This window comes from Anastrepha obliqua, chromosome 4 (assembly GCF_027943255.1).
Source record: "Anastrepha obliqua isolate idAnaObli1 chromosome 4, idAnaObli1_1.0, whole genome shotgun sequence".
Taxonomy (NCBI): Eukaryota; Metazoa; Arthropoda; class Insecta; order Diptera; family Tephritidae; genus Anastrepha; species Anastrepha obliqua.
Genome location: NC_072895.1, coordinates 82,818,137 through 82,890,225, shown reverse-complemented (window position 1 = coordinate 82,890,225; position 72,089 = coordinate 82,818,137). Strand labels below are relative to the sequence as shown.

The following is a 72,089-nucleotide window of genomic DNA, read 5'->3' as shown; positions in this document are numbered from 1 at the left end:
AAATCACAGATGGTAGGATAAAAAATAAATAAGAGCAACAAAAAATAAATAAAAATTTGTGTATCAAAAATGAAAAATGCAAAAGTTTAGTTGTTTGAATAACAAAAATGAGCTTAGTGAAAATCTACGTGAAATATGTATATGAAAGTGGGGCAGTGCAATGCGCCTCAAAGTATACAATAGAAAGCGAGTGGCTAGCAAAATTATGAGTTTGTTGACCGCGTAAGCGCATTTTATCGTTTCTTCGCCAACATTAAGCATCTTTTATGCTTTCGTCACAGCTATTTCTGCTACCACTGCCGCCTCAACCGTTTCCTACTCAAACGCCGGCACGCCAACACTTCATACATTTTCACTGCGCACTACTTATTCTGCACGTGTATGTACATATGTATGCGTGTGTGTGTGTACTCACCTCAGCTTCCATTGCTCACCATGCTCGCTGGTGGTTTAAGTGAATTCGCGCTTGTTAAGTGGTCACTTTTGTGCGAGGTGCGCTCGTTTCTTTGCGTTAACGCCTAAAAGCATGCCACACAGCAGCATTATTTCCTTGCATTGTTGTGCAAACTTTACGCAGCACATTGGCTGTATACTACTCATTCGTTCCGTTTGAGTGCCATACAATCGCAAGCACTTAATAGGTCAGTTATGAACAAGAAACTTAATTAAAAATTTTCATTGTTATTGGCTCGCTCGACTGATGCACACGCCCATATAAATGTGTATATGTACTTAAAAGTATAGTTACTGGCATACTTACATACTGTCTGTACGTATATTTCAGCTTTTAGTTATAAACGTCCAGCATGAGATGCGGTCAACGCTGCTCGGCAGCTGGCCACAACTGGCACCGAACCACAGTCAGCTGCCTACATTTTTCCTGCAATTCTACCACACCCATTCCGCAGCCACCCATACCGCATCTACCCGCAAAGCCAAATTAAAGAGTTTAATTAAATGCCAAGTGCTGCCGCTTTAAAGTAAACCGCACTCCGTGTTGTTGTAACTTTATCAACGTGTGTGTGCATAAGTATCGGGAAAGAAATATTTAAAGCTGCTGAAATCGTTGAATTTATCTTAGCTTTACTATGCCGGTAAATTTTTAAGGGAAGCCCTCAGCTGTATCTTCAGTCAGCTTATTTTGTAGATTAAGTGGACTGTAACTATTTGGGATATAATCTATTTTTTATAATTCAATCCTCGCAAGAACGCAAAACTTCTTGGTTGTCCCACACGTGGCTAAACGGTGTAAAAAACATGATTTCTCCGAGCTTAACTCACAGACTATCCTTGATTCCAAAGAACTGTTGATTTGAGAACGTTTAACTTGACGCGAATCACAGAATTTCTTGGGATCAAAAAATCCAGTTCTTCCAATATTCCAGTAAGAATGGTCACTTGGATAATATTAGGAATCAGATTCCTTATAGCAAGTCATCTTGCCTTACATACTCGAGACTAATTTATGTTGCCTATATCGGCAGTGTCATTCAGCCACACATTCAGCAGTTAAAACTAAGCCTACCCGACCACAACATTGGTCAAGCTTTCAAGCCGAAGAAATAGTCGAGTGGTTTCTACTTTAGGTGGTCCAAGTACAGGGTGGCTGATGAAAGCCGCTACCAAAAAAAAATTGAATAACTTTTTTTCTTTTTAAGTTATCTGTTCCATTTTTGTTTTAATTTGCAGATTGATCTTTAAAATTTATTAAAATGGATAACTGGGACACGCAAACAAGAATTTGGATAGTCCGCCGCTATCACGCACTGGAGTCCGTAGTTTTGGTACAGAGAGAGTACAGGCGGATGTTTGGCGGCGATCCCCCGAGCAGATGGACCATAATGAGACTGGTGAATAATTTTGCTGAGCAAGGAACAGTCGCAAGAAGGCCTTATCATCGAAACCCACCAGTTCGGACGGAGGAAACGATCGCTGCTGTAGCTGCAGCTATACAAAGCAATCCAAGGGTTTCAACAAGAAGCTTATCTGCTCAACTTGGTGTCAGCCGACAGTCTTTGCAAACAATAATGCACAAAGATTTAGACTTATTTCCCTACAAAATTCAAATGGTTAACAAACTGAATGCAGCAGACTTGCCGATTCGCTTGGAATTTTGCCAGAAGATCCTGCAAATGGTGGAAGAAGACCAAAACATGTTAAACTGCCTTTTCATGTCTGATGAGGCCCATTTCGATTTAAACGGCAATGTGAACAAACAAAATTGTCGAATATGGAGTACTTCTAACCCACAGATACTCCACGAGACGGAATTGCATCCTCTTCGCGTGACAGTGTGGTGTGCAGTTTCTTCACGCTGTATTGTCGGGCCTTATTTTTTTGAAGAAAATGGTCACACCGTTACGGTTACTGGAGACCGTTATTTGAAAATGCTGAAAGAATTTTTCTATCCAGAACTACGCCGAAAGAGAATTTCTTTCAACTCTGTGTGGTTTCAACAAGATGGGGCAACGTCTCACATAGCCCAGACTGTTATGACAGAGTTGCGACGAAAATTTCCCAATAAACTGATTTCAAGAAACTCCGAATTTCGTTGGCCCCCCAGGTCGCCTGACCTTACTGCACCTGACTTTTTCTTGTGGGGTTTATGTAAACAAGAAGTTTATAAAACAAAGCCAACAAATTTGGATGAACTAAAACAATCCATTCGGGCAACAATTGCGGCTATTCCTGTCGCAACTCTCAAAGCAGCAAAGAACAACTTTTTACTAAGATGCCGCACTTGTGTCAACGAGCATGGGGGGCATTTAAATTCAATTACTTTTAAAACTAGTTAAGCTACATTTAATAAAATTTAATGACCTTCAACTTGAAAAAAAAAATAAATTAATTCCATACACTAAAAAAAAGTTATTTGAGTTTCTTAATGTAGCAAAATTTATCAGCCACCCTGCATTCTTAATATTTTTTTTTTTTTTTGTCGGGATAACTAGCAAGTGCAGCACTCAAACATTAATTGAGTCCATTGTACTACACTTGCATTCCCTTTTAATTTTCTTTAAAAAATCTACCCGATCTTCGAAGAAATCTGAGTAGATCTTATGGTGTCAAGGAGCCAAGATGGTCGCTTCTTAACACATCAGTGCCAAAGACCTCAAACCTGATTCGAGCGAAGGCGGGGCAGACACACAGGAAGTGGTCCGCCGTCTCATCCTCCTCTTCACAAGCTGGGCAGAGTACACTGTCTGATATGCCCAACCTTTCCATGTGCTTTTGCCCACAGAAACTGGCCCGTCATCAGTCCAACCAGCCGTCTGCACTCCCCTCTGCTTAATGACAGAAGGGTTTGCGACGGTCGATCGGATATGACACGTAGCATCAGTTTAGTCTATCTGCAGCCTCTCTCAGCCTGCCAAGCTCGCTTGTGGTGGTTACCCATTTGCTAACCGTGGCTGTGATGGCCGCAGAAGGGAGTGGCAAAACGGTGTGACCTACATAAGTAGGTCTTGCATTTTTCTGAAAACTTATTTATTTGTAGGCCTGACTACTAAACTGAAAAATTAAAAAAAAATTATAAATTTGAGATTTACTCATTTTTGAAAATTTTTGTAATGGAGTGTTTTTGAGTCTAATACCTTCGGTTATTTTTATCATTTTTATAATTTTTAATATATTGGGATAAGCATACTTTCTGAAAATAATTTTCGGGAAATTTTTTTGGTGAAAATTTTGGAAAAAAAAATTTGTTTGCCTCTTTCAAAAACAACTCTCCTCAGCTTTTCTTTCTTTTTTTACTAAAGCTGAGCAGTTTCTGACCTGTGCAATAAGTAGGGTGACGTGGCCAGAATGGAATATGGGCCGCACAAACCGAGTTAAAACTTAACAGGAAGGATGTAAGGAATGCTTGTGGGGTTCTAGCACGGCATTGTCTTATAGGCAGGCTACCCTACAACGACCACTGCAGAAGCTGTAAGGACATTGAAGAAGAAGAGACTGTAGAACATTTTCTATACGTGTGCATGGTTCAATATTCGAGCAAAAAGTTTTTTTTTTAATAATTTCCCTGAAGTAGCGAATTTAAAACTAATAAAGACTGTTAGACACATTAATACCACAGGTTCGTTCAATGGGGACAGTGCAGAGTGAAGAGGGGCAGCCCTGGTGGTTCTAAATGGACCTATAGTAGGCCTAGATGTGTCAATTGGGAACCAAAATACCTAAATGGTAGAGATTTTTTAAAGTGAAATATGTTCTGTTCTTTTTAAAGATAAAATATATATTTTTAATGACACTTCAATGAATATTCAAGTTATATTAAAATAAGTATCGTGAAGTAGGGCATATCTGCTCACAAATGGGGGTAGCGACAAGCAAAAGAACTTATGTAATAGACCAGTGCGTAGGCTATCGCTTCGCTAGAGCAGTATTTTGCACTGATTTTTCAATATACGTATTTGAATATTACTCAAAAAGGAATCTCATTATGAAACTTACAGGGCTTACTGATCATAGTCTCAGTTATTAATTAAAATAATTGGAAAAAATCTGAAATGATGTTTTTCTCACAAACGGCAAAAAAAATTGTTTACCAAAATTGTTTAGCAAAAAACTAAAAACAAAAAAAAATTTTTTTACATAAAAATCTGTTTTTTTGTAATTTTAATGGTAAAAAACTGTTTTCCAAAGATGTTTAGGACAAACAATAAAAGTTAATTTCTTTCGTAAACATTTTTCTTGTAATTTTCATAATTTTTGCTATAAGGAACCTGCTTCCTATCAATAAAAACTAATTTCTTTTGTAAACATTTTTCTTTAGTTTTTACGGCAAAAGAATTTTTTGCCAAAAAATTTCAGGAAAAAAATTAAAAAAAGATTTTTTTGTTTTGTACTGAAGCGCATCGAGAACTACAAATAGAGATGCTGCTTTGAGTGAAACAACGTGCCGAGATTGGTTCCGTCGCCTCAAAGACGGTGATTTTAATGTTGACGACCGTCCGCGTGAAGGAAGGCCAAAAACCTTCGAAGGCATTGCTCAATGAGGATCCATGTCAAACGCAAGAAATATTAGGAATTACCCGCCAATCCATTTCCAAGCGATTGCATGCTTTAGTAATGAATCAGAAACAGGGAACTTAAGTTCTTTATGAGTTAAACCCAAGGGATGTTGCACGTCATTTTTCCCTGTGAACAACTGCTCCAGCGGCAAAGTAGGAAGGGGTTTCTTCATCGCATCGTGACGGGTTATGAAAAATGGATTCATTACAGCAATCCAAAGAAAAAAGTCATATGGACTGCCCGGTCATGCTTCTACATCGTCGCCTTCGCCGAATATTCACGCTGCGAAGGTTATGCTATGTATTTGGTGGGACCAAGTTGGTCTTATTTATTATGAACTGTTAAAACCAAGCAAAACCATCACTGGGGATCGGTATCGACTTCAATTGATGCGATTGAGCCGAGCACTGCGCGAAAAGCGGCCGCAATACGCGGAGAGACATGAAAAAGTGATTCTGCAGCATGACAACGCTCGGCCTCACATTGCCAAACCCGTTAAAACCTATCTGAAAACACTGACATGGGAAATCCTACCACACCCGCCACATTCTCCAGATATTGCGCCGTCCGATTATCACCTGTTCCGATCGATGGCACAGCTGCTGACCGGCAGTTCCATTCACACATATGAAGACATCAAAAAATGGCTTGATTCGTTGATAGCCTCAAAAGATGGGAAAAAGTAATAGCCAGCGAGGGCAATACTTTCAATGATTCACTTGTAACCATTTTTTCAGAATAAAGTTATATTTTCATAAAAAAAGCCAATAAAAAAGAAATTAGTTTCGCACCTAATAATTTTAAAAAGAATCGCATATATTTGACTTCCATATCAAAATTTTCAAAATTAAATAAATAAATTTACTAAAATGCTTTCAGCTCTTTTTCATGTCATTTCTTATTATACTCGGGCATAGAAATTAGCCGATTTTCAGAAAAATTTACGATTATGTCCAAAATATCTACTTGGGTCTCTGGACACAGCGAAATGTCCAGAAATTGCACAGCGGATGAACCGGCTGAGAGAGGAACTGATCTTAAATCAGTGAACTTGGCGCAGTATGTACATATGTATTTCGATCCTTGTATTCCCGTATGTAGCTTAGAGCCCGGTATGTGAGTATCCTCAAGCCAGATGCGGTCGATCCACCACTCACAAGCCAACTACAGTTAGATTACGCAACCTACTTGTGAGATAACTAGACATATCTGGCCTAGAGAGGGTGAAAACAGATCCTTCATCTATTTCGACCGACCTTCCATTGGTACAGTAGTTAGTGGCAAATGACGGCTTTCAACTGCCCGACTGAATGGTTTACAATTTCAACTGAATTTATAAATTTATCCATCGATTTACAAACCTGCCACCGTATACCCTTGAAATACATTTTTGATTAAAAATTAAAATTATAAATACTCTATGCAAAAATATTCTGTTTGTATGATGGTCATTCGTAATTATATAAATAATATTTTCGTTTTGAACCCCGAAAATACAAAGGGCAGTTATACTCGTTACGGGAGCAGTGAAAATAAAATCGCTTAGGCGTGGCTTCTGCTACAGTGGCGAGAATTCAGAATGTGTGGCCGACAACCGTGAGCCATGGCTCTCAGCCACACCGTGGCCTTCCGCGATTTTGAAGTACTCAGTTGATTTGCTGATGTATCAGATGTTGTGACAGCGATTTCTTTACGGTAAAGCTGATATTGTGCGGGTGATATAAGAAAAAAATCAACGCAGTCTCCGCTTATATTATTGTACGTTACTTCGTTGCCTTCTAACAACGCCTGATCTCAACAGCGCAAGAATACTAAATTAGTGAATAGAAGTTTGCTGCCAAATCTCCTTGCTGTTGTAGCCGATTATGGATCTGGTATTTTATTTTAGAACACGTACTGTTTTTCTATATATACCTTTTGGTAATAGCTTATTATTCTACGATACAGCTGAGCATATAGGTATGCAATGTACAGGGTTGGCCATATTAAACTGACCCATGTGATTATTAAAAGAATATGGAAAAAGAAACATTTTTTTGTGTTTCATTGTGAAAAACATTTAATTTAGTTCAAGGAGATTCGTTTACATCACTTTTTGAATATGATATCGCGCAAGTGGTCGCCCTTAGCTCGTATAGCTTAATGTGCCCGTTTTTCGGCGTTTTCCATAGTTTTGGCCAGCATCTCGGCCGATATGGCGGCTATTTCCCGTCGGATATTGGCCTTAAGTGCGCCTAGTGTCTTTGGCTTGTTGACGTAAACCTTAGATTTCAAATTACAGTAAAAAGTTATAGGGTTACTCAATGGGTCAGTTTAATATGGCCAACCCTGTATATATAGACTACATTATGGTGAGGCCTCATTTCGTGCTTTACACTGGCTCATGCTTTGCGGTATTCTTGTGTTTATTTTTACCGAATAAAAACGAAAATATATATAAATAAAAAAAATTTTACATACAGCGTAATGTAGTGGGTACAAAAATATCCAACCATCTTGATATATACAAGTCCACATTAAAATAACCCTTTTTATCTTGATTTCCACTGGTCGCTGGTCACTGCTATACCAGTGGTTGCTGCTTTTATCCTGAACATTTATCTCAGTGTGGTTGTCTATGCCAATGTATATTAGTGTGTGAGTAATTTTTCATTGTATTTTAAACTGTTCTGCGACTAGTGCCAGAGTACAAAAAATTAATAGCTGTTTAGGTACATTTGTTTTAGGTAGCAGAAGAAGCTAAGTGGGTAAGTAGGTTCTGGGAATTTTATGTATTCATTCGCACCTATGTATGGATATTTATCTATATGTGTGCACATGTTTGAGTAAATTAGTTAATTAGTTTTGTAATTAGCCGAAACAAATGAGTAGAAGAAATTTATCGCTGTGCACACTTACTTACCATACATACCCATCAATTTCTATACGCAAAGTCTGCTAATTCGAATTTAGGCGTACTCTGTCAAATGCACAATAAGCGTGATTAGTCTCATTAATATTGCATACAAGGTAATAAATCCATGAGTATGATTATCCAGATGTTCACAACAAACCTAAATTTGGAAAAAATTGGAGAAAACATCGTTTTACATCTTTACTGATGGAAGAGGAGTTGTCTATTGGTCTGGTCTTTAATACGAGGCGTGCTTTTTATATTTCGGGATTTGTCAACTCTGGTATTGCAATCTGGCAACTGACAGCTGTATCGCAAAGTTTGACATTTTTTGGCTTTTACGTACTCAGAACGTTTTGAAATACCAGCGCTATTTGTGTTGTTTACAGTAACTTAAAAGATTCATCTCGGTCCAAAAATGGAGTTAAATCGTGAACATTTTCATGCGATTATTTTTTACAACTTTCGACGTGGATTAACTCAGCAACATTGCATGGATGAACTTAATTAATTTTTTGGCGATGAAGCTCCATCAAGGACCAGTGTTTATCGATGGTATGGTGAATTCACTCCAAGACGAATTTCGTGAAGGTCGTCCAAAATCAGTTGTTGTTCCGAAAACCATTGATGCTGTGCGCGAACTGATATTGCAAGATCGTCATGTGACCTATCGTGAGATTGAGACAATCTTAGGCATTAGTGGGACCAGCATACATTCAATATTGCATAAACATTTGACTGTAAAAAAAATTAGTTCGCGTTGGATCCCACACAATTTGTTAATCGCTCAAAAAAAGGCTCGTGTCGATTGGTCGAAGGAAATGCTCAAAAAATACGATCGCGGGGCTTCGAAACACGTCTATGACATCGTGACAGGTGATGAATCATGGATTTACGCGTATGAGCCCGAAAGTAGACAGCAGTCGACGGTATGGGTGTTTCAAGATGAGCCAAATCTAACAAAAGTTGTTCGCGCACGAAGCACTTCCAAGCAAATGGTCGCCTGTGTTTTCGGAAAAACTGGACATGTCGCAGCCGTACCACTAGAACAACGCAGAACAGTAAATTCTGAGTTGTACACAACCACTTGTTTGCCAGTTGTCTTCCAAGAAATTAGGAAAACCAATCGCCAAAGACGGATCACTCTTCACCAGGACAATGCGAGCTCTCACACATCGGCTCAAACAACTGCATTTTTGAGCACCCAAAACATCGAATTAATGGGTCATCCGCCGTATAGTCCTGACTTGGCACCGAATGACTTCTTTTTGTTCCCGTACGTAAAAAACAAACTGAGAGGTCAACGTTTTTCGACACCTGAAGAAGCGGTTGCGGCATTCAGAATGCATGTTTTGGAGGTACCTCATTCAGAGTGGCAAAAGTGCTTGGACAATAGGTTCAAACGCATGCAAAAGTGTATAGATCTTCATGGAGAATATTTTGAAAAACAATAAAGTGATTTTCGATGATTAAAATTTGTTTTTCTTCTCTAATCCCGACATATAAAAGGCACCCCTCGTATAACCTAAAATAAAATCTTAAGAAAAAAATTAGGCTTAAGAGAGGTGACTTCTTCTCATCTGGTTTATTTAATCTAATGACGAAAATGATTGTGAGAAGTGCATATCTAAAGTCATATAATTCAACTATTTATTTTAAAATGTTGCATATTAGTTTAAGGGAAAAGAAATACATTGATTTCTAGTTAGATTGTTGTAGTGATCGATATCTCGTCAAGTATCGATCAAACAATTTTAAGTTTATGCTCGATGTCAAGGTGGTATTTTACACAAAAAATTTTGTTTTGCTGTTTTCTGTTACCTCCATTAAGTTGTGAGTTACAGGGTGTTAACAATGGTAGAGAAAAATTCGGTACATTTCACAGCTTTTCTATGATAAGGGGAAAGTGCAAGCCAGACCGTTGAAATTGTGAATGGTGTTCATGGTGGCGCTCCTGTAACAGCTAATTACGTGCAATTTTGGTTTCGTCGATTCCGTTCAGGCATTTTTTATGTTATAGAAAATGTGGATAATGTCGATAATATCGATACGATCAGAGAAGTAGTCGAAGTTGGCCAGCATACTAGAGGTCATAGCATCGCCCATGAGCTAAAGATCGACCATAAAGCAGTTTTAAACAAAAAATAATGGCTTTTTCCTTTTGTTTAAATGTTTACAACAGCCTCGAAATTGAAAATAGACCTACATTTATTTACAGGTCCCATATTATTTCTGTTATGCTCACATTATTTGTTTGCCTCATCTGGTGCCCTAATCAGAACATTTGCCGATGACACCGCTGCCTTAGCTGTAGATAAAGTCGCGAACAAAGCATACCTAAAGTTGCAAAATGAAATTAAATTGGTTCAAGTAACATTTACAAACCGACGTGAACACTGTCCTTCAGTAAAGCTCAATGGCATCGAAATCTCACACTCCAATAAACCCGTGTTTTTAAGCATTCATATGGACTCCAAACTCACTTGGAAAACTCACATCCTCACCAAGAGAAAATCCTTGAGTTTAAAACTAGCTTCTCTCTACTGGTTACTAAAGAAAACACAATTCTCGCCATTCTCAAACTCATTTGGTATAATGTATCCAGCTATAGGATACTGCAGCCAACTCAAATATCGAAATACTGCATCTAAAGTACTTAGTATGACAACAAATTGTCCATGGCATGTCTCCAACGCCCAAATCCATAGGGATTTCAAAATACCAAGTGTTAAAATGGAAATAAAAAGCACAGCAATCCGCTATAAAAAGAGATTATTCTTGCACTCAAATACTTTGTCATCATATCTAATGAGAGTAGAGACCCATCAAACGTGTATTAAAAGAAAGTCCCCGTTCGAGTTACTCTATTGGCTGATATTTGTGTTGGCGGTCGCATCACTGGATGCATCCGCACTTGTTAATCATAAGAAATTTAGTTGCATCAGAATATTTATATATATATTTTTTTAAATATGTTACGAATGAAGTAATATTCTTTTAAAATAAATTTTCAAACATTTCAATTGTTGATTAACAGAAGCAATAAATAATGGAGTCAATACAAAACAAAAAAAAAATAGTTCTTATGATCCCAAACCCCATTCCTAGAGAGGCTTTTGTGTTTAGGGCTTTTGTGACAAAAGTTCTCATTCGATGTGCCCACAAAGCATTTAGTAGTTTATGACATAGGAAGGCAAAATGGACATGAAAGTAGTGAGAGATCCAATAACAAAGTAGCAGATATACGAATCAAAGAGCGAACATTTTACATATTTGCTTTGTATGCTTCTTTGTACTAAGTAGAAACAAGCAGCAGTTCCCTGAAAAAATCTTCCATTTATTTTCTAAATTTTAATACGAATTGAAAATAATTTACAAATTTTTTCAACGCAGAGTGATTGTAAACACTTCAAAGTTTTATAGCAAAAAATAGTACCCAAATCGGTTAAGTCCTTTTTTAACACACTTTTATTAGCTCGGGTTGTATGTATGTAACGGAATCTTTGAGCTTAATTTTCACTGGCTTCTAAAAATCTGATCGACTTGGAATTTTGCACACCTATCAAGGACCGATGACAATGCAATAATTTAATAAAAGTTTTCCATTATCCTTATTAGGATTGCCAGGATTAATATTTTCTTTTTTTACCTGTGGGCAAAAAGTAAGGTGAATTTGGTTGTAAAATAAAAAATCTTTATTTCTAATGAAATCAGTCTTTTATGCGTATTTAACCCCAACATCTACCATTTCTATATACATATAATATACATATAAGTAGTTGATCTACTTTTTCGAGCTTAACGCAAAATTTGTAATTAAAAAGCGCGATTTCCCATACAAAATTTGTCTCCCAAAATCTGAGATTATAAAATCATCCTAGATAATAACGATATTTTTTGGCATACAACCCTGTGTTTACTGTGTTATCAATAATTATTATTACGAATGTAAGGAGAAACATAAAAATAAGAACTAAATGAAATGGATGCCGGGAAAGAAAACAGATCTGTAAACACAATTCTAATAAAATTTTTGTCAAATATTATTAAATAGGGATTCATTTTACAGAAAAAAGCGTGTGTCCATGAACGTTTTGTCCTCTTATTACTTATTATAAAATGTAATACAGCAGCTAGTCCTTGACGATTTGCGCAGAATGCTTCACGTCATTATCTTGCTGGAAGATCCAGCTCGAGCCTAGGCCTCGTTTGTCCACGGATGGCATCAGGTTTTGTTCCAAAATGTGCTTGTATTAGAAGCGATCCATATTTCCAGCTCCTGTGGCTGCAACTGCTCTCCAAACCATGACACTGCCACCACCATGCTTTACAGTCGGAATCAGATTCCTAGGATCCATGGCAGTGTTTGGTTTTCTCCAAACTTTGGCTTTGCCGTCGTATCCAAATATGTTGTATTTGCACTCATCAGTGAATAATTCTAGTTTCCAAAATTCTATTCCCTTATAAGGTGCTTTTTTGCTTATTAAGGGTCCTGCTTATTGTACGTGGGTGGACAACAATTTGATACCTATCGGCTACCTCCTGGGCCAAATCAGTAGCATGTATTTTCGGATTTTGATTTACTGCTTTGCGAATAAAGAATACATCTCTCCGCTTGAGCTTCTTGGGCCGGCCACTACGCGGCTTAACCTCCAGAGAATTGGTTGTTTCAAAGTTTTTAAAAATAGTTTGTACCGTAGACTTGCTTAAATGCAATAAATCAGCTATTTAACCAATAGAGTAATTCAAATTAGAGTTAAAAGCGTGGGATCCATTTTGCTTCCCTTTCATAACCATCTGTACATAGGTAGTTGCCAATAGAATGATTGTAATATTTGCTATATCAAGCATCCCACGCTTTTCACTCTAATTTGAATTACTCTATTTGTATCTTAATTTTTGTTATAATTCTGTTTTGAGGTAGTTGACTATGACTGATCGTTCGATTTGCTATTACTTCATTATAGGTCCCTTTGTCATTAAAATTTATTTTCTACTTTTTAGTTCGATTAGCAATAAAAGCGTGTTTTTTAGTTTTTTTAAACTATTTTTTATTTTCTACTTTTTAGTTCGATTAGCAATAAAAGCGTGTTTTTTAGTTTTTTTAAACTATTTTTTATTATTTGTGGCAGTTTGAAAGTCCTCTAAGTGAGATTAGCTTCAAAATACAAAGAAAATCAGTGCATTTTGTACATAGTTAATATATTAGAATACATATACATTTTGGTACCTTATTTCATAAAATGTAGAAATATTAGTATTAGTTGAGTGAAACAAATTTTTCAGTTTTAATGTACAAAAAAAAAACAGAAAAAAAAAATCATAGATATATTCATCATTAGCTAAAAAATTCTTAATTTCTTATTTCGTTTCAGGTAAGCGAAGTTTTCCGATAAGGCAATGAATATATCAAAAAAATGGTATGCAAGCTATTGTTGAAAATATTAATTACCGTAATTAATATGTGATATGGGCAGCAAACAAGTAAGTATGACGTGACACGGAGAGTTCGAAGGGTGCACAGGAATCCAGTTCCTAAAGTGGCAACTTCAGAACTTGCAACTTATTCAACTTCGACGTTGCCACAAATGCAGAGTTTTCGCAATTATTTCCCCAACGATGTAGCGGTAGTCACGATTGGGTACCTCCAACCGCTTCGCTTGTCTCTTTTACTATAGGATGTGCGCCTGGTGTGGCTCTTATGTAACAAGATCGACCCAGATGTTGAAAAAATACGCATACGTAAAACGCCTGCGACTGTCAAGTGTTTAGTGTCTGTTTCAAATTCAATACCTCTATGGAAGAAAAAGCATCATGCGTTTTAAAGGAGCTGGTAAAGGAAGATTGTAGCAATAGAAGATTCGCATGGAGAGCTTGTAGTATAGAACAAGGTTGTGCACTGAAAGTGATATCAAAATGACAAAGTAACGTCTTGCTTAGAAATCTCATCTTATCTTATCTCTATTAGCAAATATGAAGCACCCTTTCTGAAATTTCTTTTATAGATTTATCATCATTGATGAGTATACTCGACTGTTACTCGTATAGTACTCATGTGCTCATTTCTTCCGTTTCAGATTCAATAATTTTTAATTCATTACCGAAAATAAGCTATTAACAATTTGCCGTTGTATCGCTATTTTGACAAAATCGAATCTGTGTTAATCAAGCAGGCAGAAAAAAGTTTGAATTTACGCGCATTTATTCCTCAAATACATTTTTTTAAATGTTAAGGGTAATTTTTCAAATACTAGCATGATTTGCAGAACCTGAGATGTTTTAAAAACAGTCGAATATCGTCCAAGCTACGCATTGCCTAACACTAGCGGTGTGAGTTTATTGGTGCTAAAGCCACACCCGTTTTTTTTTATTAAATTTTTTTGCTAGATCGCTTAAAGATAAAGTTAAATCTCTTGGGGGATCCCCGTTGTGAACTATAGTTTGAGTTCTACTGCCTTTGTTGCAGAGACAACCTGGAAAGTGTGTCTGCATTAGTAATTCTAGTGTTTCTGCACTGCTAGTTGTCCAGTTGCCGTTCTCTTTTATGAGGTAGCTAGGGTTGCTTGGGCTCGTTGATAGGACTTTCCGGAGCCTACTAGTCTCCGAAACACTTTCTATCTTTTGACAGAAGACTCTCCAAGACGCTGTTTTTGCTGCCCTTACAGCATACTTGAATCTACGTTGGCATTCTTTGTATCTATCCCACGAGTTAGTTCTCTTCGCTTCGTTATACATAGTTCTACACTCCTTTCTAAGGTCTGCTATATCAGTGGACCACCAAGGGGGTTTCAGTATGCCTCTTCTTGTTCTCTGAGGACATGCTGCTTTCGCAGCTTGTTGAAATGCTGAGGTTATCTCGTCAACCGCTGAGTCGAGCTGTTGCTCGGAGTCAATTTGGTATGTTGCGCCAGGGAGTTTGCTGGCCAGTGTGATTTCAAACATGCCCCAGTTTGTACGTCTGCGGTTTATGACCGGCTTGCACTTCTTAGTTGGTAATGAAATATTGTACATTAAGTACCTATGATCTGAGAAGGAGTTGTCTTTAGACACTCTCCATTCTTGTAAGATTTGCGCCCCTTGTTCATTGACACAAGTGATGTCTAGAACTTCCCTTCTTGTAGTAGTTACAAAGGTAGGGGTATTGCCTAAATTGCTAATATAAAGATTGAAGCACATAATGAATTCAAAAATGTACTTACCGCGTGCATTTGCATCTGCTCCCAGTATGAATGGTGTACCGCATCTCGATGCTTGCTCAGTTGCACTTCTTGTGAGTGGTGATGGAGGTGGTTGCTCCGCGTCGTGTGCCATATATGAGGAGGCAAGCCATGTCGTCCTTCCGCAGGACTCCACCGATATGATGACATTATCCGCATCGCTAAATTGTATTAGTAAATATACATTAATAGATTTCTTTGCTAGTATACACGACCTGGGTTTACCTTTGTCACTGACATAGATCAATTTGTATTCTTTATTGTTCAAACCGCAAACCTGATCTTTTACGACCCATGGTTTTTGGATGAGCACTATATCCTCTTCTCTTTCTGCGAGACGGCCGAGGTCGCCTTGCTGTGGTGAAGATTGATTTGTACAACCCTCGCCATCGCTTGTATGCATTATTGAAGGGCAGCTAACCACGGTTTGGTCGGCGTTCTCTTCATCGGATGTAGGGAAGAGAGACTCCTCATCCTCCATAGCGCAGAGATCAGAGTACTCGCCCATCTAAGGTAACCCTTTCAAAGAGTTCACCAATCATGCCGGAGTTGGATGCCACCTCATCGTTGTCTGTGACAACCTCGTTCGCCTCTGCAGACGTGGAGGTGTTTTTACTAGCTACATCCTGTCTGTAGACATGGAGAGTTAGTGCTTGGAAGCCATAGTTTATCTTCCATTTGCTTTTGGCGCGTGGGTCTAATGATTCCTCGTTTAGGATTATCACTGCTAGTCTTCTCTTGCCGTCCACTTCGCCAATTTTTGCTATCTTCCAGTCACTGGAAGGTAACCCGCGGCAAGGAGACCAACATGACGAGGGAAGGATATTAACACTGGTATAAATAATTTGGGAAACTTAAAAAAAGCACTGATTAAAAAAGTCCAAATAATCTAAAGTATTACTGAATTTAATAAAAAATAAAACTGTTCGCGAGGTTCATACGGCACTTACGTCCATTTAACGTACGGCTTACACACTGGTGGCATCATCGGTCTTTATTTCCTTCGAAATGAGGAAGGAGCTGCCGCTACGGTGAATGTCGAATGAAGGCATGCTGACAAAATTTTTGTTTTCAAAACTTAATCCGCTAACATCTGCGATATTTGCTTCCAAGAAGACGGCGCAACTAGTCAGCTGCGACGGGCGTTTGGAGGTCATTATATTTAAAAAATTAATACCATGGAATTTTCTACCAGATCATAATAAAACAAAACCATTCCAGTAATATTTCTCGTTTGTATTATCGTTTTATAATCTGAAGCTCTTAAAAAAAGCAAATACGATATTAGTAATTTTCATTATTATCTCTTATCTGTTTTTAAGTATCAAAAATAAAGTGGTTTCAACTTACTGGCTAATTTTATGGCTGCAAAAAAAGTGCGGCTACCGTAGTCATCCCCTGTAGACGGTTGTATTTCCGCCATTGAAAAGCTCTTCATAAAATAAAATTTGTCGTTCGGGAATGGTATAAAATTGTTGAGCCCACGTCTAGGTTACATACGTGCCAATTATAGTTTGAGGATAAGTGGGTGTAAGGGGCAACCCTGTAGTCGAAACCCGAGCTAATGACGCAAATCTCTGTTTCAACGCTTGTATAGTTTCGCCAACTGTAAATCTTCTCCTCCTCATGTTGCGGGCGCCGACATCTATTTGTGGATAGTAGTACTAAGGTAATATATTTTTTTTTGCATCAGGAGCGTAGATGAATAAATTAAAATATATGGTATTCCTTCACCTGTATGCACATAATTATCAATGCGTAAATCAAAGGTTTTCTAAATTTAATTCTTGTACTAGAAACAACTGGCCTTGAGAGTCGCTGATGGATCATCACTAATGGCTTGAAATTGAATGACTAATATGTGAGTATATCTTCTCTAAGTCAGTAGAAGTATTTCTTGTGCAAATATCACTGATTAGTGGAACTATTTGTGTTTTTATTGAGTTTACTGATTTACAATCTGTCTTAACAAAATCTATTAAGTGGCAATTTCGTTTCTTAGCATTTTGCATAAAATTTGTAAGCATGAACTTTACTCTTTAAAAATTCCAAGAAAATGAATCTAGCAGAATCAAATGTGGAGATTTTTTGGTGGTCAGACAGTATGGCACACATTCCGGGAAATTCCACTGCAAAGAGTCTAATTTGGTGTGACATTAGGACGTCCAACAAAAAAAATAGAAACATTTTATTCAATGGGCAAAAAATGTTGCGTTTTTGCATTTACTGGTCGCACGCTTTGAAAATTACCATTGAATCTGTATCGGAAAAATGCATTTTTCTGCAAATTTTATACAAAATGTTAAGAAATCGATATTATTTAGTACCCTGTTTTAAATTATCTTAAAAAATGCCCCAATATATTGAATATTCTATGCTTTATTTAAACAAATTTTAATATTATATAATATATATATATATATATACATATATATAATTGCCACGTACACCCTTTTTGGGTCTTTGGCCGAGCTCCTCCTCCTATTTGTGGTGTGTGTCTTGAAGTTGTTCCACAAATGGAGGGACCTACAGTTTCAAGCCAACTCCGAACGGTAGATATTTTTATGAGAAGCTTTTTCATGGCAGAAATACACTCGGAGGTTTACATTGCCTGCCGAGGGGAATCGCTATTAGTTTTCGGTGTTTCACCGAGATTCTATAGTTTATATTATAGTACCTATTATTAATATCGTTGCCTAATTTAACTTCATTAATGGCTAGAATTTCAGTGTGAAATACCCTACAGTGATTAGGAAGAAACTTTTACTTTTGGCTTCTTACAATAGAGGCCAAAGCCTACTTTATCGTCAAGCTTTGAACCTTCAACAAAGAACCGTAGATATTTTTCCAACCAGGTATAACGTCAGTCCACTCACGTCTAGCTGGTAATTTAATACTAAATAAGCTATTAAAATATAGTTCATCCAAACAATAGTCAACAGGATTAGTTGGACCCAGAGCGAGTGCGTTGGCCTAGTGTCCAAGCCAGAAGAACTGTCCAGATAGAAGTATAGGATTCAATTCACAAATATAAGAGCTGCTACTTTAGAAGAAATATAATGCGAATTGCTTGCCGATCACTAACTTCCTAACTGGTACGCCAGAAGAACTAATTGCAAAGTAAAGTAGAAAATAACATTCAGCAGTTTCTCAAACGGAAAGAGCTACAACGCAAACTAGTCATGGTTCTAAATTCACTAGAAGTACCCCACTTCAGTATTAGTGCATTTTCCTATAGGGATGTGACGAGTATTCGTTATCTAATCGTGTACTATAAGAAGCAGACTCACCTCCTTTGCGACTTCACCACGGCAACTAAATTAAATTATGAATGCTTGGACGCATTTCTTTTACTCAATTTCTCATGCGTAAAATTTTAGCGTATTCACAGAGCACACAAACCCACAAGCACACACGTATGGTACGAATGTGTATGCACACAGTGCAGAGACACAGTTATGTTGGTGAAACAAAACGCTTGTGGCATTATTACCAAGCTTTCGAAGTATTTTTGCTAAGCAACGATTTCATTTTCATCTCCATCTGCAGTTGCAGATTTCTTGAACTTAACTAAAGTCTTTGATGATTTAGTGAAGGTTTTAATTCATTTCGTTGCTTTTATCTTCCATAAGTTTGCTCTTACTTTATTTAGCTTAGAATTCTTTTATTTTTTATTTTAAATATTTGTATATTTAAGACATACAACTGTTTGTGCTTGTGGAAGAAATGTTAATTAACTACTGAGCTTTTAATAAAATGGAGAGTTTTGATGCCTTCCTCGATCTGCATTTAACAGTCAAATTTATTACATAAAATATTTGGAAGGGGCATTTGCAAGAGCCATTGAAAATCCTCCAAAATATGAATACCCGAATGAGAAGACTTCAAAGTTTCTGTCAGAAGTCAGCATTCAAAAAATTATTAAAACTCTATAAAAGTATTTAATGTGGGAAAATGCACAATTATAAATTAAATGGGAGAAGTATAAGAAAGGAAAATAAGAAAGCAAAGCAAAGCAAGCAGTGTGCTTGACGATTTTCATTGAACTTAAAAAAGTTAAGATATCTACACTTAAAGGCATGCACTTATACTCACTGGTAGATGGATAAGATAAGCCTGAAGGAAGATGTGAGTTCACCAATTTTTAGCTGTTTAGTTCACTCAGCACAAACTAAATTGAATACGTAATTCGAAAGCTGTTCCAGCAACAACAACTAAGTTTTTCATTTTGTCACCAATGCCATTTTTTAAAGGGCTTTAGCGTTGTAAAGTGGAAGCCTAAACGGAGGTATCCACTGCGTATACTTTATTTATTAGAGGAAAGTTCAAATAGTTTGTTACGTTTTTATAAAAAAGTAAAAAAAGAACGTGAACAGGAACCTATATAAAAATAATTGATTGAGGTGCTCTCCATTTCAATTCAACCGGGCTTTTCGGGTCAGGTTCTTCGATTTCGATGTAACTCAAATATGTTGCTCTCTGGTCAAAATAATGAGACGCGTATTTTTTTCTTCGCCCGAAAAAATTCAAGATTAATCGGCAATTTTGTTTTTCGGCTCAAAATCGATTTTTTTTAATTACATAAGAATTTTTTTTTTTTTTAAATGCTCATAACTTAGTCAAAAATGAACCGCTTTTAATGATTCTGGGTTCAAAATGATCGTTATTACAGGTACGAGCGACTTCATGCAGAAACAATTGCAAAAAAGTAGTTGAAAATTTTTTATTTTGCAAAGAACAAAAACATTCGAAATTTTTTCGAAATTCAATATTTCAAAAAGTGTATTTTTTTTTAACTTTTTCCAAATCAAGAGGGCACCTCAAACTTCAATTGAGCTGAATGCCCAGTAGCTAAAATGAGTTGTGTTTGAGTAATGAATTTTTGAGTAAAAAACCTGTTTCTTAAAAGAAATTTCAACGATATTTAATAATACATTTTTCAAATATTATTGTAGCACATTTGTCCTGGTGAAAATAACTGAATATTTTTTGATAAAATCTGGATATATCCTCTTTTATATGGTATCCATATGGATATCATAGAGCGAGTATAAGTATTTAAAACCATTTTTTGAAAATATGATTCTTCGAAACTTTAAATCCTTTAAAAAATGAAATTGAATCCATACGGGTCGAACGAAAAATCCCACTTTGACCCATTTAGAGTGCTCCAATCGAGTCCAAATATATGACTGGCCCCCACTAACTTTGGACGGCCGATCCACCCATGCCAGTGGCACACCTCCTGGAACTCCCTTGGGGGGTTCCCCATACAATCATTTCAAAATATCACCATTTTTGGCCTTTACTGAAGAAAAGAAACTAAAAAGTTCGACCCAAATTTGGGACATCAGAATTCGTTTTAGAGGTATGGTTCCTTCGGCAAAGTTTCTTATTTTGATCCCTAGAATATGATTTTCACAGAGCAATGGGCGATTTTTTGCCTCCCCACAAATCGACAGTATGCATTTATTATCCGTTCTTTTTCCTCTCTTTTATTCATTCACGAAATAGTTGACTGTCCTTTTCTCTTACAAAAAAAGAAAATAATTTTAAACCTCTAAAATGCAGTCTATGAATCCTTTATCCCATCTATTGGGCCAATGTTCAAACTAAATTTGTTGTTGTTGTTGTTGCATTGTTGTTGTTTTATTAAATTGCAAATGTTCTACTCACCATCTATCAAACGAGTCGCCAATAAGCTGTGACAGCTGTCAATAAAAGCAAACACTGCCAGAAAAGAAACTCGAACTTTAAAGTTACTATTATTGCTTAACTTATAGCTTTCTCGAAAGTACTTAATAAGCAACCGTCGATGTACGTCACACACTCGTAAGTGTGTGTGTTTTTATGCAGAAATGTGTGTGAATTATCGGAATAGATTTGCTTGTGACATGCATTCTTTTGAAGTGCTGCAATATCGGATAGTCGGGGGAGGTAAAAGATAGTTGCAGCACACTCCTGAGTGAGTCCTTCAAATTTGTGAGATTTACAAAAATGCAGAAAATTTTTGTATTTACTCTCTGTACTTTACCTCCAAGGTATTGCTAGCTTTAACTGTTTTCAACTTTCGCCTTTGCTTTTCGCCATTTTCCCATGCGCTCTTCGGATTTCGTTATTAGTTTGAAATGTCCACTCTACGCCTTTTTTCATCTTATTTTCAACAATTTGCGAGCGTGTGGAAAATGGTAGCGAAAATCTTAAAAACTTCGTACGCATGCACGCGTAACATATTTACAGGCGTTAAAACATACAAGTTTGTAGGCATACATACATACGTTTGCTTATTTGGACATTTACACCTCTAGCCATGTTTTTGTCCACACGGCTAAAAGTGTGCCCCTAAAGCTGTCTGCCCCGTCTGTCTATTTATATATCTGCCGAAAAGCCCAATAGCTCATAATCACATACAAACATGCATACACATACACACATATATGAGCATATCACTCTTAAGCTCGAAAAGCACTTGAAAATTTTGTGCTTGAAAATGCCGAAAAAAGGAATTAAGCAGCAAAAGATGAAGGAAATTTACACTTGAGCTCTACAGCTCAACGAGCTTACATACCTATGCACACGTGTGCCTCTGTTTGTGTAGTGTGTGTGTGGGCGTGAGCATGTGAAAAAGTGTCAATGTACGAGTGTATGCCGTCTTACGACACCTACCAAAGGCACTTATCGACACTCCAGCACTCCAACACTTGCTAAGGACATCCACACCAGTGTTTGGAGTGGCAGTAGTCATGGCAGTTAGTACGCATAAGTGTAGGTGTGTGATGAAATGAAAACGCTGCCAAAATCATATACTCTTATACAATAACGCAAGAGCAGAGCATAAGTGTATATAACAACAACAACAAATACACTTTAAGTATCAAAGTTACTTAAATACGCAAATTTCCACTCAAGCGCTGAAACAAACATACATACATACATGCATACATGTATGTGCAAGTGTGCACGTATGTATCCATGTGTCTGCTGCCAAAAACAGGCGAAACGTTCCTCCCAGCACATAAGCAATTTGTTTGTTGCGTTCTTGTGGCAACATTTGACAATCTCATAAATTCCATCTTCCTGCAGCTATAGAAGTAGCTTTTACCGCCCCTTTCTACGCTTCACTTAGTTAGGCTTGTTCTTGTTATTGTCATAAATTACAATTTCAATTCTCACCATACTTTTGTGTACTTTTACGGCAACTTTAGCGCTACGTTCACGTGTCACGCCCAAATGTATGCAATACTTATTTGTACTGTATTAAAATGTTTTGAAAAGTTACAAAGTAAACTTTAAGTTAGCTGGCTTTTATTAAAATGCGTTTAATATTGTATGTATTATGCAAAAGTGTATTTGCTCACATTAGATGAAAAGTAAAAAATATTGGAGTAGGTACCACTTTAATCCTGTTTATCAATTTAAATTACAAAGATTTACCAACACTTTATAGCAACCGAAAAAATATTATTATTTGAGTTGCAGGGTTAAATAATTCAATTTTAGTTTGTTCTTCATCATTTTTGGTTTTATTTTGTTATTTTTACACTAATGATATATCTGTCATACTGACATTTAGTACATTTTTTAACAATTAGTTAGGAAAATTATTAAATATATTTCATCATGGCCAGTGCCAAGACGAATACAGCGATTACATTTTAGGAAAACAATTACATTTTATGTAGAACAGTTATTTTAGCATACGAGAATTAATATTTAATTTAATATGTCAATTGGTCGGTTTCTCTTCAGACGTCGTAAAGTTCTTCTTTCTTCATCATAAGTATATTAGTTAAAATTTTTTATTGAGAGAATGAAAACCTGAGTACGCAGCATTATTATATAATTCCGTCCGGGCATGAAATTGTTCCTCGATAACTTTTACTATCGCACGGTGTAATATCTCAAATATATTGTGTAAAAATTTTGATTGGAACAAAAGGAATGACGGTATCAGTATTTTTATATAGAAGATACACAAATCTTTTCCGTTAGTCAAGCTTCGATCAAGGCTCCATCGTCGCCATGTTGCAGCTCTCTTCTGTAAAAATCCTGTAAAGAGGGGATCTAATGTCTCGAAAATGCAGGAAATATTTATCTTGTCTGGGTTCCAGGGCATAGATACATAGAGAGAAAGGAAATTGCCCATGAGTTTGCGTGGAAAGGATCGACAGAACCGGTTTCAGTTGTCCCCATCTTGGGCATCGGTGTCCCCTTGATCGTTGTTAAAGGGAAACTACACAATTTCTTTCTGAAAAATGCGCCTCGGTGCAACTCAGGTAGGATGCTTAGAGTGTGTTCATCCTTCTGCAGGGCGCTTGAGGTTCCTAAGTGTGCCTTTTGGGGATAGTCTGAAGCAGTTATGCAGCCTAGATTCCTTTTGTCTTCAACACTGCTATACAGTTCACTTGGATGTCTGTACATGGTTTTTCTTCCTTAAAGTTTTGTAACTTTTCGCTGGTAGTGGTCCACATAATGGTATCAAAACGGCACCCTAGTGCTACTTGTGGTATACCTATGGTCCTCCTGCCATTCAACCTACCACCCACCTATCAGTATTTGAAAGTTTTTTGCTCTTTGTTTTTGAAGTCCCCCATGCACGCACTAACTGAACCGAAAGTTCTAAAACTTTGCACATTACTACACAAATATATAATTGACCAGGTATTTTTGGAAGCTTGTTTTTACAGTTATTAGTCTTCGAATAACAAATTAGCCGATTTGCGTTTTCAGTGAAAATCGGTATTTGCGTTTTCAAGTCCTACAAAAACTGAAAAAATTAAGAAATAAAATCCTTCCAGAGACGCCTCGGAAACATATCTACTAACAATTCTAATATACGCTTTAAAAATAGGATTGAGTTTCAACAGAGTGTTTTTAGTTTTAGAAACAGGAAAAAGTCAAAGTGTACCAAGTCCAGTAGATGAGGTGGCTGAGGCATGCTTAAGGTGTTATTTCGCTAACAAATCACGAAGAAGGAGTACCGTGTGAGATGGTGCATCATTGTGGTGCAGCTCCCCGCCTCATTATTGTTGGACGAAAAGTTTATGAGAGATGATGCACTTGCTGTAGCGGAGTTATATAGATTTGATAATAATTTTGGATGCTATAGAATACTTTTCAGATCTATATAACCCCGTTGCAGCAAGCGCATCATATCCCATAAACTTTGCGCCCAACAGTAATGCGGCGGAGCCGGAACCAACTTTGATGGAACTTGATAAAGCTATTACTCATATGAGTAACAATAAGGCTCCTGGGGAAGATGACATTCCTATAGGGCTGCTGAAGTACTTCGACGACAACGTACGTCAAGTTCTGCTACACCTCTTTTTATGAATATGGCACCGAGGCAGCATTCCAGAAGCATGGCGTGCAGGGTTGGTAACTCCAATTCACAAAAAGGGAGACAAATTAAACTGTGAAAACTACCGTGGCATCACTCTCCTAAATTCCACATATAAAATCTTTTCTCGAGTTCTCGCATCCCGGCTAACTGCGAAAACAGAAAAAATCTTGGGCGAATACCAAGGCGGATTTCGCCCAGGTCGATCAACAACAGATCAAATCTTTATGATAAAGCAAAATCTTGAAGAATGTTATGAATGAAACTTAGACGTCTACATCCTGTTCGTGGATTTTAAACAAGCCTTTGATAGTACCCACCGAGACAAAATCCCAGAAGCGCTCTCCAACTTGGGTATCAGCGACAAACTTATTCAGCTGATCATGGCAACACTAACTAACACCAATGGAAAAGTAGTTGTACAACAAGCAGTGTCATAGCCCTTCGAAATCTCCTGTGGCGTAAAACAAGGCGACGCGCTTTCCACATCTTTATAAAATCTCCTTCTTCACAAAAGCGAAGTTAAGTTTGGAAACCTTTTTAGTCGCTTAGGAATAACAATCGCGTACGCGGATGATATCGTAATAGTGGCTGAAGTCCTGAAAACACCCAAATCGGGACATTAACCATTGAAGGTGTTCAACACTTCAAATATTTGGGAGTGTTAATAAAAAAATGACAACAGTAGCTACGACACAATACAAGACAGAATAATGACAGCAAACAAAGCATATTACGCCCACACAAAATTCTTCAAGTCCAAACTGCTCACACATGAATGTAAACTCCGCCTCTACCAGTCAATAATACTACCGGTGCTATCCTACGGCTGCCAGTGCTGGACATTGACAAGCAAAGACGAAAGTAGCTTAAGGAGAGAGCCTGCTGAGAGGCTTCAAAAAATCGATTTTTTTTTGCATAAATGTCTTCCCAAACTATCCAAGAATCTGTCCTCAAAATTTCAGAAGCAAATTCAAAATATTTTTGAAGTTACAGAAAAAAGTGTGAGCAAGCGCCGAGCAGGTATATGAGCGGCCGGATCGCTCGAAGTGCGATTTCTCGGTTTTTTATTTTTACGATTTTTCCTGATTGGTGGGAAGGATAAGAGAAAAGTTAAACGCCCTATCGAAACGAAATAACATTGATTGTACTCGGAATTAAATTCTCTTTAAGTTGTACCTAAAAAACCTTAAGAAAGTTATGATTAACCCACTTTTTAAACAATCTAAAGTGAATTGGTTTTTCCAAAAAAATTATTGTTTTTAATTAGCGAAAAATTGTTGAATTTCTCACTTTTTGTTTAATTTTCTTGGCTTAACTAGAAGCTATATTATATATACTATACTATACTATACTAAAATACATTTTTTTGGGGTTTTTGGTTTCTGATGAAAATTGCGACCTGTATCTTTCCCGTCGCACGACACATGCACACTCGAGGCGCCTCGGCAAAATGCATGTACCAGGCATAAAATGACATATATTTTAATGAAAAAATTTGAGAATACTGTTGAAATATACATATATAATAATGAAACTTGAAAGTTTTGTTTCAATCGCATATTTTTTTCTTTCCCAAAAAAAATCCACGAAAAAATCGATTTTTTGAAGCCTCTAAAGCAGGCTCCCCCCTTAAGAGTTTTCGAACGAAAAGTACTCCGAAGGGTGTTTGGCCCCATACGCTGCAACGATGGAACGTACCGAATACGCTACAACGATGAGTTGCTAAGCTTATGCCAGGGAGAAGACGCCGTGAAATACATTAAATCCCAAAGGCTTCGATGGTTAGGGCACACTGTGCGCATGGAAGACAGCCGCCCCCAAAAATCTGTTTTATCAACGAAAAGGTTAACCTGGCTTGACCAAGCCGACCTGAAAAAGCTACGAGTTAGGAGCTGGAGATCTGTTGCTATGAACTGCAGTTTCTCATTTAGCCGCTTTCGCTAAATACTATATTGCAGCTTTCTCAGCAGGGCAACAGGTCAACTGTATCTATACTGACTTTTCAAAAGCGTTCGATAAAGTATCCCATACAACTTTATTAGATGAGCTTCTTTATTTGGGTTTTCACACAGTTCTCCTAGATTGGATGCGATCTTACTTATATAATATAATAGGCATTGTATAGTTTCCGTTGATGGTCTTTCATCTGCACCTTTCTCTGTGTCTCCTAGTGTACCTCAGGCAAGTATTTCGGGCCATTTGTTCTTTGTTTTATTTGTCAATGATATAAGTAGTTGTTTTTCTTTTGCCAACTGCCTTCTGTGTGCGGATAATTTACAGATATATTTTATTATTTGAAACCCGGCGGATGTACGTAAACTTGAAGCTGATGTTAACCGTTTCTTTAATTGGTGTACTACCTCTCGATTATCGCTCGCGTTTGTCTCGGGGGATGATATATTCCAATCTATTGAAGAAATCAAAGATCTTGGGGTTGCTTTTGATGTACGTTTTACATTTTTTAACCAGATAGACTTTATTTCCTCTAAAGCATACTCTATTCTTGGGTTTATAAAAAGGAATAGCTCAAACTTTGAACCCCCTTCTCCTACTTTTAAGTTGCTTACTGAATTTGTTCGATCTACATTAGAATATACCGTATAGGTTTGGAGGTCTTAGCACCAATTATTTTTATCTATCGACAGAAATTAACGAGTTCAAAAAGTTTTTCTTAAGTATGCCCTCTCTTCTATAAATTTTTCTGATCCTGTCCCCTCATACAAACCTTGCCTACTTCTTTCCAAGAAAGTAGAATATCGATTTTACCGTTTCTGTTTAATATTATCAGAGAGAGATTGAAAGAAATAGTTAACTTTTTGTTCCTTACCAGGTCTTCACGTAATTAATATCCGTTCGATTTGAATAGATTCTGAAAAAATTTTGCCTGCAATGCTTCTATTACTCGCTCTCTTCATTAACTCAATGAGATCTCGAATACTATTGAATTTGATTTTACTCTATGGAAGCTATGCTTTTTTGCTCAATGTGACCGTTTATTGTAATCTAACTTTTCGATAAGGATATTTTTGTAATATGTAGTGAGTAAGAATAATTGTAATTTAACTTATTTGTTTTTCTGTTTGTTAATAGGACTATGAATAAGTTCGTGCGGTTTTACAACAGATGGCGTAACTTGATTATTATTCCATCGATCCACATTTCCAAACATTCATTGGAGAGCTACTGTCGTAAGGCACAAACGTCAGTATAAGTTTTTTATTTGAAGCGTAAACAACAATATTTTTACCACACTTCAAAATGTCGAATTTCGTGCCAAATAATGTGTTTTTGCGGGGAATTCTTCATCATTATTTTAATATGAAGAAAAAAGCAGCCGAAAGTCATCGTATCTTGGTGGAAGTTTATGGTGAGCATGCTCTAGCTGAGCGAACGTGCCAGAAGTGGTTTGCACGCTTTAAAAGTGGTGATTTTGGCTTGGAAGACGAAGAACGCGAGGGTGCGCCGCCAAAGTTCATGGATACCGAATTGGAGGAATTGCTCGATCAAGATCCGGCCCAAACGCAAGAAGAGGTTGCAAAAACTTTGGGAGTTGATCAATCAACCATTTCCAAACGTTTAAAAGCCATGGGAATGATCCGAAAGGTAGGCCATTGGGTGCCGTATGAATTGAAGCCAAGAGACGTTGAACGCCGTTTTATGGCATGCGAACAACTGCTTCAACGGCACAAAAGAAAGGGTTTTTTGCATCGAATTGTGACTGGCGATGAAAAGTGGGTCCATTACGACAATCCAAAACGTCGGGCAACGTATGGATACCCTGGCCATGCTTCAACATCGACGTCGGCGTAGAATATTCATGGCCTGAAGGTTATGCTGTGTATCTGGTGGGACCAGCTGGGTGTTGTGTATTATGAGCTACTGAAACCGAATGAAACGATTACGGGGGATGTCTACCGACGACAATTGATGCGTTTGAGCCGAGCACTGCGAGAAAAACGGCCGCAATACGCCGATAGACACGACAAAGTTATTTTGCAACATGACAATGCTCGGCCACATGTTGCACAAGTGGTCAAAACATACTTAGAAACGCTCAAATGGGATGTCCTACCCCACCCGCCGTATAGTCCAGACCTTGCGCCATCCGATTACTATCTCTTCCGATCGATGCAACATGGCCTGGCTGACCAGCACTTCCGTAATTACGATGAAGTCAAAAAATGGATCGATTCGTGGATTGCGGCAAAACCGACCGAATTTTTCACAAAGGGAATCCGTGAATTGCCAGAAAGATGGGAAAAAGTAGTAGTAAGCGATGGACAATACTTTGAATATTAAATTTGTAACCATTTTACGTCAATAAAGTTTCAAATTTCGAAAAAAACCGCACGAACTTATTCATAGTCCTATTAAATATACTTTTTTATTAGTAGTCAGTAAGTACAATTGTTCACTAATTTCAGAATAAGTAGATAAATTGGAATACGAATGCTTTTGCTTCTAATCATTCAAGTCTTTAAACTTTTACCTGCATTCATATCTACGCGAGGGAGAAATGAACGACTGCTCAAGTATTTGTGCAAGCAATTGTTCGAATAATAATAACTGGAGTATCCCAAAATTCTATGAAAAGTTGTTATGCAAGCTACTCATCTGCAAGTTTGTAAGCAGCATCGCTCATTGATTTAATTTGTATCTAGTGCTCCTACACGAATTCTCAACATATTAGATACTAAATGAATTACTTAGTTCTCACCCTTTCCCAGCTCTGTTTTCATTTCATTTCATGCGCTAGTATACATACACACACACACACACATACATGCAATTGCTTTTGAACAACAATCCTTCAAGTATACTTATGCATTCACAGACGACTTAAGCGTCTGTCATGTGGTCGCAGCAACAAATTATCTGCTTGTCTATTTGTCTGACAACCTGCTTAAGTGTATGGCCATCTGTTTTGCCAACTAGCCTTTCATTATCGCTCTGCACGCTTACATTTGTACCATTTTTGTATCTGTTTTTGTTTCCATTTTGTTTTGGTAAATAAATACATATCCGTGCGTTTACTGAACTTATCTCGTTCACATTCGATCTATGTGACAGCTGAGAATATAGCGAAATATGGCGCAAGTAGCATAAATCACCATTACATAGTTGCACACGAAGAGGAAATAGTACTTATGAGGAATTATAAGCATCCGCGTGTGTGCTTACATGCACATACATGCATGTGTGTATATAGACATATTTCATATGCATGTGTGGATGACATGAAATCTTGTGTGGTACTATGCGCATTTAACTAATTGAAGTACGCCGCCCTCCTCCTTCTTCTTCTTCTTCTTCGCTTGCTAATTAAGTGATGGGCAAGTGAATTATAGCGAGTCGCTTGTACCCATACATATACACATACATACATGCAAACATGCATGTACATTACAATACCTTCGAAAAGTTTCACAGAATATAATTGAAGAAGTTTTTATAGCTTCGGTCAATATGTATACGTGTATATGTGTATGTGTGATTGCATACACACCTACATATGTTTACGTATATCTCATCATTTAGATACCCACATACTTGGGAAGTATTGATCAAATATTGTTGGCTGAGGTATTTATTTTTCCATAGAAAGTACTACTGCGCCGCATTTCCCTTCCTTTCACATAAATAATATTGAACAAAAAAAAATAAATTTGTACCTTAAAATATTATTTCGCTTTCTAAATTTCAGTGCGCAGTTACACAAGCACTCTCACTTATAAAAATATAATTTTTGATTTTTCTTATTCACTTTGTCATTCGCACGAAAACAGTCGCTCTTTTGTCAATGTCATTTCTCAACTTTCTTTCAGTCTGGCATTTCGTTAGACTCCTTGACAACTAACATGAATATCTGTCAATTGAAAGTGGAAGCACACATCAATGTCATCGCCTGCGTCTATTGCTAACTGAAGCCATTAAATTATTCTCGTCATTATCTTACTTTTGTCTTCATTGGTAGACAGATTTTAAAGCTGCCAATCAAAAGGGAATTTTGTATTTTGTAGAAATTCAATTCAGTTTCTGATGATATCAGTGAATTAGCTATTATGACAATGACCAAATAAAGTTAGACAAAAAAAATTAAAAAATGTTATTATAAAACCAAGTATTTTATATAATATAAAAAAAAAATGTTTTATATTTTTTTTGATAATATTTTGAATTGCGCAAATGGAGTGGCTTATTGCAGCAAGTAATTAAGATTTAGAAAAAAATAAAGCTCTTTCAAAACAAAATTCCAGGTAATCAGAATTCTGGTTACAAACAAGGAAAATTACATACTGTTTTTGATTTGACAAAAAAAAACAACACCAATAACATTTAAAAGATACAATAAATAATCCGATGGCCAACTAAATTGGCCAACATAATAACACATAAAAGGGAGATTTTGAAATAAGTAAAGATTTAAATAAAAGAAAACCACGAAAATCAGATAGATAATGCTCCAATAAAATAGAATAGAATAGAATAGAATAGAATAGAATAGAATAGAATAGAATAGAATAGAATAGAATAGAATAGAATAGAATAGAATAGAATAGAATAGAATAGAATAGAATAGAATAGAATAGAATAGAATAGAATAGAATAGAATAGAATAGAATAGAATAGAATAGAATAGAATAGAATAGAATAGAATAGAATAGAATAGAATAGAATAGAATAGAATAGAATAGAATAGAATAGAATAGAATAGAATAGAATAGAATAGAATAGAATAGAATAGAATAGAATAGAATAGAATAGAATAGAATAGAATAGAATAGAATAGAATAGAATAGAATAGAATAGAATAGAATAGAATAGAATAGAATAGAATAGAATAGAATAGAATAGAATAGAATAGAATAGAATAGAATAGAATAGAATAGAATAGAATAGAATAGAATAGAATAGAATAGAATAGAATAGAATAGAATAGAATAGAATAGAATAGAATAGAATAGAATAGAATAGAATAGAATAGAATAGAATAGAATAGAATAGAATAGAATAGAATAGAATAGAATAGAATAGAATAGAATAGAATAGAATAGAATAGAATAGAATAGAATAGAATAGAATAGAATAGAATAGAATAGAATAGAATAGAATAGAATAGAATAGAATAGAATAGAATAGAATAGAATAGAATAGAATAGAATAGAATAGAATAGAATAGAATAGAATAGAATAGAATAGAATAGAATAGAATAGAATAGAATAGAATAGAATAGAATAGAATAGAATAGAATAGAATAGAATAGAATAGAATAGAATAGAATAGAATAGAATAGAATAGAATAGAATAGAATAGAATAGAATAGAATAGAATAGAATAGAATAGAATAGAATAGAATAGAATAGAATAGAATAGAATAGAATAGAATAGAATAGAATAGAATAGAATAGAATGAATAGAATAGAATAGAATAGAATAGAGTAGAATAGAATAGATTAGAATAGAATAGAATAGAATAGAATAGAATAGAATAGAATAGAATAGTATAGAATAGAATAGAATAGAATAGAATAGAATAGAATAGAATAGAATAGAATAGAATAGAATAGAATGAATAGAATAGAAACGATAGGACGAAAAGGAGAGCAGAAAAGCAGACGCAGAAAAGAAGTGAGAATCAAGATGCTTGAGTCTTAGTCCCGCGAGAGCGTTGCAACTAAGAAGCAGGTGCTGAGATGATTCCACCTCATCCCCCATACAGCTGACGCAAAACGGACTCGGAATAATTCCGAGTCTCACGGCATGTTACCCCACGGATAGTGCCTCGTGAGGATGCCCACGAAATTTGTGAGGTGAGATTTTGTAATCCTTAGAATACACAGGCCTGCGAAATGTCGCTTTTTTACAGTTTCTACATTATTCTGTTTTGAATTGGAGACTTTTAGATATGCAAATTCAACCTTTCTAACTCTCTAACGCCCCTGTAAAGGGCGAATTCAAAATAGTATAACTTTTTTTATATTAATCGCAAGAATATTTTTAAAAATGGATTTTAAAGCTGAAGACTAGTACTTTGCGATGCCGTTGTGGAAAATTAAAAACAAAACTTTACCCTGCTGAAAAAACAATTTAAAAAATGGCGAAAATCTGCATTTTTTGACTATTTAACCTCAAATTGCCAAAAATCCTGACGTGCTGGAGCATTTTCAGGGTAATATTCATTTTCAGCATAAAAAAACCTTCAAGAAACACCCATAGCCGTTTTAGAAACTGTACCTCGCAGGACTGTGAAATATATCCGATACATTTTGGTACATAAAATTTATTTTTACTTAATTGTAAAATGTGAAAAATTGATGGGTGATATAACTTTTTAATAATTTTTTTCGTAATCAGGACACCAAATTACAAAGTAATTAGTTAAAATTATCGAAAAAGTTTTTTGGTTGTTGGCCTGTGATATCGCTCGAACGCCTCCTATCGAAACGTGGCCAGAAGGATTGAAGGATTGATTGGCCGAACTGCTCCTCCTACTTGTGGTGTGCGTCTTCATGTTGCTCCACAAACGCACGGTTAAGTTTGAAGCAATTAAAGTTAGGAAAACCAAGTAAAAAATTTTTAAGGTAAAATTTCAGCTAGTGATTCCAACATCTCAATGAGAAAAATTGTTTTTGATTGTAAAAGCAAAAAAGTTTTATAAAAACAAACCTAGAAACAATTGTTTTTATTTTAAAGATGTCAGATCATTCTCCGAATGCTGAAAATGAAAGAAGAGGAATAAGATGAGAAAAAATATATTTTATACCTCCGTTGGTCAAATTTTGAATGCTGAAAGCTAAATAGGACACAATAAATTTTTAAAAGTAAATAAAATTTGGAAAAGACAAACGAAAACAAGCTTTTCCAAAAAAAAATTTAAATGTATCTCAGGCTAGAACTAATGCTTATTGTATTCCTTAGAATCTTCCATGGGCTGATTTTAAAATCAGGCTAAAAAAATGTTTCTAATGGATCGAAGCTTACCACTTCCTGGAATGAAGCAGCGTACGAAATCACAACATATTTACTAGTAAATCTTCTATAATTTTCGAATTCAATTCCCAAATTATTAAAGCATTTCCTAAAAACTCGTACGTACACACAAATATTCAAAATGTGTATATGTAGTACCACATAAAAACGAAACGCGAATGCAAATCAATAACAGCACATGAAAATCGTTCGCATTTCTAACATAACGATCAGTTAATAAAATGTCGTAATTAAAAAATTGTCGCCTCAACAAACACGCAAAACAAAAATTCTCATAAAATTAGCCATAAATTTGAATGGCCAACGGTGCTTAAACGTTATGGAGCGTGTTTATTTTAATTAAGGCGTGTAATTTACAGTTTGATGAAATCAGTGCGCGGCCCCTCACTGCGCGATTGCAAATTGACATAAACATATTTTCAAAGCATTTTGTTTTAATAAATTAACTGAGTCCGACTATGCAAGCTGTTTGTGTTCACACAGATTTTATATTTTATGTTTACTCATATTTCTGTCCATATGCATTAGGGTATCACTTTTTTCGCGTTATTAAAGACAAAAACTGATTGAGCAGCGGGCTATACTACTTTGTTCTTCGATTAGAAATGGTTAAAAATATCTAGACAGGCATAAAGACATATTGGTTTAATTACTAACTTGCAGAATTTTTGGTATGATGTCAAGTAGGATATAGTGAAAAATCGTATATTTAAACCTTTATCAAGCAGCCATTTTTGGTGGAAATTTTATTGATGATTTTTTTATTCATTTCCATACGCTTTAACTCTCACTAAAAACTCTACAAGGGAGTTGTTGCAAGAGTAGCTATCTTCTCAGACAGTCAAGCAGCTATAAAGGCCTTCGACTGCAACTCCATTTCATCCAAACTAGCCTTACAGTGTAGAGAGGAGCTGGAAATGCTCAGTCGTTGGATTGAAATCACTCTGATATGGGTTCCCGGTCACAGGAACATACGAGATAGCGGATGACCTAGCAAGAAAAGGTTCGACATTAGAAATAGCAGAGGCGGTGGCAGTTTCCACCTCACTCAACAAAATCAAAGCATCCATTGCTTCACACTATCACGCTTGAGCCGAAAGATGTATTAAAAGATATCGCACTTGTTACGTTAAAGCGTAACAACTCAAAAAGAAAAGGAAAAGAGTAAAAAGGAAAAGAGTAACCACTCAAAAATTTGTTATTTTAGCGCAACTACTAAACAAATAAGAATGAAACAACCGTTATATTGTTTTTAATGATATTTTCGTGCAATTACATATTTTGTTCCTTGTAATACCTATATTATTAATATTTACGGAAACAGTTTATCGTCTCTACTGAAAATGTTCAGATTTTGAGTTGTTACGCTTTAACGTAACAAGTGCGATATGTATTAAAAGAAAAAAACACATGGCCGTCATACAAGATCCAAAGGACGAATGATCTGTTAGGATACTCTCGGCCAAACATCTCACGCATCACTGCAACCCTTACAGGCCATTGGAAAGTAAGGCATCATGCAGCTAGACTCAATCTACCCTTCAATCCTAACTGCAGAACCTGTCAAGCGGAAGGAGCGAAGAAAAGTCTTTTCCACTACTTATGTGAATGTCGAGGGCTAGCTAGGGCACGACTCCGCTCCTATGGTAAGCCTTTCTTGCAGCAAATTAATGAGATCCCAGGCATCGCGATAAAGAATTTGATATACTTGGACCTCACTAAATGGATCTGACTTAGAACAAAACAAAAATACAAACATCATTATACGAGGACGGTGGTAGTAGTGGAAAATACTCAACCACTTCAGCAACAACAACAACGTCTTAACCCTTCTGCGCGATAAAGTTATTCCATAACATTTTTAATACAAAATGGCTTATATCTTTATGATGACAAGTATTATAAATATATTTTTATCATATCCTAAGTTCCATGATTTTGAATTTAAATAAAACAGTATTGTACTACTCTCAATTAGAAATTATTAGAAAACTTACGTATTCTGCCATCAAGATCTCTGCGACCAACGCCAGCTGCGTCATAAATACTTTTCCTAGGGTAAAGTTTGCTGGGGTTCTCACTGCCTATTATAAAAGAAAATTATAAGCCAAGAAAAATATATACAAAAAATAATAAAATAAAAAATAAAAATAGTTAAACAAAATTAAAAAAAAAATGTATAAAATATATAATTTCAGGAAAAAATCGAATTATTCCAAAATTAAAATTGAGATCTGTAAATGAAAAGTAAATCAACTAAAAATTCAAGCAAATCAACTAAATGGAGTTCGGCGCGTAATTGATTTAAGCAGGAATATAAATTCAAACTGAAACATAAAACGAAATCCCGTCATAATAGTAATAATAATCGAACGTTACCTTAATCTTAATCCTTTTTTGTAAATGTATACCGATCTCATGTAGTCTTTGGGATGAAATGCATGCCAATATTTTACGTCATTATGTACAGAACTCGTTTTACTGAAATAAAAAATGTTCTTCGGTTTGATGATCCGAATAATATCAGATCTGAAAGATTTGTTCCTACTTGGAATTTGTATGGAAAATGGATTACAAAGCTACGCTATTTGTTTGCATCTTACTAGAGCGAAACTCTCCCTTTCATGGGTCTAAATGCCAAGTAAACCTCATAATGCCTTGGATGGTGGTCGATGCTAGCACAAAATTTTATCTCAATTTCGGAAAAGTGTCGATAAACTCACAACTAAAGAGAAATCAAAGGCAACTCGTTGTTTTCGCGCCGTAACATTTTTCTTCTCCTGAAAATTCCTCCTGTCGATGTGACAATAAATAATTTGACTAAAAATAATTGGAAATATATGGACACGCATAAGGCCAGCTTCTCTCAAAGTCTTTTGCTAAAGTTCATTTTGGTAGATATTTACATCTTGATGTATTTTTAAATATTAATTCAGTTGTTAGGTATCTAAGAAACTAATTTTTATAATTCCATTTATTAATGTGAGTGGGAATTTTACGTTTCAGTCCTCTTTGACCCTCTTCAATTATTCCTCATTGATTAATTTGAATGTGTCAGTAGTCTGTGTGCCTTATGCTTACGTTTTGAATTGTCTCGTCAATAGAATTGATGTTTAAGTCACAGTGGCATTTAGTATATACTATGTATTTTGCACGGGACTCTTTACAGATATGACTTCGCATAAGAATTCCTGAAATGAAATATTACTCTTGTTGGCACTGAGAAGAGAAATCGGAAAACTTCACGTGCATATACAATTTTTCTGTATAACTTTTGCTGCCGTTCCGTGTTTTACGTACTGCCAATAGAATCGAGATATAGTGATTAGAGCGGTAAATGCAACTGGTACTTCGTCTTATCAAGTTCATACACAAATCTATTATACTTCAATCGAGGCTGGAAACAGTCACAAATTTCAAAATGCATTTTGTTTAAAATTTTCATAATATTTAAATATTAAAACTAATATTTGTGAAATAAGTTTTCTAACAGCTTTTGCGACTATACATCTCTGTAAGGTATAAGATTTCCTCCGTATTTGAGCGGCAGTGCCAGATTTTTTTCTTTCTTTCAAGAAAGATATGCACCATTAAGTTTCTTTCATCAGGGAATAACAATTTTTTCAAAATTTTCAAGTTTCGAATTTTTCTCCTTTACCCGTGCATATTTGTTTTGCTTTGAATTTTTGCAGAACTGTTTCCCAAATAATTTAATAGGATTGACATCAGCCGACTATGAAGGCCAATCCAACATTTCAATTGCGTTTTGTTATTTCCACTCTAAACACCTTCGGTTTCGATACTTCGGATCGTTGTCTTCTTGTAAAATCCAAGGCTGGCTAGTTCTTTAAACGGAAGGTTCATTCGTGAATATTACGTTTGCTAATTTCCGTTCTGAATTTTCGTTAGCCCACGCAAGTCATTGTCCAGTGCGTGATAATGAGAGCAGCTGATTTTTTAATGCGTTCGGAATGATGCGGTTTTCAAACCTTGTGTGAGGTATATTCTTGCGCAGATAGAAACTTCTGAAACGGCAGCCTCATATCTCAGTAATTTATTTGCCCATTGCCTATATTTACCTATCCCTAAACCATTTTTGGCCTGTTTGTATATCAATGGACATGAATAGAATAGAGCAAAAGTTAAGAAACTGTTCCCTTAAACTTTCCGACGTTCGATGTGGAATTTTTTATGCTGCCATAAATTGCTTTTATCCTAGAGTCAGAAAATAGAAGCGAAAATTTTGTTCTTGCCCAAGTCGCATTGTTAAAAAACATCTCATAGGTACATATATACTTACGGACGAAAGACCATTTTTTTATTCGTATATGGAAATAATGCGCTATAGCCTCAGGGGAAAAAAATTACGTAAAATAAAAAAAATCTTGAGCCGCTTTAAATTTAAGTTATACTCTACTACAACTTAATAGCTCTAAAGTGTTGTATTCAATTTTTTCTCAAATTCTGATTAAAAAGTTTGAAGCTTTCATGAAAATCTGTTGAATATTTTGAAATCTCTTACAAAGTTTGAAACTTGGATTTATACGATTTTGCTTAGAATGAGCTATATTTTTATAAAAAAATAATGCAAATTAAAAATAGTCAAAATATCGAGGTTCTAATAAGTTTTTATTCACCGTCCAGGGAATAATGATTGATAAAAAGCTGTCTTCCAAAGCACACCGCGAGCACGCCAACAAAACATCACCCACCACTACCAGAACACTGTCGAGGCTGAATTTGAACTTACGACAACCAAAACAGAATCACTTTTAGCTCCGGCCTAATATCGTGAAAAGCCAAATTTTGTATGGCGCATTTCTTTAGGCGAGCAAAACACAACATCTGCCATACTTTGGAAAACTACAATCTACCTACTGGTTGCCCAAACTACTCGTATGCAGCGCATTCAAATGAGAGAAGTAGACTCTTACCTGATTCAGCTCGTAACTCATTTTGTGAGTGGGCATGGCTGCGCAAAAGCGTATTTATACAGGTTTAGCCACGTCGACAATCAGTATTGCGATTACTGCGACGAAAACGTTATGGAAGATGCTCCGAGACAATTAGAGATCTGAGGCGTCTGGAAAGACTGAGGCACATCAGATAATCTTCTTCCCTCTCCGTAAAATAAACAAGCTAGCTACCACAACGCCTATGAAAAAAAACCGTCCAGGTTTGGTTTATTTTTTTTTGCTCTAACACCAATCTTTTTAGACTCATTGACCCCTTCCACCTTTTTCATGAGGTGATGTAAGAGCAAATCCACTAGAGAGGCGAATCAGCTGAACTTATAACTATATTTAATAATATATATGTATGCTTATGTCATAGTCGAGCTAGTTTGATGACTTTTAAAATTCACTAATCATTTAAAAAATAGTTCGAACAAACACACGGTGTGCGTTCGAATCACTGTTCGAAATCGTCCACCTTAGTATTGATTTCCATGTGAAAATTGTTGTCAACTCAAAAGATGTTTTTTACCGACTCCAAATCGCCACCATATAAAGTTTGTGAATTTGGATGCTGATTTGTTTAATTTTTACTCTTTAACATGTAAGATTTTGATATAAATAGTTTGGTGCGGACTAATATCAGTCATTATTGATTTTCTCTTCGTATACACAACTATATTAGATCACGAAATTAAGTATTTCTGAATGAACAAAAGAGGCACCCTAATGTATAAAAATGCTCGCTGATACGCGCATACTCGTATGTATTGTGCGTGTTGCTTGTATTCATATATGTACGTACATGCTTTAGTGCTTCACTTTTCATATTTTTATGGGAAATTTTATTTATAAAATATATAAAATATCGAACTACATGAAGTTATGTGCTTACAAACCGACGGAAGAATGATAAAAGCGACAAGCAAATATACTTGCATTCATAGGAAATGTTGTTTTTGTATGACCATAAGTGTTAAAAACAAAAAAAAAAAAACACTAACAACAAAATAGAGTCAAGAACAATAGTATAGCGACTCGGCAGTATTGCACGGGCAGTTAGTAAACGCGACGCGCCTACTGTATACGCGATGTACATACCTACACATACACTTACATAAATCATATCTATTGTTTCCAATTTGTGTTGTCGCATGCGATTTTCATTATGTCGAAGGATTTTCATTAAATCAAGTAGAAAAAATCTCAAAAAAAGACAAAGGGAATAAACTGACAGATTGGCGGGAGGTGAGCGCTGGGTGGTGTGAGGCGGGGAGCGGCGTACATTGATAATAAAAGCACCGGCAGCAATGTAAGTAGTAAATAGCATAAAAACAATAACAATTTGAAGGTGAACACGCAAACCCTCACACTCACGCATGCACATATATGAGCATCCATACACTACTCGCGCATATATTTGTACTTTAATATGTATTTATGTTCGTAAATCCACTCAATAGAGTTGCCAACTAGCACTGCAACAACAACTACCAAACGCCTGCACTATATGTAGACAAAAGCGCTGATGTGCTAATGTCTGCATGTGTGCGTGAGTTTGTGTGTGTTTGCGAATTTGCGCATTTGTAAATTGTGTCATAAATATGCAAGCAAGTGTGTTAACGTGCACTCTATTATGAAGTTGTTGTTGCTGTTACTGTTGTTGTTGTTGTTGCGCGTTATGCGCTGTGCAACAAAATGAAAGCAGATAACAGTAAGCGAGAGTGCGCGTGTACACCTATTTGCAAAAACCCTTCGCTGCCTTTATTATTCCCATTTTTTGTATTTAAAAAATTTTTTTTTTTGCTCACTAGTGTAAAATGCAAAACAGCAACAATGATAGCAAATGTAATGGCTGTTTGAGCAAACTGAAAGCAGACAACAGACAACAGCCGTGCATGCTTATATGGAAGTAGTATGTGCGTGTATGTGTATGATTATAAAAAGCCAAATAGCAGCAACAGCAACAACAACTATGTGCCATGCAAGAGCGCACCAGCCATTGCGGACCTGTCAGCGCACTCATACGCCCCATAAACCTGTTTATATGCGTCCATTGTTTGCGCAAACACACTAACACACCAACACTTTTGAATTCTTCCTTCGGTGCTTCTGAATCTGTGCGTTTATCATTAAATATATGTGTGTGCGTATGTGCTGCATATGCATTGTTTGTCTGTCTAACTGTCTGTTCGTCCTTTTTTTTGTTTGTTTTTGCTTTTTATTTGCGCGCGTTATTCGCTATTTTTATTGTATTTGAATAAATATTTCTCCACAACCGCTATGTCCTTGCCGCCAGCTCGTCTAAGCCGACAAACTTTGTGTGTAGTACCAAACCACTACTTGCCCTCTTTACTACCACTTCTAGTCTCACTTTCACCTCTACTCCTCCTCTTTGCCACTCTAACATTAGTTTTTATTGTTATTGGTAGTGACGCTTTTACTTTTTCCCTTTGCCTTCATTTGCTTTGGGGGTTTCCTTAGCAATAGCAGTACTCATACGCCGTGTGGCACGTGTGGGCAATTGTCGTTAGCGTTGTCGGCATATTCAAAGTGCACCCGCAATCCAACTAGTAGATAGTGGTGTTGACCGTGTTTTGGTTTTTTTTTTGTTCCTTTTTGTATATTTTAGTGGCATTTCACATTTAATGTGGTACATTGAGACCTCTGCAGATTTTTAGTGGCAAATTCAAGCTGTTGAGAAGTGTTCAAGAGTCAAGCGAAATGAAGTGTGAATGAATGAGTATAAAGCGTAATGGTTTTCAAAATATGAGAGTTAAAGTTGTGTGAAGAATTATTTGAAATTTTTAAAATTTAGAAATCGCTTCTAAGAAAGAACAGCGATCCACTTGATCCAAATATTTTGGATATTGTTGACGATTTTTCTAAAAATTGATTTATTTGCAGGCTTTGGTGAAACATTTTCGGTTGTTTTAAAATTTTCAGGGTAAAACATATTACTTTGAAAAACATAATTACATTATTACTTGGAAAAAATCAAATTTTTTGCTAAAAATGCATGGGAAAACTTTTATATTCCAACTCTTTTAAGATGAAAAATTCTTTAAAAATATTGTTTATAGAAACATTTTTTTTGCTAAACAAAAAATTGTATTTAATATGGTATTGTAAATATATTCGCCTATTTTTAACATTAAAAAAAAACTTTTGTAAATTTTTTTGATAAAATATGCGAGTACTTAAAAAACAAATAAAAATATATATGCACATTATTAAAATATCTGCTTCTTGTAAAAAATACATGGACAGTTTTGAGTAATTTTGAGGACCTTATTAGTATGGTGGGATACGGGATACGGTACACTAGACAGGGCTAGTTTACTGGGGCGGCAGCCCTTGGTCGGGAAAAGCCCGAGTCATTCCGGTAACGTAGAACCGGCTGCCATGGGAATGTATTATTAGTATGATCATTTTACCAAACTGAGCTTTTCAACAGGTGGTTACCCTATAAATAAATATTTTAAAGCTATATTCAACATTTTTCATACCCCTTTCGTTTGGCATATCCTAGTATTTCAGTTAACTTATTTATTAAATTAAATTAATAAACTTTTCAAACAGCTGAGGTGAACTAAAAAATACTTTCTAAAAAATGTGTTTGTGTTTTAAATGCCGTGATTTTACATCCATACTGAATTGTTCTAAATATTTAATTTAAACAATTTAATTTATTTAAACAAGTGACAACTCAACTAAAAAATATTTCCGAAAATTAATGGACTATGAATAAGTTCGTGCGGTTTTTTTTTCGAAATTTGAAACTTTATTGACGTAAAATGGTTACAAATTTAATATTCAAAGTATTGTCCATCGCTTACTACTACTTTTTCCCATCTTTCTGGCAATTCACGGATTCCCTTTGTGAAAAATTCGGTCGGTTTTGCCGCAATCCACGAATCGATCCATTTTTTGACTTCATCGTAATTACGGAAGTGCTGGTCAGCCAGGCCATGTTGCATCGATCGGAAGAGATAGTAATCGGATGGCGCAAGGTCTGGACTATACGGCGGGTGGGGTAGGACATCCCATTTGAGCGTTTCTAAGTATGTTTTGACCACTTGTGCAACATGTGGCCGAGCATTGTCATGTTGCAAAATAACTTTGTCGTGTCTATCGGCGTATTGCGGCCGTTTTTCTCGCAGTGCTCGGCTCAAACGCATCAATTGTCGTCGGTAGACATCCCCCGTAATCGTTTCATTCGGTTTCAGTAGCTCATAATACACAACACCCAGCTGGTCCCACCAGATACACAGCATAACCTTCAGGCCATGAATATTCTACGCCGACGTCGATGTTGAAGCATGGCCAGGGTATCCATACGTTGCCCGACGTTTTGGATTGTCGTAATGGACCCACTTTTCATCGCCAGTCACAATTCGATGCAAAAAACCCTTTCTTTTGTGCCGTTGAAGCAGTTGTTCGCATGCCATAAAACGGCGTTCAACGTCTCTTGGCTTCAATTCATACGGCACCCAATGGCCTACCTTTCGGATCATTCCCATGGCTTTTAAACGTTTGGAAATGGTTGATTGATCAACTCCCAAAGTTTTTGCAACCTCTTCTTGCGTTTGGGCCGGATCTTGATCGAGCAATTCCTCCAATTCGGTATCCATGAACTTTGGCGGCGCACCCTCGCGTTCTTCGTCTTCCAAGCCAAAATCACCACTTTTAAAGCGTGCAAACCACTTCTGGCACGTTCGCTCAGCTAGAGCATGCTCACCATAAACTTCCACCAAGATACGATGACTTTCGGCTGCTTTTTTCTTCATATTAAAATAATGATGAAGAATTCCCCGCAAAAACACATTATTTGGCACGAAATTCGACATTTTGAAGTGTGGTAAAAATATTGTTGTTTACGCTTCAAATAAAAAACTTATACTGACGTTTGTGCCTTACGACAGTAGCTCTCCAATGAATGTTTGGAAATGTGGATCGATGGAATAATAATCAAGTTACGCCATCTGTTGTAAAACCGCACGAACTTATTCATAGTCCTATTAGATTTTTCGTACCTCTTTCATTTGGCATTCATTGGGTAGTATTTCAGTTAACTTATTTATTAAGTCGTTCCAACACCGCTTTCGAACGGGTGGCAACCGTTGACGAAAATATTTTCCAAAATAAGCTCTTTGAAATTGGTATCATTTGATACTAAAATTGAATTGTTTTAATTTTTAATTTGTAGAATTTAATTTTTAAACAAGTGGCAACTCTATTTAAAAACATATTCGATTCAGACCTTTCGTACCTCTTTCATTTGATATCCATTGAGCAGTACTTCAATTAACTTATTTATTAAAATTTATTAAAAACCCTTTCGAACAGGTGGCAACCATTTTGAAAAATAGTTTCTAAGATTTTCTTAACTGGTATCATTTGATACTCATATTGAATTATTTTAATTATTTCATTTGTTGAATTTAATTTTTAAACAGATGGCAACACTGTTCAAAAATAGATTCGAAATTTAAACTTTTCATACATCTTTCATTTGTCATCCACTGACCAGCATTCCAGTTAACTTATTTACTAAATTGAATTAACCACCCTTTCAAACAGGTGACAACCATATCCAAAAATATTTCATAAAATAAGTTTTTTTCATTTGTTATAATTCCACATACATTGAAGTATTCAATTCATTTAACTTATTGAATTTAGATTCTAAACAGTTGGCAACCCCATCCAAAAACCCTTATGTATATTCGAAATTCTGATTTTTCAAACCTCTTTTCTCCTACATCCATATTTTTGCGTTTCATTATTTATACTTGAACTTAATTTTCTAAACAGGTGGCAAGCCTCTTCAAAACATTTTTAGAATTAAGCTCTCTTAAATTTTATTCGTTTGTTACCTGTATCTATAGAAAGGATGGTATCAGTTAAGAAGCTGGAAAGGGTACAAAGGTCTGCCCTCATTGGAATCTGTGGGGCTCTCCGTACCATTCCTACTCCAGCGCTTAACGTTATGCTGAATGTGGCGCCCGTGGACATTGTAGGAACAACTTCCGCTGTACGCGCCGCAGATTAAGGTGTTCGGGCCATAGGCTAGACTTAAGTTACGGACACTCTAGCATTCTTAAAAACTTTGAGTTCATCCCTATGGTGCTGGACCACTGTACACCCACGTTAGGTCCGAGCGGACCTTTTTCTACTCACATTCCCTCAAGGGATGAGTGGGCGGGGTGCAACATTCGGCGGCAAGGCATGGCAAACATGTTCACGGATAGCTCGAAGTTGGACGGAAGGGTTGGTGGGGGAGTATTCTGTAAACTTAAATTTAGGCTCCCGGACCACTGTAGTGTTTTCCAAGCGGAGGTATCCGCAATTAAGGAAGCGGTGGACTGGTTGCTTAATTCGGTAATTACCGTTAAGGAAGTAAATATTTACTCCGATAGCCAATCGGCAATTAGGGCCTTGGGCTCGCTGTTTGTGCGCTCGAGATTGGTCGGGGAATGTCTGGCTTCTCTCTCGATTGCATCCGAATACTTCATCATCAGGCTCATTTGGGTTCCCGGGCACAGCGGCATAGAGGGAAACTGCTGGGCTGATGAGCTGGCTAGACAGGGAACTTTGGAGACGGTTTTGTCGCGAAATGAGAGAATTGGGGTTCCCCTGAGAACCTGTGGTCTGCTCCTGGAAAGATGGGCCTCGAGTCAACTCAGCGAGCGCTGGGCTAGTGCGCAAACGTGCAAGGTCTCGAGATCCTTCTGGCCACGGGTAGATTGGGGACGTTCAAGGGAACTCCTAAGGCTAACAAAGCCCCAGCTCTCGAATTTGGTGGGCATCCTTACCGGACATTGTCCGTTAGGTGTTCACGCAGTAAGACTTGGGATTGCCTCAAGTCCGTTCTGCAGAAACTGTCTGGAGGACGAGGTGGAATCATCTCAATACCTTCTTCTCAGCTGCCCTGCTCTCGTCTGGCAAAGACTTAGACATCTGGGCTCTCACTTTTTCGCTACGCCTGCGGATATAGCCAATGTAAATACCATAAATTTGGTGAAGTTCATCAGTAGCTTGTTACGGCTAACTACGAACGCAAATCAGCCCCCGTCGGCGCCGTCGTAAAATGTATGGTCATCATCGTCTCTAATCCCAAGGCTCCTTCTTCCTTCCCTTCTCATTTCTCCTCTCCCATGTATGGTACCACAACGGACGAATTTCTTAACATTTGTCCAAGTGAGCCCTTTAGCTAGGGCAGCCATTTAACCTAACCGAGCGAGATTCCAATATTAGTAATTCGATTAATATGATTAAGTTGTCTAACAGCTTGACTGGTAGCAGCTGACTGGTAAGTGCATTGATGGCATAACTTGATTAAATATAGATGTGCAAGTACATATAATAAGTCCGGATGACGCTAGCTCCCGAGAGGTATATGACTTAGAATATCAATTGGGACTTTTAGAATACTATAAATTTGAATAAATTGACTCTAAGCTTAGGAGTAAGCGCCAAGAGTTACATATAAGACGGGAAAGTACGAAATGTAAAGAGCACAATGCAACAATAATACCAATCTTTTGGATGCGGTATATTCTACTTATTTATGGGGGCACTTAGCCAGATCATAGAAATATATTCGGAACGAGACTTGTCAAAAGCAATAAATATTTTCTTTCTCTTCTTATAATCTGAACTGTGCCGAAACACAAATACTCACATGGAGAAAATGTTTGCCACTCTAAAGTTTATTTAGCATGTAAACATGAGTTTTAAAAGGAAATATGCTCCTAAGACTTCAGCTGAGAACCGAGCATTTTATAAGTTATACTAACAAAATTAAGCTTCGTGGAAAAAATGCAATGAGGATATTTATTGTCATCATGACAAATTTCGATTCTTCTCGCACCAAGCCTGAACTCTGTCGAGGTCAGACTAAAGGGAAAAGGAATGAACTGCTATGATGGACTTAACCTGTGAATGAGGGAAGTAACAATCAACATAATTAATAAAAAAGATAAATGATAGCGGCTTTGGGATACATTACTGAGCAACACCTGACCTTGCACGAAAAGAGTAATAGGACGTGCAGTTAAGTACCACTAAACAAATACTACCACTTAAATGAGACTGATGCACAATATAATGCTGGCTGGATTTACTGATTTCGAGTTCATCCTATAGCTTCCCCGGAAATCAGGATAAAAGATATTCTCTAAATCCTTTAGGGGCCACAATAGAACTTAAGGGGTTACATGGGTTTCGTTGGTTCAAAAAATCGATTTATTTTTTTTTTGCTTATTAATTTCTACAACTTCTCAGGAATATTATCCTGAATTTTCAAGTCGATCCGAATAATAAATTCGGAGATACAGCCTTTCGAATGTGTGCGCTCCAAGCCACTTTTATTGTTACTCAAAACTAAACGCGTTTTTCTCGGAACCGTGTTTTCAAAGTCGGTTGTCAAATGTTCTCGAAAACTACTCAACCGATTTTGATGAAAATTTACACAGGTGTTCGAAATACAATTTGCTCGTGCTTGACCGAAGGATTTTGTTTTTTTTTTTTCAATTACAACTATTTAAAAAAAAAAAAACAAAATGTCAAGCAAATTTGACCGAAATTTTCATTTGTTTGCAAAAATGTCTGCCAAAGTTCCAATTTTTATTTTATTTTTTTCTTTTCTTCATTCAAGCACGAGTTTATGGTCTTAACTAAAGCACTTATTTTTGTTTTTTCATTTTTGATGAGCCTGTCAGGAGTTATGCTGACAACGCGGACGCACTTGTTTTTCTAGGGGTCACCGAAAATAACGTCACAATGGAGGAGTTTTAATTTTTTTTTTTTGAGAATTTCAGAAATTTTTCTTTAAGCATGTATCTATAAGACAGAAAAAAGTTTGAAGGCCTTTTTTTACCCGAAGAAATCCGTGTAACCCCTTAAGGACGCAGGGCTCTATCTCTACTACTAATAATGATAATAAAGCCAAAACATATTTCCTTCAACCAGCTGGACTTTGCCTACACTGTGAAATGTTCTGGTTTAAACATTATGCAAGCAAATTCTTGAAACTTCCATTCAGTTCTCTATATTGTAAAATATTTTGTGCTCCTCATCATCGTCCCTTTTGTTCCATTTTCTAAATAGATAACTTCGACATGTCTGAATATTTATTCTGCAACTACAAAATTAAATTGAAATTGGATGAAAACTGCAAAGTGCCGCATCAGTTGCACGGAAAAAAGCAAAGAAGACATGAAATCCTGCATTTGTTTTAGAACTACTGCAAATAAAAGTAATTTAGAAAAGCATAAAAGAAAATACAAAAATGAAAACAAAGAAGCACTTGCTTTGCTAACTGAATTTACGTCATAAAATATTCTGCATTGTTTGCTATGCAGTGCGGTTTTGTACAACATGAACCAAAAAATGTTTACGAACTGTATGTAGGTATTGTTTACTCCTAATTTTTTAGATATCGCAATTTTATTTTTTTGGCACATTTTATTTGCAAATTATTTCAGTATTAGGTCACGCCTCACAGTTCTTGGTCACTACATTAAAAAATTAGGAACTATAGGCAAGTTTTGACAATTTATTTGAATCTCATTTGATTTTAATATTTCTTCTTGTATAGCATTAAATATAGCATTAAACAAATTTGCTTAAAAATTTTACTCTTTTAAATCAAAATTTCTAAAAAATTGCAGAGATCCAGTTTTATTGAATTTCGGAATAATAAAGTGCAAGTTTAAAGTGTCTTTTAACCGGTTCTCCTTCTTCATTGGCGCGTTAACTGCTTACGTGATTTTAGCCGAGTTTAACAAAGCGCTCCAGTCGTTTCTTTCTCGTGCTAACCGGCGCCAATTGGACACATCAAGTGAAGCCAAGTCCTTCTTCACCTGATCTTTCCAACGCAGAGGCGGCCTTCCTCTTCCTCTGCTACCACCAGCTGGTACCGCTTCGAATACTTTCAGAGCCGGAGCGTTTGTATCCATTCGGACGACATGACCCAGCCAACGTAGCCGCTGGATTTTCATTCGCTGCGCTATGTCTATGTCGTCGTAAAGCTCATCGTTCCATCGTCTGCGATATTCGCTGTTGCCAACGTGCAAAGGTCCAAAAATCTTACGCAGAATCTTTCTCTCGAACACTCCAAGCGTCGCTTCATCGGATGTTGTCATCGTCCAAGCTTCTGCGCCATACGTTAGGACGGGCATGATGAGAGTCTTGTAGAGTGTTAGTTTTGTTCGTCGAGAGAGGACTTTACTGCTCAGTTGCCTACTTAGTCCGAAGTAGCACTTGTTGGCAAGAGAGATTCTACGTTGGATTTCAAGGCTGACATTGTTATCGGTGTTAATGCTGGTTCCTAAATACACGAAGTCTTTTACAACCTCGAGATTATAACTGTCTACAGTGACGTGGGTGCCGACACGCGAGTGCGCCGACTGTTTGTTTGAAGACAGGAGGTACTTCGTTTTGTCCTCGTTCACCATTCGCTTTGCCTCTTTATCCAGTTTGGAGAAAGCAGCGCGGTTGTTAAGGCCGAAGATGTCAATATCATCGGCATGCGCCTGCAATTGTACGCTCTTATAAAAAATTGTGCCTGAGCGATTAAGTTCTGCGGCTCGTACGATGCTCTCCGACATCAGGTTAAAGAAGTCACACGACAGCGAGTCACCTTGTCTGAAACCTCGTTTGGTATCAAACGGCTAGGAGAGATCCTTCCCAATTCTGACGGCACTGCTGGAGTTGAGCAACGTCATCTTCCATAGCCGTATTAGTTTTGTGGGGATACGAAATTCAGACATCGCGGCATACAAGTAACCCCTTTTCGTACTGTCGAATACAGCTTTGAAGTCGACGAAAAGATGGTGTGTGTCGATTCTCCTCTCATGGGCATTTTCCAAGATTTGGCATATTGTAAATATTTGGTCGATGGTAGACTTTCCAGGTCTAAAGCCACACTGATAAGGTCCAATGAGTAGGTTGACGGTGGGCTTCAGCCTTTCACACAATACGCTCACTAGAACCTTATAGGCGATATTTAGAAGATTAGATTTTGAAAATTAGATAGATTTGAAGCGATAACAAATCTGAAATCCTCATCTGTAGCTGATGCCGATGGTCTTTAACTTATTCCCCTCAAGAACTTCACCTCGGTTACAAAACCTTTAATGTTATTGTAATTTATAATAAATCCCTCACTACGGGACTATTTCTAGAGCGTTGCCTCAATCTCACGATGTGTTAAATGATGATCTTCCAACACACAGGTTCGGTTCTTTTTTCTGACACAACAACTGGACAAGCTTCATGAATTTCCTCGAGCGAAGTGCGATTCGATTGCATTCGGAAAATCAGCGAAATGCTGTAGCCGGAAATGGTACTTCATTACCATCATCAAAGGAGCACGTGGTTGTTGGTCTCATTCACTTCGAAATTCAAAGCAAACCATCGCATGAGGATATGCATGATTTAATTTCATTTTAGATACCTGTAAATGGCATAAATGTAATAGTAACCGCATGTCCCAGCGGTCCTATGTATGCAAAAATATGAGACTTTACGATGCCAGTGCCAGATTTAGCATATTTTTCATTAATGAATATTGATTTATTTTTACAACTTCAACATATTTACGCTGATATTTCCATATCTCAAAACTTAGGTAAAACCCTCGTAAATTATTTCTGATACCTTCATTTCTTACTTTCATGAATTCTTCTTTGTTTTACAACTACAACATATTCACAGCAACATTGCCATATGTCAAAACTTAGTAAGCAACCCTCGTAAATTATTTTTGAAATTTTCATTTATGAATTCTTATTAATTTTTGCAACTATAATATTATATGTTAAATTGATATTACTATATCTCAAAACTTAGGTAGTAACCCTCGTAAATTATTTGCCAAAATTTTCTTATTTATTTTTACAACTATAATATTATATTTTAAATTGATATTATATATATATATACATATAATTGGCGCATACGCCCGAGCTCCTCCTCCTATTTGTGGTGCGCGTCTTGATATATTCCACAAATGAAGGTTCTTACAATTTCAAGCCGACTCCGAACGGCAGACATTTTTATGAGGAGCTTTTTCATGGCAGAAATACACTCGGAGATTTGCCATTGCCTGCCGAGGGACGATCGCTATTAGAAAAATATTTTCCTTAATTTTGGTGTTTTCACCGAGATTCGAACCAAAGTTCTCTCTGTGAATTCCGAATGGTAGCCACGCACCAACCCATTCGGCTACGGCGGCCGAATTGATATTACCACATCTCAAAACATAGGTAGCGATCCTCGTAAATTATTTGTCAAAGTTTGATTTATCACACTCAAGCCTTAAATAGTAACCATCGTAAATTATTTTTGAAACTTTCACTTGTGAATTATTATTTATTTTTACAACTATAGCGTATTTGCCATATTTAAAAACTTAGGCAGCAAACCTTGTAAATTATTTTTAAAACTTTAATTTAATATATAGCGTTTTTCAATAGGTGCGGTTCAACTTTTTTCCGATAGGGAGGGCGAACGACGCAATATTTTTTATTTTTCGCTTGTCACTTGTTAACTTCATTAGTATACATTTCATCATGGAACGCTACACACTTGAGCAACGATTGCAAATCGTGCAAATTTTTTATGAAAATAATCGTTCTGTTGCTGCATTTAACAAGCCATCCCGTTCGACAATCGACCGTCTAGTGAAAAAATTTGTATCTACGTTTTCGCTACATAATGTTCCGGTGCCAGTGAGAGCAAGAAGTGCACGAAGTGTTGAAAATATTGCTGCCGCCAGGGCTTCAGTTCAAGAAGACGCAAATGTGTTGCTCACACGATGTTCTCAACAATTGGGCCTTTCTGTGTCGTCATTGTGGCGAATTTTGCGAAAAGATCTTGGCCTACATCCATACAAGATCAAGCTGACACAAGAACTGAAGCCGTTTGACCATTTGAAGCGACGTCGATTCGTAAATTGGACTGAAGATCAATTCGAAAATGATCCAGATTTTTTCCAAAAAATCATCTTCAGTGATGAAGCTCACTTTTGGCTCAATGGCTTTGTCAACAAGCAAAATATGCATTACTGGGCAGAAAGCAAACCACACGTGATTCATGAGGCACCGTTGCATCCCGAAAAAATCACTGTTTGGTGCGGTTTACATGCCGGCGGCGTAATTGGCCCATATTTTTTCGTTGACGAGAACGATCGCCACGTTACTGTGAATGGAAATTGATACCGCGACATGATAAACGATTATTTTTCGCCGCAATTGAATGGTATGGACTTAGACGACATGTGGTTTCAACAGGACGGGGCCACAAGCCACACAGCATACGCTACAATTGATTTGTTGAAGAGAAAGTTCGATGAGCGCATTATTTCCAGAAATGGACCGGTCGAATGGCCGCCGCGCTCGTGTGATTTGACGCCTCTAGACTATTTTCTTTGGAGTTATGTGAAGTCATTGGCGTAACAAGTAACAAGCCGGCGACGATTTGTGAGCTCAGAGCCAATATTGAACGCGAAATTGCTGGAATTTCGGCCGATTTATGCAAAAGAGTGGTCGAAAATTGGGTTCAACGATTGGACTTTGTAAAACGTGCAGTCGGTGGTCATGCAAAAGAAATCGAATTTCATACTTAAATGTATATGTTCAAACTCGATAATAAAAAAAAAATTAGTTAAAAAAGTCAAACCCTTTGTGTTTTATTCAAAAAAAAAAAAAAATACCAGTCTAACGGTTAGACTTGATAGAATTGAAACCTTCCGCAAAACAAACTGAGAGAGAATAAGACGAAAGCAGCATTAGGAGCGGGATAATTATAGGTTCATTATAATATTGCTATAAAGTTCATATTTTATTTTCTTCATATTATCATTATTCATCCTCAATGTTTTCAATTTCAACAAATGATACGAGTGGCTTATGATAGATAAAATATGATACAAATGCTTTGGTTTCGATGTTGTCAAAAAAAATACCCAAACGGACCGAAGAAACAGACTTACAAATTTCTTCCATTTTCGTCTACTTGTATTCATATAAAAATTTATGTTTCTTCCCACCAAAGCTAAATGTATTAGTATATTTTTTCTTGTATTTATTCAAGGCTGAAATCCCGGCGGTACTGCAATACCGGGCCAACCCGTGGCAGAGGTGGAGAGCAAGCCCCTAAAACACTCCGCGCATTTCCAAAAATTAGTTTAACATTTGTTGTCCTCCGATGGAGGATCTATCAGATGTTAAGCTGATAACCACACTACCTAGTCAATACATTTTAAATAATAAACCTAATAAACCTTTTGAGAATTACACGCTCACAAAAAAAAAATTAATGTGCGAAATATTTATACCGATTCACTTAAACTGAGTTTCAGTATCTAAACCAAAAATAGAAAAGCCAAAAAACTGTTTTCAATAAATAATCAGAAATGTCCTACAATGCAAATTTCAAAAAAAAAATTCCATTTTCGTCTACATGTATTCATATAAAAATTTATGTCTCTTCCCACCAAAGCTAAATGTATTAGTATATTTTTTCTTGTATTTATTCAAAGCCGAAATCCCGGCGGTACTGCAATACCGGGTCAACCCGTGGCAGAGAAGGAGCAAGCCCCTAAAACACTCCGCCAATTTCCAAAAATCAGTTTAACATTTGTTGTCCTCCGATGGAGGATCTATCAGATGTTAAGCTGATAACCACACTACCTAGTCAATACATTTTAAATAATAAACCTAATAAAACTTTTGAGAATTACACGCTCACAAAAATTATTTATATCAACATATAATATAACGCTTCGTAACTAAATAACTTTTAGGCCAGCGACGACAGCATGGCGCGGTAGCCGAGCGACTAGCAATGTGAGCTTCCGATCCAAAATCCTTGGTTCGAATCACAAGAAAAAATAAAAGTTATTTTTATTTAGTTCGTCGCTACTTTTATATCAACATATAATATAACGCTTCGTAGCCAAGTTGGTCGCTTTTTCGTTTCACTTTTCCTCAAATCACTCCCAACGATTCTAAAGAAGTTTTCACTTCAAAAAGTTGAAGCGCTCTTATTTATTTCCATATCTCAAAACCTGTATATTAACTCACGTAGTGGGCTAAGCAGCTTACACAGACTTTTCTACAAATTTGTGGAATAGGTTCTGACTTCTCTTCGTATAAAACGCAACGTTGGCTCTACATGTGGCGATTTTAAGCAGTAGATTATTTTTTCCTAATTCTTCATATGCCAGTACAGGGTTACTAGCCGCTATGCCACAGACGAACCCATATGACAGCTACACAGCCGCTTTTAAGGTATTTTTCACGTATCAGCTCTTAAATTGTTAGAAAAATCTACAACAGTACAAAAAGAAATCACGTTGTATATAAAGTTGCACGTCCAATAAAAAGTATGCACGAAACTTGGTTGCTTATCACTTTTCATCATTTTAGAAATTTCATACATTTGACTGTGTTTTGTGTCGCTCAGAATAGAAATGAGTGCAATTATTTACATTGCATTATCACTTTCTCTTGGCAACTTTGAAGCTGCGAGACAACAATGAATTTTATTAACGCATGCTGTTGTTGTTTTGCCTTTTCGCTTAGCTCAAGAAAATTTAAAATCAACACAAAAAGCTTTCAAGTATAAGATATAAGTATGTATGTAAAGTTACTTAGCTGCTTGGAAGGTAGGTATATCTAGGAATCATATCAAATGTAGCAGTGGAGCAAATGAAAAGAGACGCAAGGAATTGTACAGTTATATGAGCAACAGCGACAGCATCCTTGCTAACCCTTTGACTTTGAAGCTTTTATCGTAATTTCATTTGTGCAACAGCACATGCTGTCCAACGGATGCCTCTCTCTCGCCCTTCTTCAGCCACCCTTTGTGGGCTGCAGACGCCCTTGGCAAATAATTTCTCACAATTTCACAAATGGCAGGTTCACACAGCTAAACAGACAGTTGGACCGACAGTTGAATGGACAAGCGAGCGAGCGCAGTGATAAAGGACAACAATGCCCCAAGATAAAGGGATACAACAGCAACAGCAACAGCACTAGCAGTAGCAACGGTAATAGCAAAGCACATAGAGCAACAATGCCAAGAGCTATGCTGACAACAATATAAGCAAATCAAAAATAGATACAAAATTCAGTATGAAGTAAAAAAAAAATAACGAGGAAAAGAATAGAAAACAAAATATTCCAGATCGAACCCGCAAAAACAAACCAAAACCAAGAAAAGGCGAAAATACAGCTTAGCTTATTGGTTGCAAAGGGGGTAAGTGCTATCGGATTTCCCAGCAGTTTATACAACAATTTGAGGGGGGAGACGTGGAAGGAAAGACGAAGGATATTCTTGATCCGAATTTATGCAAACGCCAAGTATTTATAGGAAGCAACAAATGTGATGAAGGTTGCCGCAGACTAAGAAGTTTAAAGCGTCGACTGGTTATAATGTGTGAATGTATGTATGAGTTTGCCACTCTCCTGGCAGCGCACACTGGTTCAAATGCTATATTTAGCGCGAAGAAACTTAAAAAATCGAATGCTTAGAAAATTCGCAAAATATCAGGTCAATAAAAGTGCAATGCCCGCTGAAAGTAGCAGTTCCTAAAATATGTAATCAATCACGCTATTTACGTAGGAGAGTAATTAGCGTGCAGCGAAGCTGGTTTTTATTTTTTGAAGCTTGAGGAGTAAAAAATAATAACAGGATGCGAGCAGTATTCAGTAAGGATTTATATATATCAAGTATATAGGTCTTATGTTCTTCGTTCTAAAAAGATAGTTATATATATACGAAGGCGGGTCAATAAGTCCGTGACTTTTGGAATAAAACATAGACTTTTTGATAAATAAATCATTTTATTTTTCAACCTAGTCTCCTTTGAGTTCTATACACTTTGTCCAACGCTTCTCCAATTTTTTTATCCTTCCAAAAAATATGATTTATCGAGGTCCTCAAAATAGGCCTTTGTTTGCGAGATGACATCATCATTGGAGTCAAATCTTTTTCCACCAAGCCATTTCTTCAGGTTTGCGAACAAGAAGTAGTCACTCGGAGCCAAATCTGGAGAATAGGGCGGATGAGGGAGCAATTCATAGCCCAATTCATGGATTTTTGCCATTGGCAACTGCACAAGTGTGCACCCTTGCATTGTCTTGGTGGAAAAGAACTTTTTTCTTGGCCAAATGAGGTCGGTTTTTTTTTCAAATCGTTATTGAATCGGTCTAATAAGTTGGCATAATATTGGGGAATATTGATTGTTTTTCCCTTTTGAAGGTAGTCAATGTGGATTATCCCGCGTGCATCCCAAAAAACAGTCGCCATAACTTTATTGGCTGACAAACCCACCTTGGCCTTCTTTGGCGTCGATTCACCCTTAGAAACCCACTGTTTTGACTATTGTTTGGTCTCTGGTGTGTGGCGATGGATTCATGTTTCGTCCACGGTTACAAAACGGCGCAAAAACTTCTCCATATTGCGATTAAACAACGCCAAACCTTCCTGTGAAGTTGTTAAACGATTGCGTTTGTGGTCGACTGTGGGCAAACGCGGCACCCATCTTGCGAAAAGCTTTCTCATACCCAAGTGATCATTCAAAATTGAAACCACTGAACCATGCGAGATCCCTACGGCTTCCACAATCTCTCGCCATTTCAACCTTCGGTCGGACAACACCATATCGTAAATTTTTTCGATTGTTTCGGGTGTAGAGACCTCAACTGGGCCTCCAGGACGTTCGGCATCTTCAGTGCTTGTACGGCCACAACGAAATTCAGTAAACCACTTTTCTTACCATTGAAATCGATGGTGCGGAGTCCCTATAGTATTTATCAAGCTTAGCTTTGGTCTCAATAATGTTTTTTTTTCGCAAAAAATAATGCTTAATAAGCACACGAAATTAAGTTTTTTCCATTTTCTCCTCAAATTACTGGGTAGTCTGATAAAGGTAGCTGTAAAACATAAACTAACTGACGCAGCACGTTCAAATTTTGACAGGAGTCAACTGACAGATGCCTGTTGACAGAAGTAGTATTTCCTTTTCAGTAAAGAGGTCAGAAATACAAAAATTCACGGACTTATTGACCCGCCCTCGTACAATGGGTGCTTATAACTAGTAGAACGTACGACTATAATATTGATATGCTGTCAGTAGGAATATTTTAAAATAAGTGCTAAATGGCACATTTTCCTTCATAGGAGTCAGGTTGTAAAGTTTTATTATTAAATGTAAAAAATAACTACAACTTCAGTACGCACAAAATACTATTACTTAAACTCAAATAAGTACTTATGGAAACTCATTTAAGCTGTTCAAAAATTATTTCCCCATACTCGATGCAGCAGAATAAATAAAGGGTTTTTTAATAGGTGCGCTTCAACTTTTTTCCGATAGGGAGGGCGAACGACGCAATAATTTTTATTTTTCGCTTGTCATTTGTAAACTTCATTAGTATACATTTCATCATGGAGCGCTACACACTTGAGCAACTATTGCAAATCGTGCAAATTTTTTATGAAAATAATCGTTCTGTTGCTGCTACTTTAAGAGCATTACGGCCATTTTACGGTCCATTTAACAAGCCGTCCCGTTTTGTGGTTATGTGAAGTCATTGGTCTACAGTAACAAGCCGGCGACGATTTGTGAGCTCAGAGCCTAAGTCTAACGTCTTTTCACCAAAGTGCTCAAAACGAAAATTTTTATAAATTGGTCAGATGCCTATGACGTGCCGGATGTTTTCAAGGACACCCAAGTTACTAACCATACAGGCGGTAGAAAGTAAAGTGTTTTCCGATAAGAGGTGTTATTTTGATATTCAAAGAAAAACGCTATTTTTCAATATAATTGATCGGGTGTTTATTTCATTATAAAGAGGAAGGTAGGTATACCGTTAATAGTGGAAAATAACATCAGACAAATGACCACCACGACCACGCTTACAGGACAATATCCTTTTCATGAAATTTTCCATAACCGAATTGCAAAGTGGCTGCCCTATGTCGTCTATAGCCTCACGAATTCCATCTTTTAGGTCTTGAATCGATTCTGGCCTGTTGGCGTAGACCTCTTCTTTCACGTGGCCCCAAAGAAGAAAGTCACAAGGTGTTAAATCACAAGATCTCGGTGGCCAATTGTGATCACCGCTTCGAGAGATAACACGGTACGGAAACTTTTCCCGTACATAATCAATGGTTTCGTTGCTTGTGTGGCACGTAGCGCCGCCTTGTTGAAAATAAACGTTGTCCAGATCAATACGATCCAATTCCGGCCATAAAAAATCATTAATCATCTCTCGCTAGCGCAATCCATTCACCTGAAACACCTGTTATTGGAAAACCCTTTACATTCTTAAAAGTTTAAAGGTCGAAAAATTAAGCTAGTAGTGTAGGAAGCAAATCATCACTGAAGCATTTAATATCTCTAAGTGCTAAGTTAGCATACAAATCGTGTGATTCTAATTTAACAACAGAGTCCGGAAAAGCCGAAAGGTTTTTATTCTTGAGATTTCTTAAAACGTAGGTATGAACACAGACAAAGAGTCAGAAGTAAAAGCACTAGGCTCCATATTCATCGAGATATCCTTCCACTTTTTTACCCAATGAGCGCCGTGGCGTAGTCTCCTCAGGAAGGATGCCTACGCTCGGAGTGTATATACTTACAGATATTGCGGAAGCAAACCTGTTTAGATGTGAATTATATAATCTGGAGTATTTGGAGGCAAAAAAATAATTTTTTAATAAAGAAACGTAGAAATCTCTCAACTGAATCGTATTCGTCGACACCCCAAATTTGCGCCCCATAAACATGATCGACACATATTACTAATACTAATATATTATAATACATTTTCAATTATTGGGTGTAATGAGCTTATTTCTATCGAATATAATGATTAATCGAAAAATAATATCATAAAAAGAATATCTTGAAATTTCACAACCGCATTGTCAAGAAAATTGTCTTCTGCTAACAGAACAAAATATTTCGAGGCTCACAGCAAATAATGGCTGGCAAGTGTGTTGGTGGAAAGAGTTTCTTGCGGTATTCGCAAAATTCTGAACTAATGATGTTTTTTGTTTTGTTTTCTACTATTTTATCCCTTTATTATTTTTTCCATTCAAACTTTAAATGTTTGAAATTTTTCTCTCTTTTTGGGCTTCAATAATATTTAGGTAGGCCTTCAAAGGACTTTGACTAAAAGACTGACAGTAAAAGAGCTAAACTTTCATTCGTAACTTCTCTCAACAACACCGCATCCAACGAAAAACTTACATTTGCAGCCATGAACCAGTTGCTAAAAAACGGGAAGAGGAACGCTGTATAAATTATAAATAGATGAGTTGCCAACTTTATATGTAGGTGAGAGTTTCGAACAAAGAAAATAGTGCTTACTTCTCCGCGGTTGCCTATAAAATACGCGAGAAGAAGCGCTTGCTTTGGATATTGACGGATGATTTACGAAAAGTTCCTGCATGCTAACGGGTCAAGTGCTCGAAGTCGTATGACAAGAATTTGTCCATAAAAACACAGCATACGGGCTGTAAAGCAAAAATGCTATCCGAACACAATATTCATTACTGATATTTCAGCGGAAGTCATTTTACTAAGCTTAGTGAGATATAAAAGGTAGTTATGGAAGGAATAGGCGAGCGTGCACTAGCTATGGTGTATAAATGGCTATGCGACCATGCAGCTTACAAGCAAAAATTACAGAATAAGAGTTCAGATAAATCCAGTTAACATTTGTTGATTTGCAACTTGAAGAATATTTCATAATTATTTGGCGAAATCAGCGCCCGCCATCTTCTTGATTCTGTAAACTTACAGGGTCTGATTGAAAAGTAATGAACCTTATTTTTTTTAAGCAGTTTTATTAAACCTTTTGGCTTATACAACTAATATTCTTCAAAATAGGACCCTTCAGCTTCAATATACCGCTCGTAGCGGCCCTTCCACTGCAGGAAACATTTTTTAAACTCATCCGCCGGAATCGCGTTCAATTCGGCTGTCACAGTTTTTTGGATCGCTTCGATGGAGTCGAAACGCCTCCCCTTCAGATTTCTTTTCAGGCGCGGGAACAAGAAGAAGTCCGGAGGGGACAGGTCTGGACTGTAGGGAAATACGCAACTCAAGCTCAAAAATCATGAACGACTTGGGCAAAGAGCAGAATTGTAAGCAAACAAGTCATTTTTTTTTAATATCGGCTATCTACCTTTGATGCCTGGATCAGAAGCTTTAAATGTATTTTACGTAAGACTTGCAATTCTGAAATGGTAAGTGCGTGTATGTTTGATACTTATATAGTTGGCGCTTACACCTTTTTTTCTGTATTTCGCGGAGCTCTTTCTCCTATTTGTGACGTGCATCTTGATGTTGTTCCACAAATGGAGGGGTCTAGGGGTTTACAGTTTTAAGCCAACTCCGAACGGCAAATGATTTTTTATGAGGAGCTTTTTCACGGCAGAAATACACTCGGATGCTTGTCATCACCTGCCGAGTGGAGACCGAAATGAGAAAAAAACTGTTTCTTGGTTCTTCATGCGCAAACGTTCAAACCTATGCATTTCACCAACCCACGCGCCAACCCATTCGGCTGCGGCGGACTCTTAAGTGGACCCGTAAGTGCGTAATTTTGAAAAAATGTAAGGGAGGAAACAGAAAAGAATATACATAGTTAGCAGGTTTGAAGCTGAAATGCATTTCCTTTTTGGATATCCCGACGCCAGTAATTGGGTGCTTCAACGACGGCATTACTGCAAGAAGATTTTTTCAACAAGCGGCATTAGCTCAAATGATTACAAAATATTGAATCACGGAGTCGATATAATACAGAACTTTTCATTTCCTATAGAAAAAATGTCCGAAAAGGTTTTGAAGTCAAGAAATACAGGCATTATAAATCTTAGACAGTTTCGTACGCAATCCATTTCATGCGAAAAAGCGATATATGTACGAATTTTTTTTTACGATATTATTATTTTTGAATCCTTTAGTGTTTTTTCATTCACGAAAAACAAAAATCAATCACAGAATAGAATTCCGTGCCAGGAGTAACAAGTCTAGAGTACAATAATACTGGTAATGCTCCCGATAGCGACTTTTAAATACTTTTCTCAATTTACTTTTGCTTTTCCGGCAGTATTGAAATTTAATATATATTTAAATTTCCCATATCTTTGTTTTAAGTACCACCTTTTTAAAATAAAAATTTTAAATAATCACTGATTCATTCTTCCATCTTTAAGTCGTTTTGAAAAGTATTTTCTAATTTTTAAAACATATAAAATGACCACGCCCACTTTTTCGATTCAGTTTTTGTAACGATTAAGATAATTTCGTAGTAGAAATTTTGCTCAAATTCCAACGAATGTTAAAATTGAGAATTTCTTCGCACCAGATTTAATTTATAAACAATAGACACGCCCATTTTTCAATTGGATCCGTTTTTATCTGTAATCAAAATATTTCCAAAACAAAACTTCGCGCAAAATTTCAGACCTCCACATGTAACAGCAGCCTAAGTTAGCACTTTCTTCCCACTAGTTTTAACATTTGAACCACTGTGCATCGGCAGCACGGCAAGGCAAGTTACACATTTTGGGGTGTTGGTAGTGACGTCAACGCTTGGCTTTAGCATCGGCTTATGCATCCTCGAGCACATTAGCCACATTTCCTTAACATAGGCGATGTTAGTGCTACTGGAGTGAAAAACTACTTTTTATTTCTCACCTACTTTAACCGTTAAAAACCATAGTTGACTTGACTGCAGCACGGGCTTGCCGTTGAAATGCCATAAAGTCTACTTTGTAGTCAAACTTAATAACCGAAAATGTTATACGCTGGCTGTATGTACTTTCTTCAACCCTTTTGCACCCACACACACACACACAGACATTCGTGCGACTCCTCGTGTGCGATAAGATATAAGTACATACATTTACTTGTGGAGCAAGAAAAAGGGATCCAGACAGTTGTTGCTTGTTATAAATATTTTGCACATTTCCTTTTCCTTTTGATTGGCGTTGAGCAAAATTGCAACCTACCCCATCCATTGCTCTACATATTCTAGGCGCAAATTTCGTCGATATTTCCAACAGGTACCTTCAATTTATTTTAGCCTCTATGTGTAGATGTGTAAGTGTGTACTTTACAGCAAATCTGCGAAAATTGAGCACAGGGGTGTCGTAGCATGCAAACTCTATTATATGTATCTTACTAAAACTCACACACACACACGCACTTATATGCACATACACATATACATAACGTATAGAGGCTTACTCGTGTTTATTTATTTTGTGAAAGATTTCTTGCTGAAAATATGCAAACTAAATTGCTTTATTAATGTTGGCACAAAAAATATGCAAAATATCTAAATTTTTGCTGAGATTTATGTGATAATAGCAGAGTGCTTCGAATGAATGGAAAATGATAGAATATTTAAGTAAATAAAACAGAATTCCACACAAACGACGAGCGTTGCGAATGCCTAACGAATTCTTCTTAATATATTATTTCACTTTAGGCATTGAAATGTGTGTGTGTGTGTGTATGAGAGAGTGTCTGTGTGCAATTTAATATTTATCATATTTATGTCGAGGCAATTTGAAAGCTTGGCTTTTGTTTATGTGGAGGTTTTAATAAAGGTAGCAAGCAAGATATTGTGAAAGTTGTTTGAATAAAAATTGCCATAGTATGTGTGTTTGTACACGTGTGCTCATAAAATTAAGTCAGTTCAACCTTTTACAATAAGAGCATTACTTTTCGTTCGAATTTTTTTTTGTTTATTTTGTAAAAAAATATGATTCCTTATAGAATAAAGATCACAGTTTTAAAATCTGTACACATTTGATGAACATTTTAGAAATTTCAACAAATTTTTAACTTCAAAATTTTAAACTTTTTAATCCGAATCTTTAGATGACTTCTGGATATGTAGTTTTAGCATACCCTATGCTATTTTTATATTTTATATATTATAATAATAACAATAATTACGAGTAGTTGCTCTAGCGCCGTCTGTTGGAGGCATAGTGCCTTCACAAATGTTTTAAAATTGCGGCTTTCCCTTGACCTAAGGCCACGCCGTATTAAGTCCGGTGACGCTGAGAGACTGCATCTCCATAAGCCCCGAGCTCGTCTACTTCTACGCGATCTGCTCAGATTCCAATGGGGGCCGTTTTACTGATCTCGGAAGCAGGTTTCCACGGTGTGTCCTATCCTATGAATCCTCCTTTGCGCTCTCGAATTTCCAAATGAATCGGTTGTTGTTTGTTGCGCCTGAGCAATTTTAGCTTGGCACCCAATTATATTATATATATATTTATATATGTATGCATTTCATATGCGAACTCGAAGCCGCTCAAAAATCGCTTTGATATTTGACAACTAGTTTTGCAACATCCGAATAAGTACTTGATATGGAAGAAAATTCTTAAAATCATGTGCAAACAAATTTTTCAAAAATCTGCGCGATTTTGGAGCTACTTAAAACATACTCTATATTGTACTAAAAGAAGTTTTTTAAAAATGCCTATTGAAAAATTGAAAATTTTTATGGTAACGTTTGGAAATTTGTTACATTTTTATGAATTTTCTACAAAGATACGGGCTGTACAATTACCTGTGTTTTTATAAAAAGTAACAAAAAAAAGTTTGCGGTAAAGGAACACAGTAGTAAAATCATTTCATTTAATCATTAATTTTTACATGAATTTCATTTAATGAATACGAATTCAAGTACAAATCCAAATACGAATGGCAATACCAATAAGAATACGAATACGAATACAAATGCGAATTCATATACAAATACTAACGCAATGAATGTTTGGAGACGAGAAAATTCCAATAACGACGGAATATGACACTAAAGCTAAGTTTTAGAAAACCCATGTAGAACAGGAATTGACTAGCAAACAACTTGGAGGACTTTTTTAACTAAAAATAAATGGAAACTGCCACTAGATCGATACAAAGTTATGCGGCGCAAGTATGGGGATTTGAGAAATTCAAAGTCATGCGTATAAACACAAGAAATACGCAAAATGTCTCAATTTATGGTATCGATCTCGAACATCGAATAAAGAAAGCTGTTGTGGCGTTTGGCTCTCTGCAAGTAATTTGGACGGCATTACACTTTTCGCGGCGCACAAAACTGCGAAATTTTAAGTCCAATGTAAAGTCAAATTTTCTTTATGGTTGTGAAACGTGGAATGAGAAGTCAGCTGACACAAGCTTACCTTCGAAAAATTTTGAAAATATTCCAATACTATTAGAGATCCGAAAGAGAAAATGGGGCTGGATTGGTGGTATTCTACGCAGAGAAAATTGTGACTTAACAAGGGCCGCCATTGACTGGAATCTCAACGTAGCCATCGGCGTGGAAGACCAGCGAATACCTGGAGACCAGCAACCCACGTCATGTAGCTTAGCTAGAATGAAGTTAAGAGATTAGCACAAAATAGACTCGAATGGAAGAAGTTCGTTGTGGCACTATATGTACTCTACGCTGGAACTCCAGGAATTTACGATGATGATGAGTCAAAGTTATATTAGTAGAAATTGGTTTGGAATGCGCAGAAATATATAATAATTTACAAGGGTAAATGAACCTCAATAAATTTTTTTTGATTCCTTTTTTGCCCAAATATCAAGTTTCTGGCCCATTGAGATGTTCATAGAAGTTTACAAAATTCAATTATATATTTTAAAATGGATCTTTCATCTGCCCAAAAATACGTCACCTTATCGTATTTTTTTGGAAACTCACACCCCGAATGGTCATTTACATACATTGCATTTTCCCTTCCACACATTTTTAAAACATTATTTGATTATCACGCTACAAGATTGACACACAAACTTTCGAAAGTTATCATAAAGAGAAACATCTTTTGGACAAAAGCAGTCCAAAATTTAAGGAGAAGTTGAGCCCTGAGCAAATAAAGGAAAGGGAAGCGAAAACATTGATTTACTTTTTTTTTGCAAAAAAAAAACAAAAAATAAATAAACAGAGATTATGGGAAAGAACTGATAAAGGTTTACGTTTATAAAAATAATTATACCACAATATCGGGGGTTATTGAAAGCCAGGTGTCACCTTATACATCTTGGAGGACACAGAAATTTAAACTGTATACTTGTAATCGGAACGAATTAGAAAACTAAAGTCGTTTTTTAGGAAGGTGTTCAATTTGAGATATTTGAGAAACTTACGTCATATATTTATTTCCTTCATGACGAATTATAAATACTTTAAATGGAACTGGTGCATTTGGATGTGACTGGATTTCTTGAAGAGTCAGGAAATACTCAAATTAGGGCATACGGAAAGTGATGCTGCTTAATTTTTTGAAAAAAAAAAAAAGTTGACACTCACTATAATTTGGAGAATAATTTTGTTTTTTATTGTAACTAGTTAATATAAGTACCTCAAGAACAATTTGTTCATGGCTTTGCGTTAGAAAAAGGAGTTATAATGCACTGCACGCCCTTTGCAGATAAGTTCGCTGCTGCCTGAGGTGATGCGGCTTTTTACGCTTCAGTCTTCCTTTCCACTCATTCCGATCGGTGTGGGCCGAAGCTTCGATATTAGCATGGCGTGAGAGCCTCTTCAGGTGCGATATGGCATACTTTTGGATTGCCGTAGCAACTGACTCAAAACCAAGATCACGTTCGAGATCGCTATTGCGTACGTACCAAGGCGCGTTAACAGCACATCTCAAGGCTTTGTTTTAAAATCATTGTACTATTGCTGTTGCTTAAGCAACCTCTTAGTTGGATTCGACACGTCCCTATTGGTTTGAAGGCCTGGTTATATAGCAGTAGTTTATTGCATGTGGATTAAGCAGATCGCTTGCCAATAAGCCAGTTAATGTTTCGGTATTTCATTTCCAACTCTTCTTTTTTATTTTTAAGATATTCATTCCATTTGAGTTTAGCGCCCAAAATAATACCCAGATATTTAGCGGTGTTGTGGTGTGGGATTTGTACGCCGTTTAAGTACAAAGGGAGGTATCCGCTTTTGTTGTAGGCAAAGTCGATACGTGAGTCTGGTAGCGGCAGTCTAAACACCTACCCTGCCAGAAAGCAATATAGACTAATCGACCTTGTCGAGGCCCTATGCTAACGAGTGGAGTGAACAAGGAAAAAAATTGGTCTCTTTGTACCGATTTTATTTCATTTAACCTTATACCCCATCAAGTTGTCCAATAAGAGATGTTGTTGAGGTGACATTTGCCGTTTTTCAATTGGTTCGAACTGCGTTTTACCAACCGACAAAATGGCCATTTCGTCGCCAAACGTCACTCTGGCGCATTGTTGATTGATGGGTAAGTCGGAAGTTGGAGAACAAGCGCGACTTAAACTTGACAGAGAGCAAAAAGAAAAAAAGTGTAATAATTTCAAAAAATTAATTTTCTATTTTGTGAGAAAAAAATTAAATTCCTACAGTAGTGCGACCTTTACTTGTTTAGCTTGCATCCCCTTCGCTACTTTAATTAATATAAGCAATAATCTCACGGTTTAAGAGAATTTTTACTTCAATCAATTTCATTTTATTTATTTGCACAACTTTCACTCCCACCTGTTTTGCATATAGATTACCTTGCTTTCCGAACTTTGAACGTCTTAAAAAGTTCTGTTTTAAATTTATTTGTAGCAAGTTTTCGCTACCCCGATTCAACTCGTTTAATACCTCACTGCGCGGTCCAATCGCCAAGGTAACAGCCAAGCCAGATATTTGTTAAAAAATATTGCTCATTGTTTAACAAGAACCATACAAATCTCTTTTTCAAGGTTGGTAAAAACTTAACGATAAACTTTCCTATCCATTTCTCTGAGTTTTAATTGGAATTTCTAAAACTCAGTTTTAAGGCTCATTAAGTTTTAGTTTAATAAAATGCAAATCTGAAATTACTCAAAAACCCCCATGAATTTTAATAATTTTTTCTTCGCGGCATTGGGCATTTTCTCCTTATAACGAATGCGTGACATTTTTTGTATATCAACCGTGCATTTTGTGCCAGTCTTTTTATTTTTGTATAAAGTTTGCAAATTGAATTTATGTGGTAAAAAATTGGTTCCATTCTTATAATTAAAGAAAAAAACGTTCAAAAAAAAAAAGATAAATTGTCAAACTGGCCAAAATGCTGATGTGCTGCTTGCCGCGTATGCATATTGATTTTGTAGCGATTCCCGACTTGCCTTATTTTTTATTTTGGATTTTATAACTGTTTTTATATTTAGCGACACGCAACCGGAATTGGACCACAATTTTCGCAAATATAAGCCCACTCTAAAAGCATAAAAAATTGCACGTAGTTTCCTGTTACGTTTCGACAAGCACTCAATGGATTAAATACGCAAATAATTCTCTTCGTGGTCCAGTGATTGTGAAGCATAATCAATCTTTTTTTCTTTTATTAAAGCCTTTTTCTGGCATGATTTGATAATACAATTTTTTGAGAAATTTGTACCACGGGAGTAATATAAAAATTAAATAACAGCAAAAAATATGTGCATTTATATATATGCATACACTTGAGATCTGAAAGCCCCAGAAAAATTTACTGGTCATGTACCATCATTATTATTATTATTAGCTATCTGTGCTTCCTTAGCATGTTGGCCACCTTCCCTATCATGACAGAGAAGGAGGCTGGCTACCCTAAGAGTACTAAGATTTAATAATATTTCTAACCAAAGATCGGAAATTTCACAGGGCGTATGAAAATTGCAAAGAAATTCATAAAATTTGCATATATTACTCAATAAAACAAGTATTCTAAATATGTAGCTCTACAGCAGATGCTGCAAAGGATCAGCCGCACATAGCTTAGGGAATAACTGTGCATCGCAAAACAACAATCGATGATCTATCAGGGAGAGCAATAGTTCTCTATCTCTGGAACAGTTAAAAGAAACAAGAATTTTTTTATACGAAATTAGTGGAGAATTTGTTGCTCTATATTTTTTGCACTGTACTAAAATACGAAAAAGACATATTTATGAAAATCTGTTTTCCACAACTTTTCATCTTTAATATTTTATGACGCGGACATGTTATTTTAAGAGACTTTGAGACAACTTTTAAAGCGTCAAAATAATTCAGGTACTAATGAGTCGATAATGTATGAGCAACTTCTGGGTGACAAAATCAAAATATTAGCCGGCGTACGACAAGGAAGAGTCCTCTCGTCGCATCTCTTTAACATCGCTTTGAACAACGCCTCATCATCTAAGGGCGGTATTACCTGACGACTGCTGGCGCCGGATCTTGACTATCTGTCTGCTATCCCACAACAAACTTTGGGAGTTGATCAATCAACCATTTCCAAACGTTTAAAAGCCATGGGAATGATCCGAAAGGTAGGCCATTGGGTGCCGTATGAATTGCAGCCAAGAGACGTTGAACGCCGTTTTATGGCATGCGAACAACTGCTTCAACGGCACAAAAGAAAGGGTTTTTTGCATCGAATTGTGACTGGCGATGAAAAGTGGGTCCATTACGACAATCCAAAACGTCGGGCAACGTATGGATACCCTGGCCATGCTTCAACATCGACGTCGGCGCAGAATATTCATGGCCTGAAGGTTATGCTGTGTATCTGGTGGGACCAGCTGGGTGTTGTGTATTATGAGCTACTGAAACCGAATGAAACGATTACGGGGGATGTCTACCGACGACAATTGATGCGTTTGAGCCGAGCACTGCGAGAAAAACGGCCGCAATACGCCGATAGACACGACAAAGTTATTTTGCAACATGACAATGCTCGGCCACATGTTGCACAAGTGGTCAAAACATACTTAGAAACGCTCAAATGGGATGTCCTACCCCACCCGCCGTATAGTCCAGACCTTGCGCCATCCGATTACTATCTCTTCCGATCGATGCAACATGGCCTGGCTGACCAGCACTTCCGTAATTACGATGAAGTCAAAAAATGGATCGATTCGTGGATTGCGGCAAAACCGCCCGAATTTTTCACAAAGGGAATCCGTGAATTGCCAGAAAGATGGGGAAAAGTAGTAGTAAGCGATGGACAATACTTTGAATATTAAATTTGTAACCATTTTACGTCAATAAAGTTTCAAATTTCGAAAAAACCGCACGAACTTATTCATAGTCCAATTAGTAGAAGTTGTTTTCGAATGCACAGAAATATAACTTACAAGGGTGATATGAACCTGAATAAATTTTTTTTTAATTCCTTTTTGGCCCAAATATCAAGTCTCTGACCCATTGTGGGATGATAGGACTGGTGCGGGTGGCTTTGGGGCTAACTTTAAAAGACCGATACCCATGGTCCACACAGTCTTTCGAGCGGAAATCTTAGAGAATGTTTTCGAAGAGGCACAAATTCGAAGCGCATCTGCTTTTCATCTGACAGTCAGCCAACCTGTTCCCTGCAATACCCTGGGAACGAAGAACGCCATATCATTGAGCTGGCTACTAGAACATGAAGTTTATGATGGCAACGAGCAGGCGGGCTGCCTAGCATAGACCAAGGCTCACCAAAGTCCACATAAAGGAACATGTCAAATACTTGGAGAATAGGACATTCTCACGGTATTGAATATAGAGTCCAGGACGGAGGCAGACTAAAAAGTTTATACTTCACTCCAGAACCGCATCTATTCAAGATAGAATAGGCCTATGCACCTTCACTGGATATTCCGTATACTAGTAGAAGTAGTCTTCGTTATCATTTACGGAATTTTGAATTAGTAGAAACAAGCATCTGCGGTGTTTGCGAAGAGGATGATGAAATTCCAGCGCACATCAGCTGTGAATCTGCAGCTCTCACAAGGCGACTCTAAATTCTTTAGTGATATTAAAAACGCTTGAGGAAGTAATCAAATTCATCATAAACCTCCAGTTTTAGACTTGCGGTGAAGCACATAAGGCCACATCAGACGTCGCAGTGTAAAGGGTTTTTCAATAAGGGCGGCTAGATGTTAAAATGGAATAAAATGGCGTTTGCTGTGTGGCACGTACCGCCGTCCTGCTGGAACCACATGTCGTCTAGGTTCATATGGTTCAATATGCGCCATAAGAAATTGGAAGGGTCAGCCCGTCTACTGAAAAATGGGCGCAATGCGCGCAACGTTTGCGTTAATGAACACTCATTTTGATAATAAAGTTTTATCAGTTGAACGTGCTATTCAATCGTGTAACTTGCCATGATGATTTGGCATAAACAACTGAATAATAAACGAAAGATTTGACAGATGTCACCAAAACAAAATGGCTGCCACAGGGCGCCAAAATTGACCCGCGCCAATTGAAAACCCCTTTATTAAGACCTAATAATAATAAAAACATGTTCACCTTACATAGTAGCAAAGTTTTTAGCATAATTTCTTACTTAGTATCCGCTTAACTAATCCACCCAACTTAAAGCCTCTTTTAAAAATGTAAGTTCCGGAAAAAGTAAATATTCAGCTTCGCCAACTAAGTAACACAAAATATGAGCGGGTCTCAACAATCCAAAATTCAATTTGAGATACAAGCTGATTTCTTAGTCTTTCAAAATTTAATTTTACTTTCATCTAAAGTTTGATATTCAAGCGGTATTAGTGCATTGGTATAGTAGATGTGATTCCACCAACAAAATCATTTCTTTCATCTTAGCAGATAACTTTCACTTCAACAAATATATTATGAAAAACTAACTTTTCAAATACGTAGAAGATGCGATAAGTTTCTTTTAATGCCATTCTTAAAGCGAGCCAATGCTTATGACGCAAAAGCAACAGCAGCAAAGTAGGACAACCACGCCTTCACCAAATTACATACAGTGTTGTCGACTCTAAGCTCCGTGAACGCACTAAATCAAGAGGCAAACGAGTAGAGGCGTGGCACTTGGGAGCGTCAGACATTCGCATCACATGTAACGGTACCAAGCAAAGCAACAATTTTAACTCTTTGCTTTGTTGTCTAAGCTGTGAGCAACAATGTGTAAGGAGACGATTAGAAAAGGAACGGGAAGCGGGAGTCGTGCTGCTGGCAGCGGTTATCCTGCTTTACGCTTGTTTTGCAATATTCAATGGGTTTGTATGTATTTTTATTTTTCATTTTTATCTTTCACGAAGGATAGCACTTGTGTAGTTACATTCGCTTGGATTCCCTTTACGCTCCATTAACTTTCCCCAAAGGTCTACTTATTTAACGCTTCGAAAAAAGTTTAGGTGTTTTTAAGTTTTTTTTTTACAGAGTAATAAAAGGGTGAAAGCTTTTGTAAATATTAAAGCGAACTCTAACGAAAGTTTCACCAGAAAGGGTAGTTGTGTGAAGGATGATGACGACAAAAGTGATTGCCTACTTTTAGCCGAAGCCATCATAATATTTACCGTCGCTCTACTTCTGTTTTCTTTTTACTTTTTAAAGCTATTTTTGAGATTTCACATCATTTAACGCTTTCTTTTATGCGTTGTGTCTTCCTCTTCCACTTCCTATGAGAATGTTTTCTTTTGTGTGCACCTTTCCATTTTACTTCCGTCTACACTCACGATGAATTAGCCGCAAATAAGAGGTGAAATGTGTTTGGGAAGGGGTAAGTGGATGGAAGTGGATGGTTTGGTGTCGCTTGCAATGGTGCGCAGCCAGAAAGGATTCGTGTAATTCTTAATTCAAAGCATACTTGAGTCAGAAAGCGATACTGTAATAACCCAGTAGGAAAATCCTATGATGGTCTAATGGTGCGCTTGTAGTGAATTTCGAACCATGACAAGATCGCGTCGCTTTTCTAGTCACTTTAAGCAACCGGTGAGGAAATAATGTTGCCTATGTTATGACTTTGAATTGAACTCAAGGTTGATCAGAATTTGTAACAGCTGCAGGTGCAATTAAATGCGAGGTATGTTCAAAAATTAAGGCGACTCTTTAAACGTACATTCGATTTCGAATTTTTTTGTTTTGTTAGTACACAGGTCCTAAACATACGCTTGCAATTTCAGCTACAGTAACAGGCACTAAAATCTGGCCACACCATTTTCACTGTATTTTCACACACCTGAACGTATGCCCTTTCAGCTCGTTTTTGGACCTTTTTGGCTAGCCATAGTGCCGTATTAGCGTCGCTCGATTTAAGATTTCGGATTTGAAGTGGCCTAACGACATATTGGCGTCGCTCGAGGGCAAAATATTTATATATATTTGCAAAAAGGAACAAAATAAGGGCATATACTAGAAAGTGGAATTTATTTATAAAACGTGTTTTTAATATTTTTACGTTTTAGACTATTTTTGAAGCATTATTTTGGTTGATTCGAAGCTGAAATTAGTAAAAACTGTACCACTACTAAATCTAGGGGAAGTGTATAATTTTGCGAAGGGTGTAGTTTTCGTGACGTACATTTAAAATTTTAGTCTTATGACATTCGGTTAATTTTTTTATGGTTCGGCATTTTTGCATTTTTTTCACGTCTATCAGTGGCCACTTTAAATAATGATAAATAAAAAAGGTAAGGGAAAAGGTATAGGAAGTAAAAGGTATAAAAAGGGGTTCATTAGACTCCAAAATTCAAGTGCAATTGACCGCTACGCAAGTATCTGGATTTCAGCATGAGATGCTGTGCATAAACGGCATATTTATGGTAGTTTTTTTTTTTGGCAGGCACAAAGGTACGACGTGTTTTAGTGTGCTCGATGATTTTCTGTTATCG

The 72,089-nt window shown here is 36.7% G+C and overlaps 2 pseudogenes; both read right to left on the bottom strand.

The window, feature by feature from the left end:
* Nucleotides 1-52,510: 52,510 nt before the first annotated feature.
* LOC129246565 (U2 spliceosomal RNA) lies at nucleotides 52,511-52,696 on the bottom strand (annotated as a pseudogene).
* Nucleotides 52,697-52,957: 261 nt separating this feature from the next.
* Nucleotides 52,958-53,141, bottom strand: LOC129246528 (U2 spliceosomal RNA; annotated as a pseudogene).
* Between the last annotated feature and the right edge of the window lie 18,948 nt (nucleotides 53,142-72,089).